The sequence below is a fragment of the Rattus rattus genome, chromosome 5, assembly GCF_011064425.1.
Source record: "Rattus rattus isolate New Zealand chromosome 5, Rrattus_CSIRO_v1, whole genome shotgun sequence".
Lineage (NCBI taxonomy): Eukaryota > Metazoa > Chordata > Mammalia > Rodentia > Muridae > Rattus > Rattus rattus.
This window is the reverse complement of record NC_046158.1, coordinates 40,174,198-40,246,286: the sequence shown is the minus strand read 5'-3', so window position 1 is coordinate 40,246,286 and position 72,089 is coordinate 40,174,198. Positions and strand designations below refer to the sequence as shown.

General features: G+C 41.0%; 2 protein-coding genes across 3 annotated transcripts in view; one reads left to right on the top strand and one right to left on the bottom strand.

The window, feature by feature from the left end:
• Window positions 1–2,769, bottom strand: part of Gca (grancalcin) — a 29,406-nt gene extending 26,637 nt beyond the window's left edge. Inside the window, exon 1 of one of the 2 annotated variants that reach the window (XM_032903390.1) lies at window positions 2,578–2,769. In XM_032903390.1, coding sequence (XP_032759281.1) covers window positions 2,578–2,604 — 27 coding nt within the window. In that variant the 5' untranslated portion in view covers window positions 2,605–2,769. The remainder of the gene's footprint in view (window positions 1–2,577) is intronic. The other variant, XM_032903389.1, reaches the window with a different exon arrangement.
• Window positions 2,770–24,373: 21,604 nt separating this feature from the next.
• Ifih1 (interferon induced with helicase C domain 1) lies at window positions 24,374–71,186 on the top strand. The gene is given in 19 exon segments (XM_032903387.1): window positions 24,374–25,114; window positions 29,871–30,039; window positions 33,989–34,135; window positions 46,031–46,126; window positions 47,553–47,564; window positions 52,015–52,241; window positions 56,235–56,445; window positions 57,503–57,720; window positions 58,916–59,032; window positions 61,084–61,207; window positions 61,691–61,969; window positions 62,450–62,709; window position 63,652; window positions 64,593–64,690; window positions 64,692–64,742; window positions 66,586–66,747; window positions 69,089–69,279; window positions 69,789–69,879; window positions 69,975–71,186. Coding segments are annotated over 19 exon segments (3,087 nt in total). The 5' UTR covers window positions 24,374–24,661; the 3' UTR covers window positions 70,155–71,186.
• Window positions 71,187–72,089: the final 903 nt, after the last annotated feature.

Sequence of the window (72,089 nt, the reverse complement as noted above, 5' to 3'; positions counted from 1 at the left end):
CTGTGGAAATTATGTGTGAGGTTGTGTACTGTTTGATACTATTCTATTTTTCTCTCGGCTTTTAGGACTAGCAAAACTGTAACTGGGTGCCTCTTATGAACCACTCTTATTTTTGGTAGTAGTCTTCATTTAAGTCACTTTTGTAGATTTTATTGAGGAAAACTCACGGAGCAACTATATCCTAGATACCTCCCTAAAATAAACCTCTCATATGATGAATAATTATTATATATAATTACATGATTTTGCTTGGGTTATTTTGTTTGTTTGTTTGGCTGCCTGGTTGCTTTGTCCCATTGCCCCACTTTGTTGGGCATTGTATTTTAAACAACTTTTAAAAATTAAAACCATAATGTCAACATAAAAATTTGGACTTTTGCTTTTCCTGGCACTCAATCTCAGAACTGAGTTTGAGGTAAAATCTGTGTTTATAATGTGTAAGAATCAACTGAGAAATGAAAGGCAAAGATAGAAAACATTACAGTGCTTGAATGTGCAATAAAAACTATTTCATGGGGCCTGGGGATTTAGCTCAGTGGTAGAGCGCTTGCCTAGCAAGCACAAGGCCCTGGGTTCGATCCTCAGCTCCGAAAAAAAGAAAAAAGAAAAAAAAAACTATTTCACATGTTCACCATATTTTCACCAGGTAATATACTTTTTTCTGTGATTTATCAGTTAAAAAATACTGTTTATAAAACAAATTTATTACAGTTCTACAGAAAACTTATATATATGTGTGTGTGTGTTTGTGTGTGTGTGTGTGTTTAAAATAAAATTCATATCCAGGTGTACTTATACATTATGAAGAGAACTGAAACTTTAGAGGTAATGGTCTAGAATCTTTTCTTGATGAAACATAGTTTCCCAAAATGAAAATATACGAAAATTGTAACGATTTGGATCCTTTATATTTATGTGTATTTAATGCTTAAAATTTACAAAAAATACAGATGTTCCTCTCATACTTACACTACAACATGCATATGTTTGTTTATTTTGTTTTCTTTACCATGCACAAAATGAGAAAGAAAATTCCCATAGGTCACATACGATTATATTAGTTCAGAAATAATAAAATACTTGAGGATTCTTATTTTATTTTAATCTTTGTACATTTGGGGGACAAGATTTTGTACTGTGCCTCAGGATAGCCAAGACCCCCATTGCAGACACAGGCTGGTCTTGAACCCACAACAATTGCTGCCTTGGCCTACAAAGTGTTAGGGTGACATAGTGAGCTACCTCGCTCAGCTGGTTCTAGCTGGGTTTGATTCCTTGTTTACTAATTTACACAAGGTCTCCTGTAGCTCAGATTAGCCTCAAGCTGAAAATGACCTTGAACCCCTGCTATTCCTGCCCCCATCTCTCAAGTGCTGGGATTTCAGGCCTGGCTAACAGGCCCAATTTATGTGGTTCTGCGATCCAACCCAGGGCCTTAAGGATGCCAAGCAAGCACTCTACCACCTAAACTACATCCTCGGCTATCTCCGATAAATAATCATTAAACAAATGAAATGTATTGGAAATGCACCTCATGAAATATATACTTTATCAGATAAGGTATATTTCCTAGCAGAAAACACTTTCTATTTTGTTAAATAGAACAAGTATTAAAAGATGGACTGGTAACATTACCTTAAGGACGCTCTCAGCCCATTTAAATGACTAATGAGTATATGTTGGAGAGTGCACAAGGCTAGCTGGTATTCAAGCAAGTAACTACAAGCAAACCAGTTTTAGTAAAGTGTGTGTTGAAGCTGAAGGCCTAGAACTGAAAGTTACTTTTAAAACTAACCACTTATTCCCAAGGGTAGGAGTTATTTTTTTGAAGCCCATAATTAACCTGCCAATGTCTACTCCTATCTGTAACAAAACATTAATTTCTCTTTTTGGGGAACAACAAATAGCAATAGGCCTAGGAAGTCTGTGACCACGGCACAGCCCTACTTGATAGCCCGCCTCACTGCGCAGGTCATTGGCAAGAGGAGTGAAAGTTTAGCTTCTTCCGAAAGAGGAAGGGTCTACCACAGGTTGCAATAATTACTTGTAACTCTCAGGTATTGAGGATAACATGACGTTACAGAAGAGGAAACAGCCATCCCCCTCCAAAAGCAAAGTCTAGAAAATCAGGTTGCGTTTGGTACTACAAAAGTTTATTAGCAGGCACTGAAAGGACATCTCGATTTTTTTCATAAGCAACTTAAAAGACAAGATATGGTTATAAAAACAAATAAATAAAAACTCAGGATGAAAACAGAAAAACTACTTAAGTTGGAGGAATAAATCACAAAAGGTAACTGGAACAAGACCTGGTCTTTTGCTCCTGTGCTCTAAAAACAAAATCTAGAAAACACAAACACTTCACACAAGTGAAGTGGACAAGGACGTTTCTTGAGGCTCTGGACCAGACGCCAGCTCGCGGTTCTCCCTGGGGCGTAGGGCCCCGCCCAGCCCCAGCTTCTTAGCACCTCAGAGAGTCCGGGTGTCGCCTGGTACCAGAAGGCACTGCCAGGGCCACAGGGTGAACTCTGCACGGTGATGCGGCCCGTAGGGTAGCCTGAGATGGCGAGGACTTACCGCCCCTCCGTATCCCGGATAGGCCATGACCAGGAGATCGAAAGTCACGCGTCACCAATAAGTCGGCGTCAGCGCTGCTGTGAGGAAGGCACAAGTGTGTGCGACAGGTGCGGAAGGTCCGAGCGCTGTATCGCGCACCTCCGCTGGGCGAGCCACCTCCTCCTAGAGTCCCGCCCCCGACCGCAAGCCCACCCCTGACCGAGCAAGCCCCGCCCATCTCACCTGTGATTGGCTGCAGCCTGTCTCATGGATTCTAGTCCATCTCTCTTACTGGTTCTTTCAAGTTCTTACCAGGAGCCTCCTCCACAGTTATTTCCCCACCCTCTGAGGACAACTTATCCAGGCCATCAACTCCTAGAGTTTCTTTTCTGCGTAGAAACCCCAAATCGACCAGGTGATGACTTCTTTTAACCTATCCGTACATTCTTTGGACCAGATAGTTGCAACTTTGCAGTTACTCACAGTTCTATATGGTGTGGCTGCATCATCAGAGCTTTGAAACCCTGACCGTAGCCATGCTGCATTTGATGCAGAATGTGAGAAAGGTTATTTGTGGTTTTGTAGATAAATGGTGGCCACAGTTGCCAAAAGTAGCAAATAAAAAATACAGGATATATAGTTGAATTTGATTTTTGGATAGATTTAAAAATATCTGTATGTCCCAAATACTGCACAAGAATACACTTCTATTTTTTTTTTTTTAGTTTTTTTTTTAGAATATTATTTACATTGCTTACATGGCATCCTCCATATATTTAGTAACTTTACCAGTGATTCAACTTTTGAGAAAACTCTTTATACACGCTATCTGATTATAAACATCAAAAGAACATCTTGGTTTTTATCATTTGGCAAAAAGGAACGGCAAGCCTGCTTTTCTCTGAAATTCGTGAATTTTGTTTCCCCAAGTCTAGAATTTAGAAGAACGGGGCAGCTTTAGAATTAATTTATAAACAAAGGGGATACCATTTTGTTTCCTTTCTGAAAAAGAAAAGACCTTACATTAAAAAAAATAGAGCCGTCAAAAAAAAAGTTAAGTATTAACAGAGGAAATCAGCCTTGCAGCCCTGAGTAATTTAACAATCGCTCTGCTGTACTACAGCCGGAAGAACGTTCTGGACCTTGTGAAACAATTTTATCAGAAGAGGCAGAAAGAAGCAAGTTGCTAATATCCACCCTACTATTGAGAAAGTGCCAGTTTCTGCAGCAGTAGCCACTTCTTTAGCTAATATTGGGAGCCATTAAAAGAGAAGTAGGATACAACCTGCTTGATAAAATTAATGAGAGTGTGACTCAGTATAAACCAGGTGATTCTATTAGCAGAGGCCCATGCCAAGTAGTAGTCTAATTGACAAACTGCATATTCAAAGTGCTTAGGAAGGGGTGTTTGTAATTGCAACACTAATCCAAATTTCAGGTCAGATTTCTTCTAATACCGTCTTTTTACCAAAACGGTTTCACTGAAGCTTTGCTTTGCTGTACGCTGGGAGTCAGATCTCCATAGATCCATTACATGTCTACATGTTTATTTTCAAAGACAGTATTTTCACTCCAGGACAAAATTTGGACTCCTTTGCTCTTTTAAAGAGACTAAACTTGCGTATACATGGACTTCTTCAAGTTTGATAGCAAACCCAGTGCTTACGTAATTGAGTGCTTTCAGGGACTCTCCCACTGGCCCAAGGGAGCTTTCCCCAGGCCTCTATTGTACTTCCAGTAATGAAGCCCTTTGTTTCTGACCCAGGAATCCCAGCTGCTGCCAACTTGTAGGAAAACTGGCAAGCTTGTTGTTAGCTTGCAAGTAGGACAAAATACAAAAATACTGACAATGTATCTTCCTTAGAGCAAAGGAGGTGGAGGTGGATACAGAAAGGGTTTTCAAATCCACACCCTATAGCAGGCTTTCTAAAATTTAAAGGAGCAAATCTTCCAGTATTATAAACTCTGTTTTGAAATTTTCAATTTAGCTCACAGGTGTTTTTAAATAGTAATAACTTGTCTTTATGATTCTGTTAGCATTGAATAGGCAATAGTGTCTTATGAAGACCATTGCACATTATTATGGGATATTCCATATTAATATGGAATAACATTTATAGTATTATGAAGAGTATTCCATCTTGTTTGATAACTTTACTAAATATAGGTATTCACTAAATATACATATGTGTGTATATATGTGCCTTAAATCACATGCTTTTCTTTTCCTAAGCTGTTCATTATTCAGAAACTTGGCTTTCTGTGTAGACTGAACACCAGGTAGCAGACGCTGTAAGCTGTAAAGTGTTATTCTTCGATACAGGACTACATCAGGCATGTACTGTCATTTTTCTGTCTTACTAGAGTGAAAACTAAGATTCTTTGTAATTTCACTTAGCCATAGCTGCACAGCTAGTATCAGAGATGAAGGATTCAGACAGTTTGCCTATATATGATCTCTTAATTTTTCCCTTCCCTCTCCACCTCCAGCTATAAAATTTCTAAATATAATAAGAATTATTTACATTACGGAAAAAAATATTTAAAGAATATAAAGAATGACAGAAAAATTAACTAGGCAAACAGAAAAATCTGTCCCTAAATAATCAATGTAACCATTTCTCTAATACAGGATACATGTTTACTGGTGGCAATGAAGTTTTCATGATTAACGCAACTCCAGTCTCTTGAGGGTTAGGTGCATCTTCTCTGACTGAACCCAGACCCAGCAGTCCTCTGCTGTATATGCTGTATCTATCAGCTGGTAGCAGGTTATGCTACCTGGTTGGTGATTCAATGTGAAACTCCAGGGCAGTGTGAAACTCTGTCTCAAAATAAAAGGAGACATAGAGCTTCTACATGCACAATTATCCCCCCACACACACACACACACACACACACACACACACACACACACACACACACACACACAGGACAGGACAGAGGAGGGGGGGGGGCAGCAAAGGGTTTACTGCTGGTTATTTTGAATCTCCTGCACTGAAGATTGAAGAAGGAGCCACTTATTTTAGATGAGACCAAGTCAATAATCAATACTGGAATATTGGTCTGAATATCTTTGAGAACAAAAACATACTATGTCAGGTATATTGTTGAGTTTAGACCTCCTAGAGTGACAGTTTAGCTGGTAACATTATGGTCATAGCCTCTTAATGAACTATGCTATTCTCTTCTTCAGATATAGCACCTACTAGAAGAGGGGAAAAAAACCTTATTTTTAAAAATAGAGGACCTCCCTAAAATGTCCCTAAAATGAAAATGAGTTGTTAATTTTATAATAGAAATGAAAGTGATCTACAAAATTAATGACTTTTTGGCATTATTGCCCATAAAAATAACCAATAAGGAAGACAGCACTCTGACCTAGTAGATTGGAAGCATAGCCTATCATATATGTAAAGTAATTCTGGAAACCTTTAAATCTATGTAGCACTTGAGAGATTACACACACAGCAGCGCTGTCAGCCCAGCTTCTATGGAAATAGGTTCCAGACTTATAGGTAAAATAATAGAAAGGTATTTCTCATGGTTCTGGAAACTGGCATTTTCAGATCAAGATGTTCTGGGAACAATGATTCGTGTTACATTGATCCTTGAGTTGTAGCAGCTGCTTGCTTTCTGTGTCCTGTAGGGAGTGGTGCTGATACTAAAGTCTGGTTTCCTAATTGGTTCTTGATTTGGTCAATAAAGGAGGCCAATTGCTGGGCAGAAAGGACAGGTGGAACTTCTAGGACCCAGGAGGTAAAACAGTCGCAAGGAAAGAGAAGGGGCTTTCTCCAGGCAGGCTTTGGAAGAAGCACGAAACAATCATGTAAGATTTGGGAGGGAAGCTAGAACCCAGCGGCCTCCACCATGGCGGATATCCAAAGATGTCGACAGAGGCTGGATGATACAGGCTATCTGGTAAGTTTAGGGCAGGAGATTCTGTGCCCAATTCTCGCTAAGGGTCAAGTTCTAAAGTAACAAAGCTGTCTTAGTGTTTTTCACCCATGGAGCAAAGGTGGGTAGAAAGAGAGAGAAACCAGGTCAGTGATGGCTTGGCGAAGCTAAGCTGGGAGGAACTAGAGGAATCTGGGAGAGGCCAGAGCTCTGGCAGCAGCTCCAGGGTCATAGCTCCCAGGCAAGCAGGAAGTGGGGCTAGCCCAGCTGATCTCAGAGCTAAGCTGCAAAGGGCCAGAGGGTGGGCCACCTGCCCGGGGAAAGGGAAAGGCTGAGCGTGTTCTTAAACGTTACATGCTACAGTGCTCTAACATTGTGTTTACTTGGTGAATGAGAGTGGAAAGAGAGGGAAAAGGTTCTGTAAATCCTCTTCTTATAACAGTAATAAACCAACAGGAGGAACGACTAAGTAATTACCCCTAAAAACTCAGTCTCCAAATACTGTCACATTAGGGCATATGACTTAGATATATGAATTTGAAAGGGCATATGTTTAAATCTGTACCATACAAAATCTAAAGGTTGAAGAAGAGACACTTAGTCGTAATTTCTACTGTTTCATTGTCACCTTGGATCCACTGTGCTATTCATTTATTTTCATTTTACTAAAGTGCATTCACATGGATTTCTTAAATATATATGTATGTCTGTACACAATTATGCACACTTCCTCCAGAAATTAATCTGTATATTTTATGTGCTATTGAAAAACACAAACATTATCATACGTTTACAATGGCTCTTTTTCAGCAGCTAAATAAAGGTTATTTTCTACCAATGAAGATAGAGAGAAAGGGAAAAACAACAACAAAAAAAAGTTCTATTTGCCATTTATTATCCCAAGCAGCTACTTGAAAAACTGACCTTTCTCGAGCTAAGCTTTCAACAACAGTTTCCAGCTTCTAATTCTAGTAATATTAAATACTGTGTTGGCAGAAGCACAAACTTTAAACCAATTTAGCGGATCGAGGACATATGAAAAGTGTCAACAGGGCTCTTCACGAGGCTTCTGAATACACACATCTTGCCTTGGTTACTTAGCCCTGTTAAGCAATTTGGATTCAATGTAAACTCTTGAGAAATATTGATCACAATATGTGTGCACTACTAAGGCTCAGCATGAGCTATAACACCATAATTAGTAGCCCTTGGAAAGCGATCTGCTGCTCTGGCAAGACTGGAAACATGTCTATGCTAACTTTTAACTCCAAGCACACACTTGTGAGAATAGATTGTATACAGATGCTGTATATGGTTTGCACCCAGGGTGTGGCACTATTAGAAGTTGTGGCCCTGTTGGAGTAGATGTATCAGGGCTTTAAGACCCTCATCCTAGCTTCCTGGAAGCTAGTCTTCCACTAGCAGCCTTCAGATGAAGATGTAGAACTCTCAGCTCTCCCTGCACCATGCCTGCCTGGACACTGCCATATTCCCACCTTGATGATAATGGACTGAATCTCTGAACCTGTAAGCCAACCCTGATTAAATGTTATCCTTATAAGAGTTGCCTTGGTCATGGTGTCTGTTCACAGAAGTAAAAGCCCAACAAAGACCGAAGTTGTGGTTTCTTCCACTTGTGAAACTGAGTCTGTTGAACCATGTAAGCTAAACATTTTTTCCCCCAGGTACTTAGGCTCATTTGTTAGTAATTTGATTACATATAATTAAATAAATATATGCATCTATACAAAACATTAAAAATAATATCAGCAAAAATGCTCTGATTGTTAAATAGATTATAGACTGGGTAAAAGTCTTCAAGTGCCTTGTGTGGATATAAGATCACTCCAACTTTATACAATCACTAATGGGAATAGCCAGGTAGTAAGAATGAATAAATTTCAAATATATGTAATAACATAGCATTCAGTGCCTATTACAGCTTTGTGTGCTTTATCATGTTTGACCTTTATGACTGTCATGTGAAATGAGCAGTCCTAGTGACAGTGTAGAGAGAGATTTGGTATGTTAATAAGTGGCTTCCTGAGGAAGACACAGATCAGAACGGTTAGCCAGGTATTTTGTTTTTGTTGTTAAAGAAAGAGGAGGAGGAGGAGGAGAAGGAGGAGGGAGGAGAGGAGGAAAAAGGAGAAGAAGAGGGAGGAGGAGAAGGAGAAGGAGAAGAAGAAGAAGAAGAAGAAGAAGAAGAAGAAGAAGAAGAAGAAGAAGAAGAAGAAGAAGAAGAAGAAGAAGAAGAAGAAGAAGAAGAAGAAGAAGAAGAAGACATAGCCTGATTATTCCTCATATGAAGAAAACAACAGCCTTATGAAGTTCCAAATAGCTAAGAGACTTAAAATATGATAATGGAGTGATAAGATACTTAATTGTTTGAATTACCTAAAGTTAAAATTTAAAACTAAATAAAAAGGCAATAAACTAGGTTCTTTTCTTCATAAATGTAAGCTGATGTAGCTAAGAAGCTGAGGGATAGCAGTAAAATGGCAACCAACATACACTGAATTTAGTTTACCTTGGACATTTGATTTGCTTTCTGGCCTCTACCCATAAGGCTCAGCTGCCATCCCTCCTACCAGAACAAAATCTATGGCAACCACATCAATGGACTTTAATGGAGTTTTAATTACAAAGGTATTTACAAAAGTAAAAGACACAGTAAGAGATAGTCCAATATCCTGCTCTGAGCATCATTAAACCATTTCTACCCTTGGGCTGCAGATACAAGACCAGACCAGGACACAGTTACTGAGATCTGGGTTACAGGTTCTGCATGAACTGGGCACACTGACTGGTGACCTTCAGGTTCTCAATGCATGATGGACCCATGAACTATAGTTTAAAGGATACTCAAACCTTATTCTATTCCCTGACTCTGATGTTCAGCCAGTGATTCATAATCAGAATCCAGTGAGTAAGAAATCCATGGAAGCAGCCACAGTCAGCTTCTCAGACACAGAACAATGCAGAGAATGACAGAGAGTAAACCTTCAGGGGCAAGCAGACCTCATCAAATGCTGAAGAAAAACAACTTCTAAAATGTAGCATGCTACCCCTGTTTAACAAATCTTAAATTAGAGCCTTGACCTATGTGATTATTGTGTAAGGATGTAAGAAACGGAGGAGAACCCAGATAAATTACAAAAGGTAAGTTCTTGTGGAATATTGAATTGTGTATCTGGTTGGGGATTTTTGCTTGTTTGTTCATTCTGTTTTTTAATGTATCCAATCCATCTGGTTTTAATTAAATATAAATAAATGATTTGAGCAAACATGTTATAAATTGGTGTGGAAAGGCAAGAGAGTGAGACAGAAAGTTGAGAGATAGAGACAGGGGAGGGGGAAGGGAGACAGAGACAGGGGAGGGAAGGAGACAGCGAGGGGGGGGAAGGATATGGAATGTGAACCCCACACTTATTCCAACCAACAAGATTACAGCAAAGACTTGGGCCACCTATTACATGGGAAACTATGGTAACCAGTTCAGAAGAAACAGAGGGAAGGAAAGAGAAGAGAAAAGGATGTTACCTAGCAACAGAACATCTATGTGAGAGTATGCCCATAAAGTGTCTAATAAAACAAAACTGGGTAATATCAGAAAATACAATTATATGAAAAGAAAAGACAAATGTGTGTTATGTGGGAAGATATGAAAAAGATATAAAGAAGAAATATTACATACGTACATGTCAATTTTCTATATAAACTATCTTTCTGAACATTGTTTTAGATAAATCTTGGGTAAGTTAACAAAGAAACAAGACGTGTATCTCTTGGAAAACCATTTTGTCGAATGATACATTAGCCATACCACACAGAAAATAACTTGGTACCAACACCTTGGTAGCTGTATTCTTTCTTTGCTGATTAATTTAGAGCCTTCTCAATACTTATTTTGTCGATTCACTTCCACTCTGATGACGAGAGAAAGTGTCCGTTGGTTTCCTCAGCAGTTCCTATACTAACTCTGGAAGGAACATTGCAAAACCATTTAAGAGACTTGGCCATTGAGTGCAGGCTCAGCTGCTGGGTATGAAACATTGGCCTGCATTGCACAACTTCCTTGAATCTAGGCTTCTCTGTTTGCAAAATGAGAATAACTGCTATGTGGAGAGTAACCAGTCCCTTTCAAGTGACAAAAAAGTTCAGCTTGGTGTGTACAAACAAGCACATTAAACAAGCACATTTAATAACTCATGGAAGCCCAATCCAACACTGGCTTCTGATCCGGTCTTTATTTGTCCTATCAGCTTTGTCCTAAGGTGAATATCACTCCAAATGTCCCTGCTGCCTCCAATCAGTGGACACAAGAAGGGGGAGGGGGAAGGGGAAGGGGAGGCGGAGAGGGAGGGAGAGAGAGAGAGAGAGAGAGAGAGAGAGAGAGAGAGAGATCCCTTCCAAAAATCCTCTCTCAACCTTTGACTGAGCATCAGCCCACTGTCAGAGATAACTACAGGAAATTCCATTTTTTTATTAACTTGAATATTTCTTATATACATTTGAGTGTTATTCCCTTTCCCGGTTTCGGGCAAACATCCCCTCCCCTCCCCTTCCTTATGGGTGTTCCCCTCCTCCCCTCCCCCATTGCCGCCCTCCCCCCCAACTGTCTAGTTCACTGGGGTTCAGTCTTAGCAGGACCCAGGGCTTCCCCTTCCACTGGTGCTCTTACTAGGATATTCATTGCTACCTATGAGGTCAGAGTCCAGGGTCAGTCCATGTATAGTCTTTAGGTAGTGGCTTAGTCCCTGGAAGCTCTGGTTGCTTGGCATTGTTGTACATATGGGGTCTCGAGCCCTTCAATCTCTTCCAGTTCTTTCTCTGATTCCTTCAACGGGGGTCCCATTCTCAGTTCAGTGGTTTGCTGCTGGCATTCGCCTCTGTATTTGCTGTATTCTGGCTGTGTCTCTCAGGAGCTATCTACACTTCTGCACTTCTTTGCTTCATCCATCTTGTCTAATTGGGTGGCTGTATATTCCATTTTTATATCTCTGGTTCTAGCTGGATTCTGTTCCCAACCTCATCTGATCACTGTCGCTAAAGTGGGGGGCATGTGGAATAGCCGGAACCAATCAAGCTCTAGACCACTGGCTCTTCACCATCCTACTGCTGCAACCGTTTAATACAGTTCCTTGAGTCATGGCGACCCCCAACCGTGAGATTCTTTCTGTTGCTTGTGCATACCTGTAATTCTGCGACTGTTATAAACCCTAACATGTTTAGGAGGTAACCCTGGTGAAAGGGTCATTTAACACCAAAGAGACTGCAACCCACAGATTGAGAGCCATGGCTCTCATATTTTATGGGGAAAATGTCAGTCATACAGAATGAAGTGTGAGGGTTTGGTAGGGAAAAGGGTTGTTTTGACTGAGGAATTCTGGTGCAATTTTACCAAAACCATAAAAATGATTACTGAGCAGGAAAAAAAAATGACAGGTCCATCCATGATTTGACTTGGTAGTGGTGAAAACTGAAGTTGTAACGGAGAGAGAGAGAGAGAGAGAGAGAGAGAGAGAGAGAGAGAGAGAGAGAGAGAGAGAGAATAAATTCTTCAATGACTAGCACATGAAAGATACTTAAAATTCAGTCATTTGATATTGGGTGTCTCTCATACCAGACTACAAACTGTTACAGATTAGAAGGAACATGTTGTCCAGCCTTGCAGAACTGAATTTTTATCAGGAATTGCATGTAAACGAAACGCCACCTCTACCCAAATCCCAATGAGATGGGTGAGCAGCCTAAAGTCCACGACTGCTATCATAGCTAGTGTGGAGAGAGATACAGTGTCTTATCTCACCCTAAAATAATCCGTTCCTTAAATCATCCTTATCGCCTACCATCCTGCCCCTTACACAAGTGCCTTTCTTCTTATGACTCTGTAGCTGCAGGACCTGAACCCCAAGGAGCTCCATTTATCCCAGTTCTTTTCCAAGACTGGGCAGAACATTGGCGGTATGGGTAATGAGAAGGTTACGCTGGCTTTTATAAAGCTATCTGTACAGCTTTGCTTAATCCCATTCAGTGCCTCTAAGATGTGACAGAGAAGCCCCACTAGGTGGCAGCAGAGGAGTCGTCGTCTCTGAGAAGCAGTCTGCAAGGCTGATGAAGAAGGCACGTGCTCTCACTTACTGAGAAGGGATGGACCAGACAAAGTTTAAGCGTCGACATGGTTGCTTTGTGTCTGCCGGCTTCTCATGGGAGATAACTGGTTGTGGAGTTTCTGGGAACATTTGAATTCATTTTGTGAGATACATTTCAGGCTTTTCCCCTCTGGTTCATTTCGTTCAGGCAACCTTGAGAGGAAGGAGGTTGGGAGGACCCTGGGAAGTGAGAGGCTCTCAGGACTCAAAGGGGCGGGGCGGGGGGGGGGACCCTAGATGAAATTCCCTACAGCTGGAAGAAGGAACTGGTTGATCCACCTCCAGCGGAATGATGGCATCAAATGAGGGATGGGGTTGCTATGCCGCAGTCAAAGCTCTGACCCATAATTCTTCCTGTCTGGAAGAAATGCAGGGATGGAAATGGAGAAGAGCCTGAGGAAAAGAAGGTGCAGGGACAGGCTCAAAGTGGGATCCAGCTCAAGGGGAGGGCCCACGGCCTAACACCATTACAGAGGTATAGGGTGCTCACAAAAAGGGACCTATCATGACTGTTCTCCAAAAGACCCAACAAGAAACTGAGTCAGATGCAGATATGTGCACCCAACCAATGAACAGAATTGCTGACCCCTCTGTTGAATTAGGGAAAAGCTGGAGGAAGCTGAGGAGGAAGGCGACCGGGTAGGAGGACCAGCAGTGTCAATTAACCTGGACCCCTGAGATCTCTCAGACATTGAATCACCAACCAGGCAGCATACACCAGCTGATAGATACAGCATATACAGCAGAGGACTGCTGGGTCTGTGTTCAATCAGAGAAGATGCACTTAACCCTCAAGAGACTGGAGGCCCCAGGAAGTTTAGAGATCTGGTGGGGTGGGTGGGCTGGGGACATCTTTGTGGAGATGGGGGAGGAGAAGAGGTATGGGATGTGGAACGGTCAGAGCATGGACCAGGAAGGGAAAAAAATCTGGAGTGTAGAAAAAAAAGAAAAAAGAAATTAATAATAATAATAATAGTAATAATAGTAACAATAATAATAAGTAATAAAAAGAAACTAAAAAAAAAAAAAAAGAAATAAAGAACCACATAGTATAAACATGTCCTGGGACGGTTTCTGCTAATTTTGTGGCAAAAATAAACAAAATGAAATCATCAGTTCTAAATAGATTTTGAACAAGAAAAACTATGCAAGATCTGAGAGAAATATATTTGCAGATTTGCAACACGCACACCCAGTGTGTACCCTCCCTGGGCTTGGGTCCTTTCCCTCGCTTAATCAAGTGCCATCCAGGTTCAGTACCCAGGCACTTCCTCATACTTGGTTCTTGGGAAACCGAGGCACACCTGCATCTGGTTTGTGGGTATATTGGTCACCTCAGGTGCGATAAGCAGCCAACAAAATGGCTGCTCCTTATGTTCTTCCGGAAGTCCAATTTCCTGATAATATCACTAAAAGTGTAACAGAATTAATTATAAAAGCATAAGAAATTCAATTAACTGCAAGTGAGGCATGTTTTTGAACAACACATGAGTTGCTCATTGCCCATTCTCTTTGCTCACCCAGTAGATTAAGGAAACAAAGATCCAGCAAGCCCTGTTCTGTAGCAAGACAAATCCGGTTGCTAACTCTTGCAACTTTCTCTTCCATTTCTAAGCAGTAGGTAACTTTTTTTCAGTTGAATTCATATGTGATTTAGTTTTCCCAAATGCCAGGTAGGAGTTTATGCTCCAAAGTATCCCAGATGTTACTGTTATTAAGTTATGCGTTTTATGTCCTATATAAAGGATTTATTTATTCTAAGGAAATGTGTGATGATGCCTAATTCAATTGGTTTGGCAGATGAAGGCTCCAAGCTACAACCTGTTCATTAACAAATTAGCGAAAATATAAGCCATTTAAAATCATGTTAGTCAAAAGTAATTATGCGTAATTCAGAAACACTTTTGAAATGCACAACCCAGTTTTCCAAATAATACCAGCTAGACAAAGAAAATAAGAAGAAGAAAGGAATGTGTAGAATGCCTACGCATGCAGTTTGTCTCTGTCTTCTGTTATTTGTTTTGTTTTGTTGACACGGGATTTTTCTATGTAGTCCTGGAACCCACTGTGCTGACCCGGGCGGCCTTGAACTCAGAGATCCACCTACCTCTGTTAAACATGTGTGTGCAGCACAATGCTTGGCTAGTTTGACTTGTTTTTTTTAATGCAAACTCGGACATCCAATATGAAGCTGGCAGGCTTTTCTGAAGAAGCCTGTCTTGGCTTCCTTATGGTGTTTTGATACTTTGTGTTCATGTGGTAAATAGACCTCAAGGATAAAAGGGGCTGAGCTTACCCTAAACCCTTTGATAAACGACTAACCCCATTTTATGCCCTACTCAGCTCTTCACGCTGTTTCACTGGATTTTTTTTTTTTTTTTAATATTAGTGAGGATTTAAGTACTCAAGCCATAACTGATACACATCACTTTTTAACTTCCTTTTGTGGGTTCAACCCCTGCTAGCAACCCCCAACCAATGTGAGGAGGGGACAGCCAGCCCTAATCTCACAGCTCTGTTTCTGCCTGCCCAGAAAGGAACTATTCTATCCCAGCCATTAAAGTGCTCAGAGCTGAGCGATCATTTGCACAGGTCCCGGTGATGGCTAAAGACACTGACTATGGCGCCAGGCCTATGACCTTCAGCGCTGGAATACCTGGGAGATCCTAGTGGCCTGCAGGTGAGATAAGGCTAGGATAATGGGACATGCTGTAAGAGCTGCCTTCACTTCTGTAAAACTTGCTTACGGCTGAGGATTCCATAAATGGTTGTAATGCAGACCTTTCTAATGTCTGATTTCAGACCCCGCCTTCCCCACTCTTTCCCACCACACGCTGTCTGACTCTGAGGCTATTCTAATTCCTACGCATTAGGAATAAATTAATAAAAATTTGAATCGGGCCTAAGTCTTTGGTTTCTCTCATTGGATTTGACCCCTGCCGCTGCCGTGCCAATGCTCAGGACACTTGCTTTCTCACTAGTCAACATGCGCCCCCGAGTGAGACATTTGAGTCACCCCAACCAAATATCTCAGCGGGCGTGGGGGTGGGGTAGGGGGGTAAACATCTGTGCCCATAAACATGACTGAAAAAGCAACTTAGAAGAAGTGGAATTTATTGTTGGCTAACAGAAGAGTGGAATCCCGTCCATCATTGCAGGGAAGGCGGGGAGGTGGGAGGAGGATGGCACCAGTGAGGCAGCGAAGAATGCGGAAGAACAGGGATCAGCTGACTTTCTCCCTCTTCTCCTTTTGTGGTCCACATGCGGCTCCAGCCCCCGTGGTGCCTTACACTCAGGGGTGTCTTTGCTCCTCAGTTCAACCCCTTTAGACACCCAAATGTGCACCTTACTAAAGTTCTTTGCATTTGTTACCTCAATCCCATTGGTGTCTGAAAATTGCCCCGTGTGTATCTCAGCATCTGCGTGTGTTTGTTGTGCTTTCCTTTGATTCTTTTCGCCCATCTGTTCTGTTCTGTTCTGTTCTGTTCTGTTCTGTTCTGTTCTGTTCTGTTCTGTTCTGTTCTGTTCTGTTCTGTTCTGTTCTGTTCTGTTCTGTTTTCTGTTCCGTTCTGTTTGGTCGCATCCCATCCCATCCCGTCCCGTTCTGTTCTGTTCTATTCCATTTGAACTTTTAGTTTCCTGTTTTGTTTTCTAATGAGAGATAGGGTGTGGACTGGATGGATGGGGAAGTGAGGAGGATATTGAGAAGACTGTGACCGGATTATATCATAAAAAAATTATATTTTCAATTAAAAAAAAAAGAAATGACCCATCAAACAGTACAAAGTTTTACTTTTATGTTTTGGCCTTTATGCTACATAAGTGAGAATCTTTTTGTAGCCCCATTCTGTGCTGCATTTTGCACACTTTTGTGCTGTGCTGGTGATCCCACTGTTTGGGATGGGCATACAAATGAGTGTTGTCTCCTGTTCCTAAGCACTGGGTGCTGGTTATGAGTGATTCGACGTTTAGAAATCAACATTACATGTTAAATACAGTATCTGTAAACAGAAATACACACAAACCAAAGTGCTGTCGTTAATAACTTGATAAAAAATGTCCCGGAGGGCCAAAGGAATGGGAGATTTCACGATCTTGCATATCTAGCTGGAATGATGGTGTCTCAGGATCCATGATGTTCTACTCACAATAACTGTGCAGAACCGCCTGCTGTGTTTTCCTTTTTACTGAGTATCGGTATGGAGGGTGATGGCTCAATTGGAAAGCACTTGCTTTGCACTGGGCACAGCAGCATGCATATATAATCCCAGTACTGAGGAAGGCAAAATGGGCAGCTCTCTGGACTTTGCTAGCCCGGTCTAGCCTAGAAAAATCTGTAAGTTCCAACGAAAAGTAAGATATCCTACCTCAAAACAAGCGGCAGAAGCGAGGTGGGGAGAGTCCAGAGAAATGGCAATCTGAACTTGACCTCTGGTCTCCACACATGAGCATGTACCTCCCCATACCCTACATACACACATAAATGCCGACTATGTCATTAATTCGCCCCAAGAGGTTCTAATCCCAGGTTTTTGCCTCTACTTGGAGAATGGAATCACAAGTGGAACTGGCAGGAAAACACAGACATTCCAATCATGAAGAGTGCAAGAGTCAATTGGGAATATCTTTTCACCAATGCTCAATCTGAAGATAGGCTTAGGAACAGCTTCCATACCTGGGTAGTGCCCTGGCTCCAGGGGTTACCCCAGAAGGAGCCGAGTGGGCCACTTCTGAGTTCTTTATTGGGTGTTTTCCTTAAAATTGGTACCATGCTTAGATATGTGAAATTAATAGAAACCAGATTTCTAACATTCTTTGAATTCTTCCTTTTAGTTTAGCATTCAAGTAAGGCGCCTTAATCCTATACAATTGTCTTCCTAGTAAATATCAGCTAGGCTAGCTGGCTCTAAGGCTCCCCCTGTGGTTAGCCTGCCTCCTCTGTCCCAGCATGGGGCTTACAGGTACACACTGAGAAACCTGGCATCTTAGGTGGCTTCTGAAGGCTCTGAATGCAGGCCTCCATGCTCATGTAGCAAGCACTTCACCAACCCGAGCCCTAGCTGCCAAATAAGTTTTTGAGTGTTCTTCATATAATACCCTGATGTTGAAATTCTTTCTTTCTTTCTTCTTACTTCTTTTTCTTGATTTGCTGTTGGTGGATTGTTTTGTTTTGTTTTTTAATTTTGTTTTTGAAAACAGGGTTTCTCTGTGTAACCTTGGTTGTCCTGGAACTCACACTGTAGAACTGACTTCGAACTCCCAGAGTGTGAGGTCCAAGTTGAACCTCTTCCAGGACCTCTTGATAGAGACTCACGGAGGCAGTGATCGATACAAAAGCAAGAGGAGTTTGATCATTCTGACATGTCGGGGTCCTCCCACTTCAAGGGGAGACGACCCTGAGCAGACTCTAACAGGGAGTTATATACCTTGCCAACAATTGGGGCAGAATTCAAACAATTGGCGCAGAATTTTTCACAATGTTAGCTAGGCAGGGTACTATGCACATATGGTGGAGCAAAACAACTTTCAGATCGGACGCAGTGTACTGTTCAAGACTTTCCTAAGGGGGAGGAGGAGTCGTTTGGAAGCCACAGGTAGCTTTGTGTAACAGTTTGGCTTGTAACTGTTCCAGGAACTAAACCAGCTTTTTTTCTTCCTGGAAGGGGTCCTTGTGCTTGGAGGTATGTGGTGGGAATTTTCCTACTGGCCCCAGATTTGCCCCAACTCTGGCTCTTTCAAGAGATCCTCTCACCTCTGCCTCTGCTGGGATCAAAAGGCATGTACCACTAATACCCTGTGCATTTAAAAAATATATATATATACATATATATATATATATACATATATGTGTGTGTGTATATATATATATATATATGCTTAACATTATGAACTAGGAATTCAGTATTTTGGATCAGTGTATCTAGACATTATGTTTTAGTAGCTCATTCTATAGCCCTCTTACCTAAAGGCTTTGACAATAGTAGTAAATAAGAATGCAATATTCGACAGTTGGTACAGGGTAAACAGGAAGCAATAGTAAATGTTACTTCTCAATCAATGAATTCAGGCTGTGTCATTGAGTAAACGTCAACCAAGATTACAGAGTAAAACAGTCAATGGCAATCTAACTACATTTGACAGCAGTTCACTCTTCAGCATATACTTATTTTTTTTTACATTATTTTCTTTTATGTGTATGAGTACTTTGCCTACACATATATAAGCATGCCTGGTGATCAAGGATGTCAGAAGAGAGCATCAGACCTTCCAGATGTTGTTTGGGTGCTGGAACCAAACTCATGTCCTAGGCAAGTACAGTATTCGTTTGCACTGAGCCATCTCTCTAGCTTACTAAGCATTTACTTTACAATAGAACGATCCAAGCATTTGAAGCACAGCCACTATTTAACAGAAACAACAGAAACAGCTTTCAGAAGTACTCAAAACTGTAGTGGACACATTTGAAAAGTGGACCTTTGGTACAAAACCATTGGTATGTGATTCCTTTGCCAAAAAAAAAAAAAATTCTTTTCTAGAAAACATTTTATATGTGCACACTACAAACCAGAAGTTTAATTGCATGGGTAAAATAAGTAATGAGTATCAAATTCTAATAAACTTAGTTGGAATTTCTTTTTATCTTTTGGGGCTTATGGTAGATGGTTTTATGTTAACTGGACATAAGCTAGAGGCATTTGAGAGATGGGAACCTCAATTGAGAAAAAATGTCTCCAGAAGACCTGGCTGTAGCAGGTAAGCCTGTAGAGTCTTTTCTTAATTAGTGATTGATGTGGGAGGACCCAATTCATTGTGGAAGGTACCACCCCTGTTCTATAAGACAGATAACTGAGTCATCCCTAGTGTTACCCTTGTCGATTCCTTGGAGATCCAAGGAAACTCCATGCCCCCAAAATGCTCCCAATTTCAGTTGACTTTCCCAGTATTAGACATGGATCCTGAACTGGTCATACTCTGTAACCAGGCAAGGCTTCAAATGGTGGGATTGGTACACCAACCCAAGCACAAAACCTCTGACCTACAGTTTGTCATGCCTGCAGAATGTGCTGGAACGGGAGTCTCATATTATCAGAGACCAGAGACTTCATCCAGCAACTCATGGGAGCAGATGCAGAGACCTACAGCCCAATATTAGGTGGAGCTTGGGGAGTCCTGTGGAGGAGGAGAGGAAAGATTGCAGGCGCCAGAGGGGTCAAGGAGACTATTGTGAGAAGACCCACAGAATCAACTGACTGACTCAGGTGGGCTCACGGAGACCAGGGAACCTGTAAGGGTCTGACCTAGGTCCTCTGCATACATGTTATGGTTGTGTAGCTCTGTGTTCTTGTGTGATCCAACACAGTGGGGGTTATAGTTGTGTAGGTCTGTGTGCTTCCGTGATCCCCAACCGTGGGAGCAGGAGCTGTCTCTTGCCTGCTTTTGGGATTCTTTTCCTTCTATTGGATTGCTTAGTCCAGCCCTATGTGAGAATCTGTGTCTGGTTTTACTGTAGCTTCTTATGCCATATTTCGTCGATATCCCTAGGAGGCCTGCTCCTTTCTGAGGGGAGCTGGAGGGGTGGTGTATCTGAGAGACAGGGATGGTGGGGGGAGCAGGGAGACATTGGAGGGAGGGGAAGGAGGGACTGTAGTTAGGATGTAATAATGAGAGAAGAATAAATAAAAGGAAAAAAATCCAGAGGGGAGGGAAGGCATAGGCAGAGACAGAGAGACAGACAGAGACAGACAGGCAGAGAGAAGGAAGGAAGGAAGGAAGGAAGGAAGGAAGGAAGGAAGGAAGGAAGGAAGGAAGGACAGACAAAGGAAGGAAGGAAAAAAAAGCCTAAGTAACCATGAGGAACAAGCTAGTAAAAAGCACTCCCCCATGCTCTCTGCATCAGCTCCTCCCTTAGGTTCCTGCCCTGACTGTTCTTCAGGAAAGGCCAATCAGGACCTGTAAGCTGAAATAATTCCATTCCTCCCCAAGTTGCTTTTGCCCATGGTGTTTTATAACAGCAATAGAAACCCTCACTTTGACAAGGCTAGTAATCTTTTAGGAAACTTAAAAACACAACAATATCCCTTTAATAAATACTCCTTCTGACTCAGCCTATGAGCATCATACACAAAGAGATCCTAGCGAATCTCAGTTGAGTGGCTATGTCTGTTACCAACCTCCTTCATAGACTCTGTTGCTCAAGAACTGAGTGATTACTGGGTATAGGAACATTCTAGACCTAGCAGTAAGCACTTTACAGTCCATCCTTAGAATCTTAGAATGATCTCAGGACCTGGCACTGGTACCCCTCATCTTACTGATATGCCAATCACACAGGAACTAGGAAGACAATGGTAAGATGTAAGCTCGGGCACCCTGAAGTCAGAGTCACCACACACAATGACTCCATAATGCTGGGCTAAGGCTGAAAAACATTTAACTTAAATTCGGTGGGTTCTTTCTTTAATAAACAAATATAAAGATGGGTGTACTGAGGATTTGCTCTAAAAACTCAATTTCATGTCATTTTCTTTAAATAAAACAAAGAAACAACAATTAAAAAAAAACTATTACTGTTTTATGCGGCTATTCCATTGTGTGGTAGCTATGACCATCTCCACTTGTTTGTTATATTGATTGATTGAGTGTGTGTGTGTGTGTGTGTGTGTGTGTGTGTGTGTGTGTGTGTGTGTGTGAAGTTAGGAGGATGTAGATGCCAGAGGACAAGTTGTAGGAAGTGGCTATGTTTTTCTGCCATCTGGGTCCAGGGTCAAATTCAGGTTGTCAGGTTTGGTGGCATTCGCTATCACTGGCTGGTTCATCTTGACCCTCCCACCTTTGCTTCTCTAATGTTAAAAATGAAAACCTGGGAATCATGGGAATCTACAGTCTAGCACCTCCCTGTGTTACCATTTAGACAAGAGGCTTAAAACCATCGGGGGCTGAAATAGATCTTTGGGGGTTTTCAAAAGAATAGGCAGTTCGGGATGAGACGAGAGGAGAAATGAAAAAGAAACTTAACACTGAGCAAAGAGGAGTGGTGAAGGAAGTAAAAGCAAACGCTAAAAGGAAACCCTGTGAGCAAGAAAGCGCAGAGGACAAATCCTCATGCAAAACGGGTGGAGAAAAGTATTCAGTGGTGTGTGTGTGTGTGTGTGTGTGTGTGTGTGTGTGTGTGTGTGTGTGTGTTTATGTCACAGTGACTATGTAGACACTAGAACATGTGCAGGAATCAATTCTCTCTTTCGACAATGCGTCTTTACTCACTGAGCTGTCTCACTGGTCTAAAAAGATAACTATTGAGAGATCGTGAATGCAGTTCGACCTCTTCACTATCCTTTCCTTGAAGGGGTCCTATCAAAACTGTGATAGAGTCTTAGAAAAAGAGGTTCCTGTCTAGTCTCATCTTCAACCAGCTAGTGACTTCCATTTGAGAAACATATATACATATATATATATGTGTGTGTGTGTGTGTGTGTGTGTGTGTGTGTGTGTGTGTGTGTGTATGTGTGTGTGTATAATTACTTTTGATGAATAGCATGGAAAGTTGATTGAGGGAAACTGGAAAGAACACCTATGTAAGAATTAGAACCAACAGTGTCACAACCCTGCACTGTCGCCCTGGTATTAGCTTTTTTATAGCAGTTATCCCACTCTGGCACACTGGTTGTTTAACAGGTATTATTATCTGTCTCTGTTCTCCTTTTGTATGTGGGCTCAATAAAAGTAGGGAACTTTATGTAACTACACTCCTTAGAAAAAAAGTTGGCCATGTATATAGTGATACTTGGTGACTGTCTTGATGTGATGAATGAATGTTATCATTTTAATGCCAACATCTATATAACCATCTACTTGAACCCTTTATCCTTCAGGGTCTTTGGTATTAAAATGATGACACCAACCCCACATACAACCAGCAATCGCTTCTGGATCTTCGGTGTCTGAAACGAGGGGAATATGGGAAAAAGACCTGGACTAAAATGATTTTTGGTTTATTGGTCAATTTCCGCTGTACCGTATTAAATAAAATCTATAGGCAGCTGGGGAACAGGATGATACATTTTGGTAATATCTTGAAAAGATACTTTTTGCAGATACAATAACTAAAATGAATTCTAACTGGATGCCAAGTCAATCCTCCAAATTAAATAATGAAATATGGGAGTTTTATGAAGTAAGAGAAGGGGAGAAATCTGCATGGCCATGTTTACTTCCACTCACTTGGGCAACTTCACCTGTGTATTTGACAAAAGTCCTGCCTCATGTTCAGCCCAGAACTCCCTTTCAGGGCAGAAATCACCATGACTTAGTATTCATAAAACATTTTACAGGTTGCAGGTTACATCCTTTAGAGTGGATCTTAGCTGTGTAATAGCAACTGGAGAATAACTCCAGGGCACCGTGTAAAGTGTTGCTCTGGTTATTTCGAAGGCTGGCACGAGGCTTATGGAAATCTTGCAGTTCTCCTACTGTTTGCAAAGAATCCCTGAGCCTCCATGGCCTCCCCAGATTTCAGTGAATACCCTCCTGTAAAAGATTGATTTTTCTAAACATGTCTACCTGATCACTTCTATTCTCCATATGACTCTGGACCATAAAGTCCTTTTCAAAGTGTTAATGTTCCTCCGTATTTGGTGGTCTAGTTGCCTGCTTGGTGGATAACCACCTACGGACTCTCGTTTATACTCTTTTTGTACTGAAACAACAACGCTGCCATCTTTACTTTTCACTCGGAATGCCTCTCTTCTCCCTCCCAGGACAGAGACAAATGTTGATGTTTACCACAAGGCAGTGCATTAGTTGCTAATGAAGTTACTAAAGGCTTCAGCCAAAACGTGTTGTATTCAGTCCAAGAAAAGAATGGCAGCTCTATTAAAAAAATGAGTAGTTGAGGGTTCTATATTGCTGTTTTGTTTTGTTTTATTATAAGAGAGTTGTCTACTAAAGAATACAGGGACTTTACATACTGGGAGTTAGAAAGTCTTAGGTCTTAGCTTCCTCCTAAAGCCAGCATACATATGTCACTAGGCAGGCCCAGGTCAAAGCTGAATAAATATTGTACCAAGCAAAGAACGAGAAAATAAAGCAGTTCAGTATAGCTCACTTTTTATGCATATGCCCCAGTTCTTGGAGGAATAAATTAGTTCTTGGGACAACCCCACCACGGCCACCACCACCCCACCCCCCTCACCCACCCACCCCCCACTCCCCTCACCCACCCCCCCACCCACCCCGTGAAGTTTACAGCAGGGTAGATGCAGAACTGCGCCCTGGAGCTCCATTATTCTGGAACCTCCCTCCACCTGTCCCACCCCCACCCCCACGCCCCCTCCATCCCCACAAATGTGAGTAACTCAGTTTTTACATCAAGGTTTAGGGCAAAAAAAAAAAATCATTTCAAGACTTTCCTTGCCCTCGGCATATTAACTGCCAAGTGAGGCGGTCGCTTGTCTAAGCAGCACCCAGCAGTGAAGGAAAAAATATCCTCAAATAAAATAGTGGAGGGGATGGGGGCGCTTATGGACAGGAAACTGGGAAAGGGAATAACATTTGAAATGTAAATAAAGAAATATTTCCAATAAAAAAAGTGCAGAGCAAGGCTTGCTTTCTCTACATAAGGGAGAATTCACTTTCCAATTCCTCTTAACCCATTTTCCCACGGTGTTCTTGACCAAAGTCCTCACCTAACCCGCGGCGTCCACAGGCCTCCTCTAGCCTCTCGAAACTAATTCTCTGGCCCGGAAGTTGACGTTAGTAAAGTCCGGAGAAGAGAATCGAAACAGAAACTGATCTGTGGGTGGCAGGCAATACTTAAAGCTCCCTGCTGGGGTGATCGGGCCAGCAGTGGCAGTGAGAGTAGTCCGGGGTCTATGACCACCTGCTGCAGCGCATTCCTGGCTCGTCTGCCACCTTCCGGGTGCCACTGATCAATCCGGTGCTCAGAGGCTACCCGGTACCTGCGACTCCCAGACAACGGAGGCGGGGACTCATTCACTCCCACCTGTGGATCGTCTGCCCGCCCAGGAGACTCCTCTCCCATTCCCTGAGAACCCAGGATGTCGACCGTCTGTTCTGCAGAGGACAGCTTCAGGAATCTCATCTCAATCTTCAGGCCCAGGGTGAAAATGAACATTCAGGTGGAGCCGGTGCTGGACTACCTCGTCTTTCTGCCGGCAGAAACCAAAGAGCAGATTCTTAGAAAGGTCACCACCTGTGGTAACACCAGCGCCGCAGAACTGCTGCTGAGCACCTTGGAGCAGGGACAGTGGCCGCTGGGATGGACGCAGATGTTCGTCGAGGCCCTGGAGCACAGTGGCAACCCTCTAGCCGCGCGCTATGTCAAACCCAGTCTTACTGATCTGCCCTCTCCTTCCTCTGAGACCGCCCATGATGAGTGTCTCCACTTGCTGAACCTCCTCCAGCCCACTTTAGTGGACAAGCTCCTGATTAATGATGTCTTGGATACTTGCTTCGAGAAGGGACTGTTGACAGTCGAGGACAGAAATCGGGTAGGTGTCACTGTAGAGGGAGATGGGTTTGTGGAAGATTTTGTAAAGCAGAGTTGCTTGAGCATTTCTCCACAGAGAGCGGCTTTTGACTTTTTTCAGCACACGACCGCCCCATCTTGTGTAATTGTTGCTCAAACCCACAGGGAGCCCATTCAACAGATGAGAAAAACAAGGTAAGTTAAGACAATTCACTCTTGGTCTCCCAAGAAGAACAGAAGCGCCTTGCCATCACTATGATTCTCCATGTCCAGGAGATACTGAATTTTGTGATTTAGTTCACATATTCCTCAGAAAATCAGTCAATAAGCTAAGGCCCACCTGCTGCATCTGGCCTTGTATTCCTATTTTAAGAACCAGAAGCTAAGAACGGTCTTTAGCTGTCTGATTTGTTTTTTCAATTTTAAGTGTCGATAAAGTTTTATTGAAACTCTCTTCCTTATTGCTTATATACTTTTTTTTATAGTTGCCTTTTCACAGTTGGGTGTGGGTAATGTGTCCTATAAAGCTAAAATATTTATTATCCCACTGTCCCCTTCCATGTCTTATAGTTTGCAGACCTTATTAAATCTTGGTCCAGATGAGAATTATGGCTTGTTTCTCTCTTTTCTTTTTTTTTTTTCTTTATTTCCATTTCAAATGTTAATCCCCTTTCGCAGTTTCCCATCTCTCTTTTCTTTGATCAAAATTTTCATATTTTCTAGAATGCAGTTCAGACAGTCCACTGACAAATTAATGCCACTACTCTTAGTTTTTCACACCATTTGAAGGAGCAGGTCACCTTTTTTGGAGTATCGTTTGTATGTGTCAGTTTAACTGCGGACATACTATTGCTCGTAGATACTAAAGACTGAAGATTCGCCATGTTCCACATAAACGCTGAGCTCTCTGCATCTAGTTTTCCCAGTGTTGCAAGTTGGAAGACTTTTTTAGGGGCTGGAGAGATGTCTCTGTGATCAGTAGCAAGTATGGTTCTTGAAGGGGGTGGAAATTCAGTTCCAGTGGCCCTGTCAGGTGTCACACAATTGTCTATAGATTCAAGAGATCCGGGACGATCTGATACCTATGGCTTCTACCCACACTACAGCTACCTGCACATACTCCACCTCCTCCCACATGCACAATTAAAACAAAATTAAATGCAATTTAAAGCCTTTTTTGAAAGACATGTGTACAAATAATCCGTAAATGCAAGTCAGAAGCTTCATGTATAGCTTGCTACAATTTTGACGTTTTCTTCTGTTTGATTCATTGGCTGTATCTTCGTTGTAGACTTTTGGCATCAGAGCGATTGGCTATATAAGAAGATGTGACTTGGCCTTTAGTTACTAATGTCAATAGCACTTTGTAAGGTTAGTGGCACCTACCTACCCAGAGACAAATTATGCATCGCATTTGGATGTCCAGTCTCTCCAACAAGTGAATGACTTCTGCACTGCTGTCAGCCGAGTTGTTGTCATTTCTTGTACTGAGAACCGGCTAGAGTGCGTTATAGTGGTCCAGCTGGATATGACAAATGTGTACATCACTGTGGCAGAGTCGTAATTTGGAAGAAAGTATGCAGCCTCCAAGCCAGCTGGAGAAGGAAGATGGCATTTCCAGCCACAGTAGCTGTTAGGAAGTCCAGAAGCAACAGAGTCCAGTCACACCACAAAGCTGTTTATGTTTGCTGGTATGATGTCCCGAGTGCCAGAGAATCAGCACTTCCCTGTATTTACTCTAAATACGTCTGCCTATCTGCATCACTTTTGTCTTGCCTGGGTTGAATTTCTGCCAGCTACATTTTATCCAAGTTCTTGATTCTGGCAGGCTCGGAGGCAGCTAGCAGTAATGCAAGGGATTTGACACGGAGAAGACGGATGGGGAAAGGACTTTTGTGTACTGGCAGCAGTTAAGCAAACTCAACCGCTTTCTCCTAGCTCCACATTCCAAGGAATCCCTGAGAAGGAAGAGAGAAGGAAGATCTGAAGCCAGGGGGCAGCGGTGAGGCCAGAGGAGTCTGTAATCGCTTCCTCCAGCATCATTTTACATGATCAGCTCTGAATGTAATCAGTAAGCACAACGGAAAGGTGGTGCTACATCTGGAGTCTTTTGATACAGGACTCATCAAACGGCTAAAACAAAGAGGCATGCTGCGATTGTAAGGATTTAGAATAGTAAGGATAATAATAGTGATGATGGTGGTGGTGGTGGTGATGGTGATGATGGTGATGATGATGATGATGGTGGTGGTGGTGGTGATGGTGATGATGATGATGGAGGTCTGTCTTTGCATTTTACTCTATGTGAGATTGGTTGCCATGATCCGAAGTTTTCCTGGGAAACTGAGTAACACAATAATTTCCTCACATCAATACTAATTATGAAATGTTAAAGGAAAAGGTTCATAAATAATCAATGTTCTCTTGATATGAAGAGTATGTGGACTTTAATGATCATACATATAGCTTTGTAATTTAGGGGTAAAGTTTCAGGGGGTTAGGTGGCCTTGGATTAAACTGATTTGAGAGAGAAACTCTGCGTCACTTTTCTAAGTACCTAGCACCTAAGCAGTGCCAGTTTTTTTTTTCTTCATCATTTGATTGGCGTTTGAATTTATTTGAAAAAAAAAAGAAAGAAAGAAAAGGAAAATTGAGTTGAAGATGTATGATGAGCTGAATTGCCTTGCCAGATGTTGGGAGAGATGGCTGATGGCAGCTGCTGTCTAGTGGAAGCACTCTAACGTCATCAGGAGCACCCGTGTTGCCCCACCTTTGTCCCTACTGAGGCCCAGAAGCAAAGAAGTGTAGTCATAGGCAGCGACGGTGCAATCTCAGAGGATGTGCTTTCCTTCACCAGAACAGGAAGACATTAAAAACGGAGAGCATGGATGAAGCTACCGGAAAACAAAACAAAACAACCACAAAACCCCCACGGACAGTATATGTAGTTTGACATTCGAATAACAACAATCCTTGGGAGACAGTACAGCATCGTGAGCCTCATATGCCTGGGTACAGGAAGTATGAAATCTCAGATTCTGCTAGAAAACATAAAAAAAAAATGATAGAATAATGGTTGAAGGAAATTTGGGTAATAGAAAACTCTTAGAATTTAACAAGAATATTAATTACAAAGCTTTAGTCGCTGTCCTTAGAAAAATCCTGGTTATTTCTGTCAGGTAGAGTTAAAGCTGATGAAAGGGTGTAATGATGAAAAATGGGAGACATTGAGTCGAAACAAGAATCTGACATTCAGTCTCGTGTACCTGTGTAGCTACTGTGTTTCAGATTACAAGAAAATAGTAAAAATCTTGCAAATTCCAGAAGAAAGTTTTGGTTTTTTTTTTTTCCATTGTGAGATCACTGAAGTTAGGGTAAACACAAGGATTAAGAAAGAAACTTCTTAGAAAATGCTCCTGGGGGGAGATGGCCTGAAATGGTTAAAATACATCAGGTGAGATAATCATTTTAACCACTTGCCAAAAAGTGAATTTAGAATTGGAGGAAATTTCTAGCTGGTATTCGAGCTCAAGAGGCCAGCATTCATCCCAGAAACCCAGTTGTCTAGGGTCAGGTTCTGTGTCTGAGAGTAAACTAGCTTTGGGACCTTTCTAGCGTGGCCTAAATTATCATTTCCTCAAACGTTTATTACTCTGTTTGGAACTGGAAATGTGTGCTTTGATAATGACTGTACAAGTGATATTTTAAAATGAATTTTTTTTTAGATTACTACAGAAGAGAAAGCAAATGGCGAACACATATCTAAAAAGGATAGGAAAACTGAGTTCTCCTGATACTGACTGCACAAAAATTTGGGGAAATGTTGGCATTGCAATAATAGATATAGCAAGCATTAAACAGGCAGGAAGGTAAAGCTGCCTCACTAACTGCTTGGTTCCAGAGTGGTAACAGTCAAGGAAGTGGCCATGAAATGTTTGGTTTCTCATTTATAAACTTCATCAATGAGGTTGAAAGAAAATAGCAAACCCAAAATATATTGAAAATAAATGTCTTATATTCTGGGGGGCAGAGTTAGGCAGAGCTGGTGAGATACACCTGATGTATCTCACTGAGCAGCCGGTTAACCAAAATAGTAAGTTCCTAGTTCAATTAGATCCTCCAAGAAGGAAGAACTGAATTAAAAAGGGACAGCAAAGGTCAGTTTCTGGTGTTTACACTTCTATGCATAGACAAACACATCTGTATGCACGCATGCACATATCCATAAAACACACACACACACACACACACACACACACACACATACAAACGAGACACAACGGGGATACAAACTGAAGATTCTTTTGGGTTTGGTCATAGGAGCTCAAGCAAAGCATTTATTAATCTGTCTATTATTTTAGTGTTTTCTTTTTATTAGAGTTTTTTGTTTTGAATTTTATTTTGAAATGGGAAACGGTGGAGGAAATGTTCTGGGATGTGTGTGAAGAGGTCAGGGGACAGGTTGTGAGAACTGGCTTTCCCCTTCCACCACAGAGTCGAACTTAGCATGTGGGACTTAGCAGCAAGTACCTCTAACCATTGAGCAACCCCACCGGCCTACTTTACATATTGCATATTTAGAAGAGGTTTTGGCTTAACGATACTTTTTTCCAGATAGACCCTAGAATAGCCCCATGGTTACCTCGGTATTCTTTAGCATTTGGATGTAAGACTTTGTTTATATGTATGCTTTACCCGTTGGTTTTCCTTTGGAATATTTTCACTTTTACTATGCTCAAAGGGTGTTTTCTCTCTCTTCTTTTCTGTTGAAATAATAGATTTCTGCTGCGGGAAATAGTGGGAATGAGTCAGGAGTAAGAGAACTGTTGAGAAGGATAGTGCAGAAAGAAAACTGGTTTTCTACCTTCCTGGATGTTCTTCGCCAAACTGGAAACGATGCGCTAGTCCAAGAGCTAACAGGTGTGAGCTGCCCAGAGGAGAGCACAGGTATTTCCAATGTTATCAGGGGGATTTTGTATGCAAACTGATTGAGATTTCAATGAGGCCTCAAACTGTAGTGCCAAACATCAAGAAATTTAGAATCAACATTTTGAAAGGGTGGGGTGGGGTGGGGTGGGGAGTAGGGGTGTGAGTAAGGACATCCTCTTGGACACAGGGGATGAGGAATGGGATGAGGAACTGTGGGAGGGTGGACCAAGATGTGGCTAATGACTGGACTGTAAAAAAGTAAAAGAAGTTGTCGCTGTCGTCGCTGCCGTCTTCTTCTTCTCCTCCTCCTCCTCCTCCCTCCTCCTCCTCCTCCTCCTCCCCTCCTCCTCCCCTCCTCCTCCTCCCTCCTCCTCCTCCTCCTCCTCCCCTCCCCTCCCCCTCCCCCTCCTCCTCCCTCCCTCCCCTCCTCCCTCCCTCCCTTCCCTCCCTCCTCCTCCTCCCCCTCCCTCCCTCACCCTCCTCCTTCTCTTTGCATTTGGAGGGCATTACAAAGAGCAACAGGTCACCAGACACCAGCTGCCCTACGGGAGAAGGGTCACAACAAATACATCTGAAACCTAACTCTTATACCTAAGGCTCAGGGAATATGACGAGGGAACAGGAAGATTGTAAGAGCTAGAGAACCAGAAAGTCTGCTGTCTTTTAGAAAGGACAGGGAAGCCACAGCCATAATATCCCAACAATATGGCGGCCTAAACAAGAGCCAGACATTGGGTCCCACTCCTAGACAAAAAATTATGAGCAACCAAGGGCTGCTAAGAGAGGGAGAATTTGTATCTCTCAGTAATGCACCCCCAAATTTATTATTTAATAAAAAGTAGTCATCTCTGAAATCATACACTCTCAATCAAAACCAAATAGACTCATTAATCAAGCAGTATTTTGTATTGATGCATGTGTATGTTTAAGTGTAACAGTAAGAATCAGAGAAAAGGAGATCATGAGCTGGAGAGGAAGTGGGAGGGGGACGTGGGAGGGGTTAGAAGCAGGAGGCATAGGAAGGGTTAGAAGGAAAGAGGAAAAATAATATTGTAATTAAAATTTTGAAAAATTGAAAGTCAGGTAGGAGTTTCCTCATTCAATCAGTCTCTGTCTCTCTGTCTATCTGTCTGTCTGTGTGTGAGTGTGTATATGTGTGTGTGAGTGTGTGGGGTGTGTGTGTGTGTGTGTGTGTGTTGGGTGGGGAGCAGGCTCAATTGTGTTTGTCCATGTATCCCTCTGCGCAGGTGTCTGTGTGCCACAGAAAACAAGTAGAGATTGCAGGACAACGTTGGGTGTCTCTGTCCTCTTATACCTTGTCTGGGATAGGCTTTCTCTGTTAGTCTCTCTGCGTACAGCAGACTAGCTGCCCCAAAGACTCCCTGCCTCTGCCTCCCATCTCCCTAGGAGCACTGCGGTCATAACAGACTTGCGTACCCTCCCTGCTTCCTGTGAGTTCCTGGGATTTTAACTCAGGTCCTGCGTGACAAGTTCTTCATCCATGCATTCTTCCTGGGCCGATTTACAGGACTGGGCCAGGAGTGGCTGTGTTTCTCCCTGCTCGGTTATGGTAAAATATAAAAGAGAATAAAGAATCATTAGTGAAAATACAGAAGATCTGGAGAAGCTTCAGCTTGTGCTATGATTGGGGGCTTTTAAGATGAGGAAGGCAGACAAGCATCTACCTTTCCTCTTATCATGGAGGACATAGTGAGAAAGGGGAGTACGCTAAGGAGATGGCCCATCCCAAGCACCAGAGCACTGTGGGGGAGGTCTACATTTATTCTTTTTAAAACACCCAGGCTGTAGTGCGTTGCCATGGCAGAAGACTCCAGGTTTGAAATCCATATTCTTACGTGATTCTGGCCCCTTTCTCTGGACCTGTCACCTTCGGTCAGCTACTCCACCTCCTTGGGTTTCACCTTATTTGTCTGTGAAATGGGCATAATAATTTCACTTACCGGGCCAGGTTATTATGAGAAGTAAATTATTCAACATATGTAAATGGATTTGTAGTATCTATAAAGTGAATTGATTATTTTATTTATTATTTATTTATTGTTTATTTAATTTTATCTGCATGAGTGCTTACGTGTATGTATGTGCACCATTTGCATGCCTGGTGCTCCAGGTGGCCAAAAAAAAAAAAAAAAAAAAAAAAAAAAAAACCCAGCAGACCCTAGAGTTACAGACAATTCTGAGCTGCCACGAGGGTGCTGGGAATCAAAGCCCTGTCCTCTGGAACAGCAGCAAGTACTCTAAATCACTGAGCCATCTCCCCAGTTCTGGACCTCATCATTTTAAAACTTAGTAACTGTTAAATAAAGAAAAAGAAGAGACCCCTCACTGTGTGGGATACTCAAAGGAACTGACACATAATTGCAGTTCTGGAATGAGGTATAGGAGCAGAAAGGCTGGGCCTTGAAGTCAGGAACCGGTCAAAGACAACAGCCAGTGTTTGAACAACAGCATAGCAGGCTTTGAAGGGAAGGTGTACCTGACTTTAAACCATAGAATGGTTTCTTTAAGAAGAGCAGGTTAAGGGCGGAAAAAGGTAGAGTAAGACAGAGAAGAGGGCCTTCAGAAAATCCTCTGACTTTTATAACTGTTGGGGATGACAGGAAGGTCTACACTGTGCACTGTAGTTGGGTATAGGCTATATGGCAAGAGGGGTCAGCAGCCAGGAGTTGTACAGGGTACGGCCAGGCATCAGGTGTTGGTGGAATGGCCTGATTTCTTTGGGCTGTGGGATCTGACACCTTAGAGTGACCTTAAAGGGGCATGGCAATGCTATAATAGCTAAACACTGTTATAATAGCTAAAATAGTTATAAACATTGTCAATTTAGCTTCATCTGAAGCCATAATCATTTTCTTTAGGAAATTCTCCATGCCAGGCTAAATGGGTTTTCTCTTTGCTGTTTAGGATGGAATAATCTGGGGAAAAAAACTATATATATGTCATATATACACATGCATATACACATCTTATATATACATACATATATGTACAATTCTTAATATATATAAATACAATTCTTAATATATATAATTATGATTATGCATGTGTATCTATAACATATACATATTTTTCTTTCCTTTTTTAAAAGAAGGTATTTATGGCTCAAACTCCTCCGACAGATTGAAATTGCTCAAGGACCAGGATTTGATCTTCTTGGTCTCCCTCCCTGGAATGTCCAGCCTTTTACCATTGCAACACATCACCCTCGTAGACAAAACACAGGCTGAGAGGACCCTGAACTAGAGCTCCAGAGAAAAAAATAAATCGGCCCCCAAAATCTCATAGTGTATTAAGTAGGTTTAGGAGCATGTGTGGTAGACATAGGTTCCCTCAGGCAGCCGCGGGTCCACATGGCCATCAGGCTGCGGCTTAAATACTCCTGTGTGCTGGAGGCCAAAGGGCAGGGGAGGTAAAATGGAAAAGTGGAGAAAATAGAAGGTTTCCTTCAGTTGAAATAAGAAATCCCAGGAATCCGGAACGCATGGGCTCCGTGTGACATTAAAGCAGATGAACATCTCATGATCATGGAGGCAGGAACGAAATGGCAAGTAAAGGCTACAGAAAGCCACCCGATTTGCATCTCCATTAATTCAGCCTTAAATAGAGCTTGGAGTCATGGAGTCCGAGGGTGACTTCCCAAAGACAGCGCTCAGACAGGAAGCCATCTCACTTCCTCCTGATCCCATTAGTATTTGACTAGGCTTGCCTTTCCATATAAAACGTGACTGTTACACGGACACTCAACTGTAGTGGCGGTAAAAGTAAAAGTACGTCTCTTTGTGTTACACCGGAATAACAAAGTCTCTGGAAATGTCAGCGTTAAAAAGTATAAACAGTGTATGAGACACAGACCCGGCTATATTTTAAGAACACCAAAGGCATCTGTACACACTGTGTGGAAACTTGTTGCCACCCTGTCATTTACATCAATACTTGCTATTCACAGACTTGGATAACGCGTCTCACAAAGACGGGCCTGCAGCTATCGAGTCCCTTCTGCCCGCCATCGATGCATTAAGTCTGGAGACAGAGGCCTGGACCATAGAGGACACCTCACCAGAGGCTTCCTTTGCAGATTCTTCTGTGACCACAGGTACCTGACACGTGAAGATGCCTTGTGTATCGTAACTATTTCTTCAGAAAGATTCAGTCGGCACCCCATGACACCAGAACCTATGAAACACAAGGCGAATTTGGACCCGCGTGTCACTGGGAGTTGTTATTCAAATGGTAGTTTGGAGAAGATTAAAACTGCTACTCTTAGGTTTAAATAGGTTTTTAAATTGAAAACCCAGGATGAATGGGAACATATATGCTCCCTATTTCATTGTTTAAAAATGTGTGGGTCGTTCTAATATGATACTGACCCAGGTGTGTGCTTATCTTTCATGATTGGCACATTATTTTCCAATTCGCCAGTGATGAAGGACTACAGACCATCAATGCCTGCAGAGAGGGAGAATTAATACTCACTCCCTGTGGATGAGCCCCTATTTGCTCATCCAATACCAAGGGATCAGCCCTAAAGACAAAAGTTCAAACAACACTAAGCAGACTGTTAGGCTGTGGTTTATGCGTGTGTGTGTGTGTGTGTGTTGAGAGTGTGTGTGTGTGTGTGTGTGTGTGTGTGTGTGTAACAACAATTGAAGAGGCCATATTGCAGAGGGTGTGTGTTGGGACTACAGTTAGATAGGAGAGAGGACATAATATAACTATATTTTAACATTATAAAGAGAAGTGTAGCGTATAATCCAGGCAGACCAACAATAAGCGATGCGTTTTAAGTATTTACTGCCCTTACACATTTGTCAAATTGGGTATCTATACAACTTGACTTTCAAAAATAGCTACGTCTAAAAATACTCCAGCTCGCCTTTGCGCTCTAGTTTAAACTTGCTTAAGCCATCCCTGTGGCACTAGAAAATTTGGGATGCATAGGGGCACTGTGAAGCCACCCATGCTCCCATAATATCCTTTATGGGTGACATTTGGGGTGCCCCCTGCCCTTCCTTCTGCATACCTGCGTGTGGAACTGTAATTTTCCCATGCTCGTTTGAGGTGTTGCTCGAGGTTTTTGACCGACTGAGTAATAGAAACATCATTGGATGCAATTAAACAAGTGTTGGCACCAAGTGCGTCTCCAAATTACGGCATCACGAACAATGCCTTTAGAGCCCTCTGCACTTATGTCATGTTTAACTCATTAAAAATATATATAATTGGAGTCTCTGGGTCAGACGATTTATACAGTTTTAACACAGTTGATACTTAGTGTGAACTCTCACCGTAGGAATTTATACTGATTTACTTGTTCTTCCCAGCTAAATCAGTACCCTCTTCCTCCCAACCTTTGCTGTAGGAGTGCAAGGCATCATTTCCATTCTCTGCCAGTTCAGTTACGATAAAAATAGATGTTTTGATAATCTGAATACACATTTGAATTTTACTCATTTGTACTATTTTTTTTCCGTTGGGCTGTTTTTGAATACCTGTGACCTTTCACATTAACACATTTGTATTTTTTCTCCTGGTTTATATCAACTATTTAAATACACAAGATATTAACCCTCACTAATATCATTTTTAGGGAGTGCGTTTTTTTTTTAATCCCATTCATGTTCATTAGGTTTGGAAACATAATTCTTAACATATATAAAATGTGAAAATTAATGGAATCTGTTGTGAAATTTCTATATATGTGCAGATTGTGTTTTCTTTATCCCTTTTCTATGTTTATGGGACCTTTTTCCCCTTTTTTAAATTCTCATGTATGGAAGATAACTTGCATACTTGCTGGCGACGCTTCTGAGGTGTTCCTGATCATATGAACCACCACCGGGTGGAGGGTAGAGGGGTCTTGAAATACAGAGTTGGACTCCAGATTCCAACTTTCATCCCAAGATCGCAGGCACCAGCTACCCGTGGCTCCAAATATGCAGCCGTGAGGGCTTAAAGCGTAGAGTAGTAAAGCGCTTTAAACCTAAATACTACAGGCTTTGTCTTCTCCAGTGAGTGCCCGAGCCTTCCTTCAGAAACCGTGATTCTATAGCAAAGCCATATCCAGAAGAGGGGTCTTTGCGTGCTACCTGACGCCGTGGGAGTCACTGACCATCTTAGAAACCCACCCCAGATGAGCCTGCATCTCACACTGCATCGGGTTCCCATTAGCATGCAGTTGTCTAGCCTGAGTTTGAAAGAGAGTAAAATTGAAGGCAAGATTTTAAAATTTCTCCCCTCTTTACTATAAAGATTTATTTTCTTGAGTTTAGCATGGACCCTGTAAAGAAATCATGGGTCATCATAATGGACGATCGTAGTGGATAGAAACGGCAGGGTCTGTGTTTTCTTGTTAGTTTCCTTTAGCTTTTACCTTTTGGTAGCATTACCTTCTGCCTTTACTTTCATGCTGACCTCTCTGCCTCCCTTCCCTCCCTTCCCTTCTTTTACTTCATAAGCAAACAAACAAAGCAAAGCCAAACAAACAACCCTCACAATCTTCCGCCATGTACCGGAGCTCCCGTTCAATCCTATATACACAGCGAGGAACACAGCAAAACGGGCCATAGGCCATGTGGAGCTTCCCACTCTGTGAGGTTTGCCCCGCAGTTCACTAAGGGCTAAGCTTAGTGCAAAACACTCAAATGCGTGTTGGTGAGAGAGCTTGTAGAGTAAACTGGACAGGCTAGAACCCTGCCAGGCTCGCAGGAGTCCTCTGACCTGCAGGGTCTTCGGTGCCTGCGTCTGTGAATAGGTTAGTCTTATCCTGAGTCTCTCCAAGCCAACCGTGCAGGGTCACTTGCTTAGGAAGTTACGATGCCTCTGCTCCAGAGCTTTGCTTTAGGAGCAGCTGCTAAGAAATGACTCAAGTTATTACCGGTTTCTGTCATTTTGGTCTTATGATCGTAGGTTCGTCTGAGCTTAGGAACCAAGGATTACCAATGAACAAACCAACAAACAAAACAACTTGTTGTTGACTCAGAGAAATCACTTCCTGTTTGTTTCTTCATTTTGTGCTGGTGACTGCATTCATGGCCTCTCTCATGCTGGGTCAGTGCTCTGCCACTAATCTCTATATCCGCACCCATGGAGTTACTTGGCTCGCAATACTTCACTGCTAACTTTAGTAGAGGCTGTTTGCCTATCCAGTCGTTCTTAGCATTAACAATGAAAATATCTGTGAAAGCGTGCCAGGGGTTGATACATTTGCACAGTGGTGTGCACAGCTTATTGATGAAGATAGTGTGCAATTATTTTGTTCCAACAAGATGGGTTAATACTCTTAGTGGTCGCTAAAAGTAACAACAGCAGCAAGGGCAACAACAAACCTTATTTCTTAAGCTGCATGCATGTTTTGTAAACCTGATTTTGTTTTTAAAGTGTGCAATAATAAAAGATAAGAGAAGTCTGTAATTTTAGATTGGGATATTGCTTATTATCTTTCTGAACCAGTACGCACGTCTTTTAGGCCATAGTTGCATTTAAGTCTATCAGCTGTAAGTAGCTTTTCCTGAAGGTCCTTCAGGAATCGCTTTTACAACCTTCTACCTCCTTCACACCTCACCAGACAGCGCAGTGGCTCACGCTAAACTGGTTTTAATGACATTTATCCTTCCTCTGAAGGGCGACAGACTAGAATCTCCTGTGGAAAGTTCTAGATGATCGTTTCACCCTCTCAGCACATGTAGGGGTTGGCATTTCTTCTTTTCTGCTCCTTCACTATTCAGGATTGACTGCTTGCACTGACTGGAATTACACACACACACACACACACACACACACACACACACACGCAGGCACACACCATGTGTGCTCACCACATACCTCACGTGTAGGGTAGGAGACACACTGAGAGAAATATGGGGAATTTAGGGGAAGCAGGAGGAGGAAAATGGGGAGTAACAATAATATGTTATTGAAGACAGTTATGAAATTCTCACAATAAACAAAAATGTCTGAGAGAGATGCTGTCCACCCCCAGAAATGCAGTTTTTAATTAAAATAAACCAAGGTTTCCTTTAAAGCATTGTCTTTCCCAAATTAACACAGTAATTTCTAAATGGCAGCTGCACGTTTTAGAACTGCAGTGGGATGGTCATGATGGATATGGCTCTCCTGCCTTCTGAAGTCACTGGCAATTTTAGAACAAAATATCACAGAATTTTTTATGTTTCCTTTGACCAGATTTACGCGGAAGACTCCAAAGGGACTTATCCCATTCTACAGATTATTTTAATTCTATACAGTTACAGAAAAATTAAAGAGTCATTTCTAAATATCTGTTATTGCTTGGGCAAAACAAGTGAGTAGTTACTTTTTAACATGGCATTTTTATTATTCTATTTTAGGAAATGAAGTGCTATGGTAAAATAAAAGTATAGTAAATGAGATTTCAAACAAGGGGACTGCTACTGGGTTTGGAGGGAACACTTTTACATAACACTTCACAAAGAACAAATCGTGAAGCTTCTCTTTGGATCCATTAGAGCACCTTGTTTGGACTCTAGAAATGCAAGTACCTCAGAACGATCAGCAGAGGGCGCTTTGACATTTATAAAGAGAGGATGTCTCTGCTCCAGCGTGGAAAATGATAATGTAACTAGCGTGCCATGTGTGAATACACAGTGCGCATGACCCAGCACGCGTGTGTATATTTTGATTTATATATTCGTTCACGTGAAGATTTTAAAATTCCACCCCAGCTAATGAGCTCACCAACCTGCTTGTTTTCAGACTGTAATACCTTCTTTTTCATTCCCCCATATGTTCAGCTCCTTAGGTTTATCCGGTGACATTATGCTTTGGAATATATTGTGAAGATATTTTGCATAGATCATGTTCTGTAGGAGGGGTTTAAAAATTGACCTTTATAAAACAGGCTCTTTCTCCCTGGCCCAATCTGTCACAGCACTTTTTTGGTAGTTGTGGTTTTGTTTTGTTTTTTTTTGTTTTCTGTTTTTTGTTTTTGTTTTTGTTTTTGTTGTCCCTTTTCATAGACCAAAAGTCCAATCTTAGGCTGGGTCTATACTTATTTCTGTGAAAGTGTCACGAAATTTATCCTTGCACTTAAGGATCCGAAGAGCGTTTCTTATCCCTATCCTGTAGAAAAATCTAGCGATTTTTTAGAAACCTAGAAATAAATGCCACAACATTTGAAGCTAAAGGAAGACCGTGACTGGAGCAGTATATCACCGTTTCAGAGTTGGCTCATATTATGTGGGTCATCCTTCATATTTTCTTAAATTCAGTTACCATTCACTGCTAAGGGTTTGCAGTACTGTGGGGGCCATTTAAGGGTAGATAGTAATTTGAAGAGAGGGGGAGGGAAAGGGAGGAATATGCTGGGATTAATGCTTATGAAGGATTTTATGTTCCTTCTTTTCTAACCGAGCATGTTCTGTGACTCACAGCTGCACAGCTGTTCTAAAAGGGCTATCAGCCAGTCATCCAGAGTTGGGCGATAATGCCACGGGTATTTTTATCAGTAAGAAAACTGAGTAGTGCCTGTCTACAGCGAAATTAATATAGATCGGGTTTATTTTATAACTTCAAACAACTCTTTGAGCAGGATCATCACAAAGTGATGGTCTCAAATTTTGGTTTGATTATCAGAACTTACCTTCTCTACCTTGAGTTGTGAAGAAAGCCAGACTAGTGGCAAGAGAGAATTGAGTTGGTCAGGGCACACCAAACCATTTTGTTCATATCTTAATATGATATGCTCTGGATAAGAAAATATATATCACAAGCTCTCAAAGAGAAACAGTAACCAAGTCAAGGAAAACCAATAGAAAGGAAAGAAAATCCCCAAATCTAGGTGTTAAAGGGTTTGGAGGCAGACTTGAGAGAGAAGGAAGGTTACCCCGAAGAACCTTAGCTAGGCGGGAAGGACAGACATTCGTCTGAGCCATGGACGGCTGCCGTCTGGTGGTTTTGTGAACAGATGTGACTGATAACATTTCAGGCTGAGTGAACGTCACCACTAAAGGAAGTTATAAGAACGCTTGAAGTGTGTCAGAAATGTGACGTAAGAGGGTGACTGGGGACAGAAATACATGTTAAGACCTCTAAGACCGAAGAGAACTAATGTGTCTAAGAGATTTTTCCTGCTGTTGCCCAAGGAGAACAAACAAAACAAAACGAAATTTAAAACGCCCTTAAATTAATATTTCATTGTCTGGATATTCATGAAATACCATCACAGTGCATGTAAGAAATTACCCCGGGGCATCACGCTGGCAGCTTGGCATTGCTCATGATGAGGAGATGTGTACCTTGGAAGTTGGAAGTCATTTTAATCCCCGGCAAGAACCTGTCATTGAGCATTACCTGCGCACCCTTAGTGATATCTGCGCTTGCACTTCCCTCCGGTCTGGTTAGGATCGCTTAGGTCCTTCAGCCTTCCCAGCAGGCATCTATGAATTTAAAGTTTCCAAGTCATCCTCTTCTTTCTTACAGTCCATGGCTGCTGTTAATGACAAGACTTCTAGTGTGGTTATCAAGGTCTAGAATTGTGATTGACCACACTCTAGAACATTCTACCTTCATCATTAAGTTAGGGGGTAAGCTGTCCTGGTGGGTGTGGTCACTTTTACAACCCTATGTTTTAATAACATTCTTTCTGTGTTTGGCCCCTGGAGCAAAGGATAGCAGGCTGATAAACGTTAAGCCAACATCATTATGCACAACTCATATTTAATTCTAGCTGACATATTTCAGCACACACATACATGCGCGTGTACACACATGCTCACACGTGCACATGCACACACGCACACACATGCACACATGCACACATGCATGCACGCACTCACACAAACACACATACACCTATAAACAGGAGCAGAGGAGCTCCACGAATGGCCATGTGGGCCTGTGGCTCTAAGAGAGATTTTCTTTTTCTCTTTGGGGAACTCATTTCCTAGAAGCTTGGATCCAGGATAGAATATGCAAGGTGGGTGGAGGTGGCTTCTCTCCATTCTGCAGGAACACATGTTCCCTGGCACACAGAGCGAACTATGACAGACCAAAATGTGAGCGTGTGTGTAGATCCATATACATAGAGCTGAAAATAAAAGTAATCTATTTCCTCTCAAAGAAAAGATTGTTATTCCTAAAGAAAAGGAAATATGTATTATTAGCAGTATGGAAGTAAGCCCGTTTAAGGGGTCCACGCAGCCTTGTGTCTGCGCCAACACGAGGCCGTGCTTCAAGCTCTTGGGTTAATCTGTGACAAGAGCATTATGAAACTCGAGGAAAGGTAGGTGTGATGTTCAAGTGTAAGGCAAGGTCACAGTAAGAGAAAAGTATGGCTTCTCTGAGAGATGGAATTCAGGGAGGTGTAGACCCTGTCCCCACCAGCTCCAGGGAGAACAGAACAGAGCATATATGTTCTTCACCGAGGTACAGGGAAATCCTTTTCGCTGCCGCTGGTTCCTGCCGCATGTAAACCCACTTTTCACCACAGAGAGAGAAGCTGTGATGGATTGCTGCAAGAAGGAAAAGATAGAGTCCGCAGCGTGAAAAGTTTCTAGACTAGGAGAAAGTCTACCTGAGGGAAAAGAAGTTGCGTTTTACTTAAGGGAGCCTTATAGGAAACACAGTATTATTTGTTCATTGCTTGCTATTCTAGTATATTCCAGCAGAGGGCAGACGTTGCATTAAAATGAATCTAAACTCGCCAACCCTCCCACCCCCCTATCTTCGCTTTCAATATTTTATTGTGGATTTTTTGGTTTCTAAACGATTTTTAAAATGTTTTAAAAGTATTTAAGGTCTATAACACATTAAAAAATACGAAATTTCTAAGATTCCAGTAATATTTTTTACTATTACCAAAATATTCAAAAACGTGTTTCCAAAATGAAGAGATTTTTTTGCCCCCCCCACACATGATTTTACAGCCTCTCTTAGAGATTACTGTCATTGTAAGCAAAGCTGTTGTTTTTATCTTACTTGTGAAGTTATTATTCTTTATTTTTTCTTATTTTGAAAATCCATTCTATCTCCTAATTGAACAAGTATGATTTTTTCCTCTGGTCCCAATTAATTCCATATAGACAACTATATTAATAGACATGCCTGCCATTTTCAAATTTATTTCCTACTTGGCTTTGATCACTCCCTTAGAAGAAAATGACATATGTAAAAGTCAATTAAGCCCATTGAACACTGCGATTCCAATATATGATACAAATCTACAAGAGTTTGAATTTATTTCCCTTCAAAACACTTGTCCCTGGTTTAACAGGATCACCATTACAATAAAATGTAAAACAGTAGAAGCGACTATCTGTAATTTTAAATGGAAACAAGCCACCTGTGAGCAGTGGCTGAGTTCAGATCTGGGAGGCATCCCTGGTCTCCAAAGCACCGGATCTCTTCACAGGAAAACCGTGCCTCCAACCTCTACTTTGCATGTCCTCTCTAAGAGGAAAAGTGCATTGCTTTGACTCTTAGAACCTTCCAGACTGACCTGCCTTGAAAACGTCAAAGACAAAAACAGGAGGATCATAAGTAAATCAGTTGTAGCAATTCACTTTTGCTACATAGACTCGAAACATGGTTTGTTGTTGTAAAAGTAACGCATCAACAATTTCTTGGTATTGCTTTTCTGGAGGTGTATATGCACACGTGCACGCACATTTTCTTAAACCGATTTCAAAGAGAAAACCTGCAGGGAAGGAACTTTCAGTGCCGCTGGAGATAGACTATTTTCTTTATTATTAGATTTGTTTTCTTTAATGAATCTATTTCTAAGAAAGAACAAATAATATTGCACAAAAAAAGGGCTGCTTGGGAAACTACATTGCCTTTTGTGAGGAGAAGCTGGGACTTGCGTGCACTTTAAACAAAGCAAGGGAGCTCTCTGTCCACCTTTTTACCGTCACAGGGATCTCTTGACCGAGTTGCTAAGATTGGGTTTGTGCTTTGAAGGCAGAAGCGTCCCTTCGTGATAGGTGTGCAAGTGCGAGTGTGGAGGAAGGAGTGGAAAGTTGGTGTCCATCCATGAGTCAGAATGTATTAGCAAAGAGCCAACATCTCTCTAACTTGTTCCTTGGAAAGATAAGACAGTTTAGTTTTTAGGGAGACCTTGACATTACAATGAAATTGTGTCTTAAAGTGAGCTTCATTCCCTTTAGCACTGAGGATGCAGAAGCTTAGAGATCCCCTGCACACGAATGATGAGTCATGAGCGCTGAGTAAGAAGCACTGGGATGCTGGGTGACACGGATGAGTCATTTAACCTCTCTGAATATTGGTTTCTCACCTTTAAAGTTGAGTTGCTAATGGGGGTGTCTACGGCAGAAGATACTACCATAATTTGCATTACATCTGGGAAAGCTCTGAGCTCAGTGTTTTGACACCATACAAGATGTGATTGTGAAATCTATGTAACCAAATACTGAACTTAATCCGCCACACGCTGTATTTAGTACCAATGCTAACGGATATTATCAATTATTCACTAATAATTATCAATAAATTATCTGCTTACCCTGTATGCAGCTTCCACCACAAACTTAAATATGCTAGAACAAAGGCGGGGAGAAAACTCGACTTTACATATACCGAGAATGAGTTCAAGATTATAGTTTAACTGCTAATCATTGGGGAATGAAGAAAAAGGTCAAATAGGATTTCTCTATCTATTGCACTGGAAAAATTTATCAGGAACAATATCTAATTTCTAGATTGTGTTTATTGGCATTTTCCAGCTCTCAATTCTACATTTAAAATAACAAATGGAAAATATGTCGAAATTTACTTTTTGCCACAGAAATCTTGGCCTGTGTGTCTAGACGTGGAATTATCTTTGCAATGACATTTTCCCATCTCATTTTACACCTTGCCTTCCCCTTACAAATCATAGTCTCTTTTCATCAGTACATCTGCCCAAAACGCTCTTCGACTTGACAGTTCTATCCCACACTCGCCTCTGCGCTTCTAACAAGACATACCTCTGGGAATTGCAAAGTGCCATATTTAAAAATCTCTCTGTGAGATATACAGGTTTTCCCGTGTAATCACGAGGGATTCCTCAAATCTGAGTTCCGGAGCTAATCTGTGACAACTGATAAGCACAGTATTTTCACATTAATGTATTTATGTTGTGCTAATATACTTAAACAGTATGCATGTCCACTGAGAGTCTTTGCACAACTTCCTTTTCAGCTTCTAATTTTTTAACGACGATGTCTTACGTATTTGATTAGCATGGGCTGAAATTCCGATGTTATCTTTCAACCCTAACGGACTAAAAGAAATTGTAGGGAGAGGCCTAATAGGCCAAGAACATATTCCATAGGGACAAAAATACACAACAAAAAGCAAGGAATTACTGACACACACAAAGCGTGAATGGCTCCCAGATATTGTACTCTAAGTTAAGAGACGGTTGTGTGTTTCATGAATCCAATTGCAACACATTCTAAAAAGGGTAAGTAAGGGTGGGGAGCCAGAAGCCAGACCACTGGTAGGCAAGGGACAGCAGGAAAGTATCAAGAGCAGAGAAGCTCGAGGGGACTTGTAGGGGGATAAAAATATCTCCATTGGTTACCTGCGGAGCGGGAAACATTTGTCAAACTCATTAAGCACACACTCAAAAAGAGTGGCCTACGTGAGGAAGCTCTACGCGTCTGATTCAGAATGACGAACCCCGTCAAATAAAGAACATGCTGGTGACTTTGAACTGTACATTCTCCCTCTCAAGCTGTACCAATAAATATACAGTGTATTTGTTTTTATCTATGTCTATTTCAGCGCTTAAAAAATGTGGCACTGATAGGATTTGGCCTATATGCATAGAAGCAGAATTATAATGACAGTAGTCTTAAATGACTAACTGGTATCTTGATATAGTTCACTAGGGTTTGGAGATGAAAGGATAGTTGCCTAACAAGTTATGAGTGTAAATGTTACACAATCGAATTAATTACAAGAACATTATGAAATAGGATATGATGTCCTTTTTATAGGATAAATATACTTAGGATATATGTAGAATAGTATCATTTGATTTTCATTTCAATTAAGCTCTTCTGCCAGCCAGGTAGATATTGTGTAGCATTGCACAGTAGTCACCAACTAAAACAGGTAACTGATACCACACCCATCTTACGTAAGAGGGGCCTAGGATCACAGCAACCCGAACGGCAAGTTTCACGCGTCTTTCTGATTCCAAGTCAGCTTCAAGAGCTCCTGTGCCCCGAGGTTTCTCCGTTGACCGTGAGGCTTGCTCCTTGACAATGAGATGACACACATCTTGGGAGATAAGCTGGAGAAAGAAAGAAGGATGTCAGAGAGGAGTGACCCTGACCTGGGAGCGCAGCAGTGGGATTCGGGGAAGGGCATTCACTTGCCATTCATATTTTTGGTTGGTGGCAGCTTCCTATAATTATAGTAAAGAGAAACATTTCCAGACTCACAGACTCGAGCAAATGTAATGCCAAACGTCAGTCATATTCTCTTTGAGAAGATCCTTTTGGAGCTTTTGAAATTCATGTTTATTTATCTCCGAGATGATAATTCCATAACTGGTCAGCAGGTCTGGATACTTTATTAAATTTTATGCCTTGCTCATTCCAATGCCATTGTGCATGAAACAGCCCAACGGTTTTTATACTAATTTTTGTTAAAAAGTTGCTCTTAAGCTTAGAAAACCTTTCTCGGGAGACAGAATTTATGTGTACAGGTAAGATCCATAATTCAAATCCCAAATGTGCAGGAATTCACATTTCCCTTCCTGTTGGGTGTTAAGGACTGTGGGTAGGTATCGGGGATTTGAGTCATTCTGGGCAGCTGCTCATCCTTAGTGCAATGTTTTCAGTGAAGCCTGTGAGAAACTCTTTACCTTTTATTCAGGCTTGCTTGGGTGTGCCTTCCCCACTTGCATTGAACTGTATGTACTGTGTGCTGTAGAGGTGTGCAGTTAAAATACGTTTATTCTCAGAAATATTTTTTAAATATTTTAAAATGTTTTCCTTTGCAGAATCAGACACAAGTTTGGCAGAAGGAAGTGTCAGCTGCTTGATGAAAGTCTTGGACATAAACAGCAACATGGGCAGGGGATTCAGGCACCATGGAAGTATTGTATTTGCCTAACTGTTGTGTAAAACCTGAAAAAAGTGTGAAACAGACACCAGAGTGGGACGCACGGGGCCTGTCCATAGCCTCCTAATGGATTTATGCAATTAATAAAATTTTTTTTCAACAGCAGTCATTTTGGAACTTTGCCACTTACTCTCTTTAACAGTGTAACTTGCCCAAGTCTTATAAGAAAACTAGAATCTTGATCTAATGTGTGCCTCCTGGTCAGGCATAAGTCACATCTCATAGACTCGCGTCGCCCGTGCTGTCCGTGAGATCTGCTCAAGCTAATTTAACTGCACTTAAATTCTCTGTGCGGTTTGGCGTATTTACCTCTTACAGGATTGTTCTTCTGGTCAGGTGTACTAAGACAGGATATTAATACTGCTGGTAATAGTAATGTGACTGCAGAGAATAAGTAGGACCCCTCTTAAAACGAGAGTCTAGCTAGAAATTACACATAAACAAAGCTAAGTGAGATCTGATTTGGATGTAGTCAGAGCAGCGCCTACACGGGGTTTTGGTCAGCAAATGAAGACCTGAATAGGTATCTCCCACCCTGTTCTCCATATTGGCTGCCTTTCACATCTGCAGGAAGTGAGAACCCCTGCTTCCAGGGTCCCCCGCTTCTATCAATACTTCCTCTTCTTAGGCTTCCTAACTTGTCAGCTTGGTCGATGCGAATTATCTCATCCTATCTTTTGAATGTGTGGTTACTGGGGGCTGGAGGGATAGCATCTTTCGGCGGTGGCTGATGGGTTATTGATGTCCTACTGCTCACCTGTCGATATTAGCCTAAAAGGACGAAGAAAATGCACTGCAAAAAATAAAATTAACAAACCAAACGAGTTGGCAGTAAGCCAGTTGAGGACCAGAGGAAAACTGACAAGTTAAGAAACGAGTTATCTTCTTCTTCCTCTTTGTGATTGGGTTGCTTCTACTTAGAAAGTATGGCGTGGTTCATTTTGTTCTGCGTTGTAAGAGTTACAGAACTACAGACAAATAACAGGGGGGAAAGATTTTACATAGGCATGCCCATTTGCCTTAAAAGTGTTTGAAACCAGATCACACCATATACATATACATACACATACATACATACACACACACACACACACACACACACACACACATATATATATATATATATATATATATATATATATATATTTCCCTCCGAGTTGCACTCCTGTATCCTTTACAAGTTAGCGTGAGGAAAGCCAGTTAACCAAATGTCAGTCATGACTTTGTCATTTAGAAAAGGGGGTGGGGGGGCTGAAGTCAGCTTATTTTCCGTTTAGATCGGTCAGTGTTAAGTTCTCCCTGTGGACTGAATGTGATATTCCATCTTTGTTGTGAAAGAGTTAAATTTAATACCACTTCTACTGTATGCCGCTGATGCTAAAACTCTGAATATACTCTAGCTGACAGTGATGGTCCATATGGGTCGTTCTGAGCTGCTTTGCCCTGTCCTCGTCTGTATTTGTCTAAGTAAGGGCTTCTCAACAATATTCATTCACTCAATAAATATCTAAAACGCATCCTCTATTTGCAGGGCATTTTGCCTACTTAGAGCTGTTAGCAAATGTATTTGCCGATTTCTCGTCTTCAATGTGGCATGAAAGACATGATAAATCTGAACGCAACCTACTTTCGAAAAGCAAACACATTTTCAAAGGCAAATAACATTTTTAAAAGCAAATGCATTTTCCAAGGATGCCCTTCGAGGTCTAGATGGATCGGTGGTTAGGAGCAAACAATGATTTTTGCATAGCGGGCAGTAAAATTTGGAAGTGATAACATTTGTGGAATATTTGACCCTTAAGCGCTTACTAAATCCACGTAAAAGTCGTTTAATAAGAGCTTTTGGTAGATTGCTGAAAGATTAAATGCACGTTGGCTCACCGAATAATAAATACTGCAAGAACCGAAATTGTTTTCACCTTTCTGGCCGATGTCGAAAGGGAGCTTAATCTCCATCTCACTAACCCCCCTTCAAAGGTGCCATAGGCAGTTGTATTATGATCTTTGTGGACACATCATAACTATAGCAGGACGTGATTGCCAGCGCTCTTCGAGCTTAAATAGTCTAATTAGGTTACAAGATTTCTCTTTCCCCCAGCTTTAGAAAGATACATTGCTTCTCAGAGCAGTGACACTTTTTGTCAATCCATATTGACCTGATATGGAGAATGTGCCTCCTGCTATTTTGAGAAGATGGTCTATTAATATTTGTCCAATAGGAATGTTTTTTCCCGTGGTTACACGCTATAGGTAAGAGGATGCTTTGTCGATTTCAAACACATGCAGTGGCAGACCTTTCCTCTCCAAGAATAACTCAGCTGTCAAAATCCATGTGAGAATGAAATTTGCCACATGCTGTACTTCCAATAGAATGCTATTATTTAAACTCCTACTTCATTTCATTTCTGACCATTTACATGTTGTGATATCATTTAAAGATATTCAACTGGCTTTTATTTTAAAGGGAATGTGCAGTCTATCTCAAAGCCTGTCACTACTTTAAATACCATTTTCATTATTGGGCTTAATTGATTATAATCCCGGTTATATTGACGATAGAGTTGGGTCATGTTGATTCTGTAATTGGGTTATATTGATTACCGCAGAGAGAGGAGAGGATAAATAAATAAACCAAAATGAAACATTTAATTTTTGCTTGATACCGGCTCATGGCTTATTGATTTCAGCCCAGTTTTCTCCTTCTGGTGATAGAGAAAATGAAACTCCTTTTTTTCAATTGCTTATATGGATGGTTTTTTTCCATCCTTGTGTCAAAAGATGTGATAAGGCAAGAATCAGGCAGAATATTTAGCACTAACCCAGCATATTTCTTTGGATGCTTTTCTCACATTGAATCCAACTCTATTTTTCTTTTCCAAATCCACTCTATTTTTCTGTTTTAAATCTCTCGGCTGTCCACTCGACCTCCTAGTCTTGACTGCTATAGATCATTTATGATATATCAGGTAAATTATATATTACCTCCATTCCCGATACTGAGGTCCTTTGAGAAACAAGTTTGCGGGCTGGAGAGGCGGTTCAGCCGTTAGAGGCTAGACTCACAACCAAAGATATAAGAGAAACAAGTTCACATCGGCAGGATAACATACAAGAGATACCTTCAGAATGAATTACTGGCACATGACCAGTTCAGTAGCAGCGAAACCTCATAACTTTGGTTCTCGGGTCAAATCTTAAAAAGTGGTGGACCTTGACTCTTCTAATCCCTTTTTAGTTCTAATAATAAATAAAAATCCACTATATTTTATTGCCTTTTTTTCTCATCCTTAACCACGTATTTGACAAGAAACAACTTGGGGAAAGACTTGCTCTAGTTCGTGGTTTAGGGCTGTGTAGAGCCAGCATGGGGGAGAGGGGCTGTCACCCCACTGTAGAAGCTAGAGAGGGATTGTTTTGCTTAGTTCTCAGGCGGATAGGGCAAGTTGTTCAGGCTGTAACTCTCAAAGGTTCCCCCAGGTCACCTCCAGTGAGACCCAACCTTCCAGGGCGTCTTCCCCAAGCAGAGCTACCTGTGGAGGACACAGGAGACTGTGGGTCATTTCCCTTTCAGACTCTAACACATGCACTGGGAGCTCATTCATTTTACTTGGGTTTTGGGTTTCTGGAAAAGAGACCTAGGAAATCCTTAATTTTTCCTCTTTTTAAGATTTGCTACCAGATGATATAATAGAAAACCTAACAATCAAAGTGGGAAAATCATTACCAAAAAAGTACACACGATTACTGTGAGGAATGCAACATTCATTGTTTTTAAATTTATACCAAACTTCTGATAGAGTAAAGTTAACAGGGAATTTATTGATACGAATTTCTGTGTCTTGACTTAGAGGACTGCTTAAAATGTGTCTTTCGTTATTAACTTGCTCTTTTGGGAGAAGTTGGGTAGTCATACTTTTAGCCGAGAAGAAATGTTAAAAATTTTATTACCTATGAAAGCCAGTTGGTGGGAACGAAATGTTATCATTAAATAAATCTGAACTTTACAGAAATATAATGGGAAGTGAATTTAAGATGCTGATGATCTGTGTGGATTCTTTTTCATGAAGAAGCCATGGAGTGACTCGGTGGGCAGATGACCCAACCATAGCGTGAACGTATTGCATCTGCCTTTATTCATGCGTAAAGGCAAATGCCCTGCTTACCCTGTGGACGGTCCCTACTAAGTGCTGTTTGGTGTGACTTTCCCTACCCGTTCAGATAGTTCTAGCTCAGCAAGTTGAAACCCACTTAAACACAGCCAACGTTTTGTGGAAAAGGAGCTGTCAGCAAGTTTTTTAAAGCTAATGGGATGGTGTTAGTTTAGTCTTATTGCAGCCATTGATAAGGGGCGAGCACTCTTGCGTGCGTGCTGAAGTACAGATAAGCACTGTCACTTCACTCATCTGATGCTGTAAAGCACAGGTGGACGTTACAGTTGAAATAATATTTGTTTTCCTACATTCCACGTGGTGAGCAGTGCATTTAGGGCCTTTCCTCTTGGCTAAGGTGATGGGGAAACATGGTCCCTTTCGAACAACATTGATCTCAACCCAGACGTGTCATAATAAAATTATTCTAGCATTTATAAAACCACCACGCTAGCATTTACTTCGTCAGCGCTTTTGATTTAATAATGTGTGTGTTAATGGAAATACTTGCAATGTATTTTGCTTTTGTTTTCAGAAAAAAATGCATGGAGACTTACATCTTAGGAAATAATAAAAGACAAACTAAAACTACGTGACAAATCACAGTTTAGCTTAAAACTACATGATTACGTTTTATCATTTGATTACAATTAAAGGAAGTGCTTTCCTACTTTCCTCTAAGTATGCGTTATAGCTTAGTATCCTCAAATGCAAATGATATCCCCACACTCTGTCTCTTTAACTCTGTCTTTCTCTGTGCCTCTGTCCCTCTGTCTCTCTGTCTCTCTCTGTCTGTCTCTGTCTCTGTCTCTCTCTCTCACACACACACACAGAGACAGAGACAGAGACAGAGAGACAGCTCTTCATGTCCACAAGTGCCACATATACAGATGCTATTAACTGTGCATCCAAACTATACTTTTTAAATTTATACTGAACACATAGAACTATTTTGTCATTACTCCTTAAACAATAAAAAGATATTTATAAAGCATTTACACTATTATCAGATTTAAAAATAGAATAATCTGTAAGAATATATACATACACACACGCACACACACACGCACATATAATGTATATATGCATGCACATGACACACAAGTGATGTTCCAGTTTACATACAGCCCCAGAGCTCCTAAAGGCTCACAGATACCAGTACATGACATCAGGGATGTGCTTTGTAGCATTTAGTTATCTGTTGATATTTTAGCAAATTAGGGAAGTTGTTCCAGCTGTTATTTTTCTGTCTTTTTAATAAGAAAATAACATACATGAGAGCAGTGAAGACTCATCAGTCTTCCTTTGTAGCCCGCCTTGCTTTAACGGGAGAAGGGCTAAGAGAAACCCAGAGGGCAAAAGACCGAGCAAAGACCCCAGAAATCCTGTACATTAGCAATAGGGACCTACAAGCCCACGCAACATCCTTTCTGGGATCCACTCGGGGAACTGGTCTCTCTCTCTGAGAACTCTCCCCCATATAGTCTCCTCCCAAGGCCTGTATGCTGTTAATTCACTCCATCATAGGGAAACTGGTTCAGTCCTGAAAGACAGAGCTGACACACCTTAGTACACCAAGCAGAAAGTGAGGTAGTGAAACACTGAGGACAGGACCTTAAACTGCTAAACCCTAGCATCAGTTTCGGGACTTCCACACCTTCTCGTCTTCATTGCCTTTTCCCTTACGCCACTTTTCCATTTTTGTTTCTCTCAGATGAAGATATCGTCATGGGGACAAAAAGAGCATCCCCCAAGCCAGAACTGCAGCTCAGGCCTTACCAAATGGAAGTGGCCCAGCCAGCCCTGGATGGGAAGAATATTATTATCTGCCTCCCCACGGGGAGCGGGAAAACCAGAGTGGCAGTTTACATCACCAAAGATCACTTAGACAAGAAGAAGCAGGCGTGTGAATCCGGGAAGGTTATCGTCCTTGTCAATAAGGTATATGCCCCTCTTTGTGTCAGTATTCTCCCTTTTGCGTCATTATTCTGAAGGTTTTAGATGATAATGTTTATAGCAACAAATCACACACAGATTCATTTAATTAGGTGTAATGTCAATGAAACCATTTATTTTCATTTTTATCTTAAAGTTATATATTTAAATCCTAAGAGATTAACTTTGAAATTGATTTTTTTCATGAGACTAGAGCATTAAACCAGATCTAACTTACATATAAAAATTAAATATGCCAACACACACACCCTTAAGTCCAATGGATTTGAGCATGCGTGACTGGAAAATGAAGATCAACTACCTTCTCTTAAAGTGTCTTAGCCACTTAATGAAACATAGTATTTACTCTTTATCTAGAACATACAGAGCAGAGTGTGACTGAAAGATAAAGAAAAACTAAGTGACTTTTTACCCAATCATAGATAAATATGTATCACATTAAATGCTGTTGAACTTTTCTTTGAAAATTTATATCCTGCAAAGGTCCTCCAAGTCACCTTCATATTAATGTTGTAAACAAAATGTATTTATTTGAATTTTATTTAGATAGAGGAGAATTTATGTACTGGTAGACTAGGAATATAAGTTTAAATCCTATTAGTACTTTGACCTCAGACAAATTTGAACATTTTCTAACTTTTAGTTGCCCTCAATCTCTCTCTCTCTCTCTCTCTCTCTCTCTCTCTCTCTCTCTCTCTGTGTGTGTGTGTGTGTGTGTGTGTGTGTGTGTGTGTGTGCACGATGTACTGCTTAAAAATTAAGAGTCTATTAAATTTTCATATTTTCTTTTCTTTCTTATCACATGGAATTTAATAAGGTTGTGTCGGGCAGGATTGGGTCCTAAATCCACAGGGAAAAAAAATAGTGTTATTAAGTGAATCCAAAGCCACTTAAACTAGTATCTTTCTTCCTCTAGGGCAGTTCTGCATTTTCTGAATCTTAGCCTCACCCCCTCTTCTCTCACAGGTTCCCTTCCCTATTTATCTGTCTCTGTGTCACATACACCGTCTCAGCCAAACCACATAGCTTCAAAGCCCAGTAATTATCTCTCATTAATTTCCCTCTCTATCTCCCTCCCTGGTCATAGGACCACAGACTCTTAAGAGCTGAGAAGACCTTTGTGATGTAGCTTTCTTCCTTTGCAGAGAGACATGTCTACTTCTGTTGGTTAATACCCTGCCACCAGGATGTCTCCGTCTTTTCCAACAACCACAGCCTAGTTCTTCCTACATTTTCCCACTCAAAGAAATGCAGCATGCGCTCACTCAGACTCATGTCCTGTGGATCCGGCCATTTTCTTTCCTCTCGTCCTGTCGTTTCAGACTAACTCTCGGCTTTGCCACAGCCCTGTACACAGAAAGGGCAACATCCTGAGGGTACTGGGTGACCCCATGAGTCCTGTCATCATGATTCCCAGGCATCCTCATAGTCTCCCAGATACAGTGCTGAGCACTGAACAAAATGCTGTAGATGCAGTCTGAGGAATGCAGAGCAGAAGAGAGAGGGGATCTAACTCAGTCCAGGACTGAGTTCATTGGTACCTCAGAATTTCATACTAAGCTAAAACCTTCTTAATTTACTTTTGGACAACTAACTTTCAAGCTTCGATGTATGCGCCCAATATTTTTCTTATTTATGTTGTCTGATCATTTTAGATATGTTTTATTATCTATTTTATGTGTATGAGTGTTTCTTTTTTGGGGGGTAGGGAGGATGTGAATAAATAAACATATATTTTAAACAAAAGCATTATATAATTGAAATTGTCTAAATACAAGATTGCATAATACATGAATACATTGTATGAATACATTGTATAAATACAAAGATATTGTAAAAATATAGCAATCAAGATAATTGAGTGGAATTGACAATTATTACAGAGAGAAATAATATGGAAATAGGGTCAATATTGTACATCGCAGAAGCAACCTAACCAATTTGTATTCCAAACCTGGATAATAACATTATAAATATACAATCTTAAGTAATATTAAGTAGCTGTCAAACGTTCTTCAATTTCCCATTTTGCAATATTTTTGATGGATGAAATTTCAATGGCATTTTCCCACCGAATGAGCAGTGAAAGCATCACTCGGTCCTCCTTTGTCCCTTCTTGTTTTCTTTGAGATTACTAAAAGGACTTTTTGCTAGCTCTCCACTTACAACATAATTCTTTGCCGTGTTTCCTTAAATACATTTAAAGAACCTTCAGTTTTAATCACTGATATTTCTGTTAGGAAACCTCTGACTTAGGAATGCAGCATATTCCTGTCTAGCCCACTTGCAATGTATTTTAGCTTTCAATCTAGAATACAGAAATCTTGGTCTCTAATACCATTTACTTTCGTCTCCATCCTTTCCAAAGTTATAGCCTTCAAGTGCAGAGAGAAATGCAAACACCACCTGTGCTCCCAGACTTTCCATTTCCTATCTAGAGCTTCAACATCACGAGAGAGAAGTCCCAGGTTCCTTCAGATGCTGTAATGCAGCCCCATATGATTCAGCAGAAGTGGGGAGCAGTTGGGCTTGATTAGTCTTGGCACGCACTCTGTCACATCTCAGGAAAAGGCTCCAAGAGGACCACACACCTCCCAATTAGCCATGTCAGACTTGCATCTGCCTTCCTCTGTGTCCTTCAGTGGGAAGTCAATGCCACCCAGAGTGAGTTTCAAGATTGTCCAACGGTGACCGCATTATCAGGCAATCACATTATGAGGGATAGAGCGTGCATGGGCAGAAGCCTGACCTTGCCGTTCTTCCTGTCAACTTTCTATTTGCTATACTGTATGCTCCGGGAATTCCATTTTTATATCCTCCTAGGATGAAACTCTCAAGGAAGCTTGACTCAGATGTTAACAGTAATTGCAGGCTGGCAGTATAGCCCAGGTGTTAGAGCAATTGCTTGGCATACAGGATGCCAGGAGTCCTGTCCTCAGCTCTACAACCAAATCTTGCTTTCATGGAGTTTGCTTGTGATTGCAGCACTATAAAGAGGTAGAGGCAGACAGATCAGGAGTTCAAGATCATCCTAAGCTACACAGGGAGTTCAGGGCCAGCCTGGACTAAGGCATAACTCCCGTTCTCAAACAAAAACAAAATTTAGGAATAAAACAGCTTAACCTGTCTCCTCCTTAGTCTGGGAGGTATTCTGAGTGACTGGCAATGAGAGGTGTCACCAAGGTGTCAGCAGCAACTTTCAACAGATAGTGTGGCACATACAGAGTTGGTTAGAAAGGAAGTGAATTTCTACCTTTCCTACCCTTGCTTGCCACTTTGTTTTGATTCAAACACCAAAGCCATTGTGGTAGTTCATTTTCTCCTACCTCATACATTCTCCTAGAAAGTATGTTGATGCTACTGTCCACGTTCCCCAATCTTTCCAATTTCGTAGTCAGATAGCAGGATCTCAGGCACTAAGAGTAAAGGATTTTTAAAATACAACTCAGGAGTCTCCTGAGAACTGTGATATAGAATTTAATATTGCACTTAGTGTTCACAGCTGACTCCGCAACTTAAGAATCAATTTAGTACCAGTCACACTTTCAATTTAACTCTTGACTGAACCACAGCTTACCAGAGCCCCTCCAAGGCTTCCTTTGGGAGGTCGGTTGTTCTTCCTCTGAGGTGTCAGGCTGCTGTGTCTCTGAGAGAATAGTTACATTGTGTGTGATGGTTGTTTTCTTAGTCCTGGAATATGTACTCGGTGACACCGAGTTACTCCGAGTCAGCAGCCTTATCTTAAATTCCTTTATGTTATAGATATATTGTCTACATCTAATACAAACACAATGGATATTTAATGTCAGATGGGTAGAAGGAATGATGGCGTATAGATGGCGATATCAAATTAAGCGACTGAACGTAAACATTTCTCTTAGTGCACATGTAATCCTTTGACTGGTATTCCTCGGTGCCTTTCTCCTTCCTCTCTATTTTTATGAAGTTTTAAAAATTCTGTATGTTCTCATTTTTAAGGTAATGTTAGCAGAACAACTTTTCCGCAAAGAGTTCAACCCGTTCTTGAAGAAATGGTATCGCATTATTGGATTAAGCGGAGATACCCAGCTGAAAATATCTTTTCCAGAAGTTGTCAAATCTTACGATGTTATTATCAGCACAGCTCAAATCCTTGAAAACTCCCTCTTAAATCTGGAGAGTGGGGAAGATGACGGTGTGCAGCTGTCAGGTTGGTTGGAGTGATTATTTTTAGAATAAAAAAGGCTGAGAGAAATATTAAAGATAGTAACAGGGAATGCTTGTTAAATCATTTTTTATGATGAGAAGTAACCTCAGTCTATTTAAGTTACATTTTATTTCACAAGGCTTCATTGAAGTGCTCTACTTCCCTGCAAGAAAAGGACCAAAACCAGGGAAATGGTTAACTTAATGGCTTGCTTTTGCATACGTACATCATTACTAAATCAAGTACTGTGTTCTTCCATTACTTCTGACACACACACACACACACACACACACACACACACACACACACACTTTCAACCATCTCTTGATTGGCCGATACCTTATCAGAGTCCCGCTAAGCCCTTCCTTTGAGAGACTAATTTTTCTTCCATCCTGCAGTTACTCTGCCTGTGTCTCTCTCTGGGAGAACAATTACATTGTGTAGTATATGTGTACACTCACACACACACACACACACACACACACACACACACACAAATGGTTGACAGAGTCGGTTAGAATTACCTTCTTCACTATAGAATAAAACTACAGTCCTGCCTACGTTTTTGGAATGATTAAATAGTTGGGATCAAAACAGAGAAAAGTAAAAGTAATCACAAGAATTAAGCACAGAGTTTACAAAGCGCAAAGCCATCGGCTCTCTGGATAATATTCTTTTCACTTGGTGTTACAAAAAAAGGACTTTATCAGCCTAAAGTTAAAAGTTTATTCTAAAACCAAGTGGGACTCTGGGAAGATTTTGTGGGGGTGGTTGTTTGTGTGGACGAAAGGTGTGACTTTCACTAACACTTTCTGCATCCCATCTTGAGACAGGGATGACAGCTGGCAGGAATAGTGCTGTAGTGAACACACGAACTTTGTAGTCATACATTTTACTACTGGCCACTGTTAAAATTACACCAGCAGATTGACATAGGGATGTGCCAATGCTATGCCCAAAGGAAAGCGATTCAATGGGAGTTCATTCCTTTAGCTTCAAAGTTCTTGTGTTGCTGTAAGAAGCCAGTTTGGGTAAACAGACCTTCTATCTTTCTGTTAAGACTTTTCCCTTATTATCATTGATGAGTGTCATCATACCAACAAGGAGGCAGTCTATAACAACATCATGAGACGGTATTTGAAGCAGAAGTTGAAAAACCATAAACTCAAGGAACAAAACAAACCAACAATTCACCTGCCTCAGATACTAGGACTGACAGCTTCACCGGGTGTTGGAGCAGCCAAAAGGCAATCTGAGGCTGACAAACATATATTAAATGTAAGTTGCTGATTTTGTGTATAACCAAAAATAATGCTATGTCAAATGACAAATGCCTATGGTTCTTAGGATTTTTAAGTAGTGTTGAGAATTCAAGTGCCAAAAGCTATTTGCTTTGCCTCTAGAAAATAACCTCAGTCTTGTACACCAAGGTGATATTCTTGATAAATACCTGGGATGCGAGCAAAGGATGGTAGTTTTCATTCCCGATGATGTCTTACTCCATGACTTTCAAAGTGGCATGCTTTCCGTGCCTCCTTGCCTTATGTGTCAGCCTAGAACATGCGTTATTCAAGTTAAAACAGAAAAGAGGCAAATGCTGTGTGGTTCCCACCTTTAATCCTGGCACCAAGGAGGCAGAGCCCAATCAGACTGCTGTGAGTTTATGAGTTTACATAGTGAGTTCCAGACCAACCAGTGCCTCAGAGGGAGACCATCTCAACATAAGGGGTTGGGGTAGTGGGAAATAGAAATGTGAGGACCTTTTTATTAAATATACACTCACCAGCTTCCCCAGATGGGTGCCGTCTAAAGTGCTGCTGTCCCCAGATGGGTGCCATCTAAAGTAGTGCTGTTGATATCAGGTAGTAAGTGGGTCAGAGTACTAAAGCCTCACTGTAGGTTGAATTCAATAGAAATTACTAAAGTAAACAAGAGGCAGAAAAGGATTTTCTCCAAAATTCAACTCATGACTGGGATAAAGGCCTAACTTCTACCTATGATCTAGGCACAAAGACTAAGGCAGCTCCTCCCTTTGTGCTGTCTTCTTGTACATAGACAATAATAAGATTATGGTCCATGAACATCAACATGATTGTGAAGATGGCTGCCTGATATAATCAGATGATAGTTACTCCATAATTAACTCCTGTCAATTTGCACAATTTTTCTAGTTTTCTAAGTCCCATATTACAGCTACAAAGTGAAAATCAAAGGACATCTTTTTTCTAAAATTGGACTTCCAATATACTTTTGAAAACATCAGAACAAATATTATGGATTATCATTGGTTAATTAAATCCATAGTAATCAATGCTAAAATACTGCATTCAGTAAATAATACTGTACATTTCCTGAATGAAATATTATGCTACATATCATCGATGCTAAAATGCATATTATAATTTTCTTACATGAAAAATTTCCTTGCATTGGGTTGTAAGAAAGGAATACTTACAAAGTGTCTCTTTTCCAGATATGTGCCAATCTTGATGCTTTTACCATTAAAACAGTGAAAGAGAATCTTAGTCAACTCAAACACCAAATAAAGGAACCATGCAAGAAGTTTGTGATTGCTGATGACACCAGAGAGGTATGAAAAGCATTTTATATACACTTGTCTGACAACATCATATCCAATGGAGTATTTTATATTTCGCCATCTGAATATTCTCATTAAACATCAAACGAGCCATGATTTTGTACCTTTAAAAGTTGACAGGAGGCAGCAAAGACTGCTAATAATTGCCAGCACCATCCTCCTCCTTCTGGCTTATGAGATATAGCTCAGTGCATGGCTACTTCTGAGTCTTGGAGGAGTGGTTGTATTGGGCCAGAGCATTGGACAGTGAACTAGAGGGATTATGGGAGTTGGTACCCTCATAGAGTCTCGGCGTTTGGTCTTGGCGTTTTCAGGATTAGCTTCTTACCAATCCAGGGAACGATTGTGTTGGCAATGACAATAGAAAAATCCTCATTTGCAATCTTTTCTTTTTGAAAACCGACTATAAAAAATGAAAAATTAAACATACTAGTACCTTTCTGGTAAATACTTTCACTGATTTAATAAGAATCAACTTATATTCTGTTTGGATGTTTTGTTTAGTAGAATATTCCTATCTTTTGTAGAATTGAAAACTTAATAGGTTTTTTAGAAATGTAAAAGAAGTGTAATTCCACTGAAAATCTGCCATCTGCCTCATAGGGCTACTAGGATTTAATGTTGAGATATGAGTGTAATAGGTAATACTCAGAATGCTGTGAGCACCATAGCAGTGCCAGTGGAAACCTCCACGATGCACCCATTTTCATTCTGAAACTGAAGCGGCCGGAGTGTCGATTATATTCGACCCACTTTTACATTTTTCTCACTTGGATTTACCTGAGGAGTTCAAATTCATGCTTCTCTTCTTGATTATCCATATATATATATATATTCCCCCCATTTGCCATTTTTTTTGTCTTAACTTTTACAATTACTCTTCATTAAAGTATGATGCATGGGAAAAGCACAAGATGTACTTGTGGATTTTCATAAGCTGACCGAATTTGTTATGCAAAGAAAAATTAGATAAAGAGTCAGCTCATTGCAATGACCTCAGAACCCCTTCTACCAGTCCCCATGCCAAAGGAAACTTGGTTTTGTTTACATTTTGAACTTTGTCCAAGTTCAATCACATAGCATACATTCTTTCATATCTGGATTTTTCCAAAGTATGCCAATTGCTTTTTAATTTTGGAAGTAATTACAGAAGCCTGTTTCGAGTAGTTTTGGCTACACTGCTTCGTGCTCCCGGCTGTCTGCAGGTATGAACCTGCCCAGGAGCTATCTAGAATCTGCAGATGAAAGACACACACATTAGCTCATTTTAAAACTGCTTTATTGGTTGTGTGGCTAGGCTCTTCTAAACCTTCCGTGGCTAGCGTACCCTTACCATTACTCCTACCAAAACATCTCTAAATCTGCCCTCAACTTAGTTACCTGGTTACCTAATGTGAAGCCCATTGGTCTTGTTGCCCAAGGCACTTTTGGGCCGCCCTTCCGTGGGCCACTCTCCTTTTCCACCTACATTTTAGATCTCCCCTGCAGCTCTCAGTCTGTTCTGTCTCTTTACCCAAAGTCTCCTCGTCTTGCCCTCTGCTCTCTGCTAGACTGCGGGAACCTGGTAGTCCCGCCTCTTTCTTTTCACACAGCCATTGGCCGCTGGCATCTTTATTGATGGATCCAAAACCAATTGGAGCAAGGACCTTCTGTGTCAGTAAACACAGATTCCCAATTAAATCAAAGCACCATAACAACTCATTTACATAGGAATGCTACCTAAGTGAAATTAAAGACTTTCTAAATAATTGTGACATTAACTCAACGAATATTTTTAATTGCCTTTAACTTTCAAGCTTTGTAACATTCACTGATTTTACTTTCTAAAAAGTTATGGTAGTGGTTTCGAGTCAAGTGACTCCTGAAGTAAAGATAAAACTGTAAAAACCAAATGTAGTGAGCCACGAAGTGATCAGAGATTAATGTTTCATTGTCTAGGTATTGATTCTGAACCAATCACATTATAATATGCAAATCGTTTTAACAAAGCTAGTGAATGCCAGTTTAAACAACATTAATAATGTTTATGTCATTGTTTTTAGAATCCATTTAAAGAGAAACTTCTAGAAATTATGGCAAGCATTCAAACTTACTGCCAAAAGAGTCCATTGTCAGATTTTGGAACCCAACATTATGAGCAGTGGGCCATTCAAATGGAAAAAAAAGGTAATTTGGGTTTTGACCTAACTGCTTTTCCCTTGTTTACATTAAGATTTTAGACAGTCCTCTCAGAAGCAAACCTGAGAGCAAATGGAACGTGAAACAGAATTTCTGTTTTGGGTGTAGGGCAAGCCCACACATGTTCTAACCCCTCATCTAAAGAAAGAGGTGTCAATTCATAGTTTTCACGTCCGTTTATTATATATAAAGTATTAAGGCAGCTATCCACAGCGCTGTCTCCACAGGCAATTTTACTGAGGTGTTTCCCAGGCTTTTCCTCTAAGGTTCAGGTCCACATTCCGGCTCTCATTGAGCTCAGGCAGCAAGCGATTGAGTTGGAAGCCACCCTCCTTAGAACTCATGGCACATACGGAGCCTCGCTCTGTGCCAGCGCCGCAGTGAAGTCAGTTCTGACTGTTTAAGCTCACAACACAGTTGTAGGATAGTTTTCTGCCCTTTGCCTCGCTCACGGAGTTTATTCTTCCAAAGCTGCTAAAGACGGAAATCGCAGAGATCGTGTCTGTGCAGAACATTTGAGGAAGTACAACGAAGCCCTACAAATCAATGACACGATCCGAATGATTGACGCGTACAGCCACCTGGAAACGTTCTACACCGATGAGAAAGAAAAGAAGTTTGCAGCCCTCAATGACAGCGATGAGAGTGACGACGACGAGGCCAGCAGTTGCCATGACCAACTTAAGGGCAATGTAAAGAAATCTTTGAAACTGGACGAAACGGATGAATTTCTCATGAATTTGTTCTTCGGTAAGATTCAATATAGCACAAACCATGTGTTCCTGCACCGTCCTCTCAGACAGGAACTCACGGCTTTCTTTAAGTTTTCCAGAAGGCTCTCAAAATTCATCTTGAAAGAAAAATCCCATGAAGACTGTGGTTTATAATTTGATATGACAGGTTAACTTTTAGTTGTGTGACTGTAATTAATTATTTGATCATCCAGTTTTACTGCCAAGACTATTGCAATTAATTAAATAAATAGTCTGAGCAATAAATATATCACAAGATTACCTGAGTCATGTCCTAGTGTATCATGTAAAATTTGCCAGTGTAATTTTTTTTAATTTGCTGACGCCAACTAATTTTATTTTTAATAGTTTTTAAGCTATGTTTTTCTGTCATAAATCGACAGAAACTGGATCTGTGTGCAGCACACGGCAGGGTGTGTGAGTGTGTTTAGCAGGGTAGCTAAACCAAGCTAACAACATGAATAATTATTTTTTAAAGATAACAAGAAAATGTTGAAAAAACTAGCTGAAAACCCAAAGTACGAGAACGAAAAACTCATTAAATTAAGAAACACGATCCTGGAACAGTTCACAAGGTCTGAGGAGTCCTCCCGAGGAATTATTTTCACAAAAACGCGGCAGAGCACCTATGCGCTTTCCCAGTGGATTATGGAGAATGAAAAGTTTGCGGAAGTTGGAGTCAAAGCGCATCACCTGATTGGCGCGGGACACAGCAGCGAGGTCAAGCCCATGACTCAGGTGCAGCCTCCGTTTGTAATCCATTGCTTAAACTTCAACCAGTCTTCTCTCATTGCTTGTAATGGCTCTCAGCTCTTTTACCATCTCACAGACACTTAACAGAGGCTCTTGGCTTTGGTGTACATCGTAGCCAATATGTATCTGGTACCGTAAGGCTGATAGTGGCACATAATGAGTTAAGGAAAAAGCTAAAGTGGAATCCCCCTTTTATAAGCAAGCGTACAGGGACCTCTCAAGTTTGGCACTTCTTGTAAAAATTAGTAATTTTTACCTTAACAATATCCTAAAGAAATGTTTACAAAATACAATCCAGCGGAAGTTCAAAACTGCTCAGCACGTGCGGATTATAACCAAAACTGTTCAGCCAGTATATGTAAATTGAAGTCTATAAGAATCTGGAGGAATTAAAGCCCTGAGTGTTAGGGAGGAAGGTTTGAGATAGTTTCTGCTGTTTTATCAGTCTTAAAAATTATTTATTGTGTGAACAGTTAAAAAAAACCACACTTCTGAGTGTGGGGGAAAAAAAAAGACAACTTGTAAACTATAGAAGTATTTCAGTTTTCTCCTGGAAGCTAAGTTCTTCTGGAATCTTGCTAGTGGAAAGGATGTTTCAGTTCTGTGGCACTGTTCACACAAGGGGATGGACCAAAACCATTTAGTGTTTGTGTAAGGAAAAGAAACTTGAAATGGTCCCCTCTGACACTCAGTCTATGCACACTCCCTTGAGATAGCCAGAATATCCAACAGTGTACTGTCACCTCGGAAACCATAGCAGACTCATCTGTCCTGATAGCGGTTAGGCAGATACCTGCTCGGAGGGCCAAACACTGAGCCTGCAATTTTGTATTCAAGTACTATTTGAAATTAAGGCACAGGTCTACGTTAAAATCCAAGACATTTTTAACATCGCGCGTGAAGGAGTAGGGCAGAGGTTTGCTAAAGAGTTGCCAGGCGTCTTGCTATGGTGTTCTGTCAGAGGAGAGCCAAATAAAATCTCCTGTTACCTTTAAAAAGAAAGGAAAGAGCGTGAGGGAACACACACTTGCTCTGGGTGATGACTTTTACGCAACTTCTAAGGATAAAAGTGTGCACTGCGAGTCACATGTAGGCTAGCAGCTTCGATGAGATTCAAGTGGAAATAAAGTACCATATCAGATAGGGTCATATTTCTATATAATTATATTAAACTTTCAGACTTGACATTAATAATTCTCCCTGTGATTAAGCTGAAGTCACGCGCTCCTCCACTTTTAATTTATATTGTCTTTCCAGTAGACCTTATGTTAAAGTTAAACCTTCCTCAAAGTAAAATTAAAGACTAGCTCTGCTCTCTCCCGCTCCAGCTTCCTTTCCTGGACGTCTTGACTTTTCCCTGTGCCCTTTCTGAAATATCCCATAGGTTTCTTTCCCGGGTGATTGTTAAGGTGACCAGCTATAGTATCCATGAGGAATTTTCAGTGTCTCAAATGTGATAGAAAATGTTCAGTTCGTTTTATTCCCTAAATATCACACTCTGACGTTAGTATATTAAAAGGTAAACCCTATTTTAGCCTTGCCAAAGCCTTTTCTCAGCCAGCAACACCTCTCCCTTTCTTCCTTTCAAATCACCCATCAATTTATTTCCTTGGCATAAAGAGCGTTCTCCCTACCTCCAGACTGCAGGATGGAAATATTTTTGTTATTGTGTGGTAATCCCAGATTGGAAATCAAATGTTGTCTCACCATCATGTCTTTGTTCATTGCCAAAAACAGATGGCAGCAAATCCGGGTATGATCTAATCCTCTGATTTTCACTGACCAGTTGCAATTTATTATTTCTTCTACTAATTAGAAGATCTGAATGTGTTTAGCATCACAAAATTTAATTTATTAAAATTCCACAGACTGAACAAAAGAAGTCATTAGTAAATTTACAGCACTAAATAAATCTATGCTTATCGCTACTACGATGGCAGAGGAAGGCCTGGATATCAAGAATGCGATATAATTTTATCCGGTATAGCCTCGTCAACAACGAGATAGCCATGGTCCAGGTGCATGTACAGATTCGTGCCTAGGCATTCCTTCTGCACCTGTGCTCTATGTGGATTCCTTCCTTTACTAAAGCTACTAGCCTTTTTAGCTGTGCTTCAGGTAAAAGAGACCAGTGCTAAAGAACTGCAAGACACTGCTTTTCATATGACTGCTGTCTCTTGGACTCTTTTGTCAACTTCCTGTAATTTAACTAACAACTCTATTTTGATTGCTATTTCTGTGTCCTGGACATCTTCTGAATGGTTGGTCCCTGGCTGTCTGCCCTGACTGCCTTCTAGGTATAACTTTAGCAGAATATCCCCCACCCTCATCTGGGGTGTGGTGAGCATCCTCCTGGATCCCAGTTCAGGAATGGATCGTGTCTGAAACTTATGTCCAGATTTTCCAAGACCATGCATGATATTGGCCCCATTACAAGGGTCAAAAGAGGCCTCCTCAGTCTGAAGATGTCAGTGAGTCCCCAGAGGGATAAGGAATCTGAAACACACTGACCACAAATCCCACTCAGACCTTAGGGAGACCTGCAGTCCTGCTTTCCTCCTGCAGTCAACTTTTCTATATTTTTAATTTTTCATAAAATATGGAGTGGGGTCACTTACAAGTACAAGAAAGAAAGAAAGAAAGAAAAAAAGAAAGAAAGAAAGAAAGAAAGAAAGAAGGAAGATTCTGTTTCAAACCTCTCTTAACTCAACTATATTAACAAATTTATGAAGATATATGACATTATTCTTAACACGTGAAAGGTTTTGTTTGTTTGTTTTCAACCTCGGGAGAATGGCAATTTATAGAAGATGAACTTCATTAAGCAGCCGTCCTACTAGAAAGCAAGATTATTTCACGGAGTGATCTGTAAGTCAGAGACTTAGGACTACAGTGTGTGTATAGTTGGCCTTCAGGACAGTACTGTAGTTGATGGTTAAGCTCGTGAGCTAGGTAACCAAAGCTTATACTATTAAAAATCTGTCGGTAGAACCCCAGTGATTGATCCAGGCTAGTGAGTCCCACCCTTGGTCAGTGCAGTATTCATGCTCCATTGGATGGCCCAGTATGCATGCACAAATGGACGTAACTAAATGAATGGCCTTAATGGACTTTAAAAATCAGGAAGAGGGAAAGGAAGGTAAATGTATGGAGGCCTGAGAGAAGTTGTTGGGAGCAGATGGGAAGTGGACATTACCTTACTTGGTTGTTTACACAAATGAACTTTTTAAAGAACAACAACAAACAAGAGTGATGAGTCTAACTTTCACCCTCTTAAGAGGCCTATAGAAATTTGACTCGTTACTGTGCATATTTTCCCAGAGAAATATAAAGTCCAAAGCAGGCTTCCAGGAACAGTTCTGTTCTGCTCAGTTCTGTTCTGAATCCCTGGTGCCAAGGTCAGAGATGGGCCTTGTCCTTATTCATCCTTCCAAATAGATGGCTTTACCCTCCAAGCCACGGCTCAGGGTTTCTGTGGTTTAAGACAGTTGCTCAGGATGCAATGGGACTAAATGGGTGGGTGTGTTATTTTGGCCTCAGAGAGTTGCCAAAATCATTCTAGAACATTGAATTACAGAACATTTAAGACAGACAGACACAGACACACACACAGACACACACACACACACACACACACACACACACACAGAGAGAGAGAGAGAGAGAGAGAGAGAGAGAGAGAGAGAGAGAGAGAGAGAGAACTTTTAAGTTAAAAAATTATCTACAAGCCATGGGCAATAACTACCTTTACCAAGATTAGAGAGATCATTATTTGAAGGGCTGGGATACTGAACATAGACTGTCAAACCAGGAGAGCTCATAGGAAGACACAACACTTCCTTTCTTTGTTCACATTCTCAGGCCCGGGGTCGAGCTAGAGCCGATGAGAGCACCTACGTCCTGGTTACCAGCAGTGGCTCCGGAGTTACTGAACGGGAGATTGTTAATGATTTCCGAGAGAAGATGATGTATAAAGCTATTAACCGTGTTCAAAATATGAGACGAGAGGAGTATGAACATAAGGTATTATTCTTGGCCACCACTGAGTTTAGTTTTTGTCTGAAAATGGCTACATTCGATTGCCATGGATGTCTGTGTGGCTACTTCTTCAGACAGAAATTACACTGAGTTACCAGCTTCTGTTGGAAGATTTGTTCTTCGTCCAGATTCAAACACAAAGCCCCAAAATCTGGGGCGGAGGATGTGTGGCAGGAAATGCTGAGGGAATTTTGATCATTGCAGGGAAACCAAACATCTACATTGGTAATACAAATTTCAGATACCCTTTTCCAGAAAGACTTGTGCAACACTCATTCAGACCTACCTGATAGTTTCTACTTGATCCAACCCATGCCTACAAGCACAGTATCTTTATTATAGAAATATTTATAAAGCACCTATTGTCTACCAGACGATATTTTAAAAACAGAGAATGCAGTGAGAAACATATCAACATACCCTTGCTATGTGAAGTCCAGTGTCCAGTGTGTGCTTGCTAAGGACTGGGAGAGACATATGTTAACTCAGATGTAACAGTGTTGTGTAAAGTACACAGAAAGAAGCACAATGGAATTAGAGGAGTGTGTAGCCAGACTTGGTGGCTCATTGTTCGTAGTCTGAGCATTCAAAGAGCTGAGGCAAAAGTTAACCCAATGAGTGTGAGGCTATTTTGGACTACATAGTGTGTTCAAAGCCAGCCTGAAGTGAGCTATGGAGCGAATCCTATTCCCAAACCCCACAAAACAAAACAAAAACTTAAGGGTAGTGAAGTATAACATAAAACACAACTATACGGCCACTTTTGAGAAGCTCCACCTAGAGATTGACCCTGAGGATAATTCTGAATGATTAGAACACATGTAATATCTCATATGGTCCTTTCTCGATTTTCTAACAGAGCTATTTGAATTGGGTGAAGGAAATTCAGTGGGGGAAAAAAAGAATATATTTATACAATATTTCAGGAAACTTTCATACCACTGAAGTAAAGACTGTAACTCTTATAATAGCAAACAATCCATTTAGAAGAAAAATTCACACCCTTGCATATGGGTGTGAATGTTAGTTTCTTAACATTAGAATTGGCTCTACCCTAAATAGAGTTTTAGGGAAGGGATGCTTTCAAATTGTTGTGCAAAGTATATAACCAACTCCAAGGTTTTCTGGCCAGGTTTTCATACAAACATATATTTTAAACCCCCTTAAATATAACGCAAACCAAACATTTTCCACTAAATAATCCTATTATAGATTTATTCCTTCATACGTATGACTAAAGGCTCACAAATCAGAGAGATTCTCATAGAAGTTGATGTGTTATTACTAAATTGCCTACTTCAGTTCTAGGACAAGCTATAGTTTACAGGTCAAATTTTTCCCATCTGTAGATTAAAACATTGTACTAGTTAGTCTTCCATCCTTTTAATGAAATACCTGAAGTAGGCTGACTATTAATGTAAAGAGGTTCATTAGTTCGACTTGGAGTTAAAGCCATACGATTTAACAACAATGCAGAAGTCTCTGTGAGGCCACACCCCCTGATCCATTATCCCATTATGGCCGGAATGCATATGGACCTAAACTTCTTTGTGCTCTCTCTGTCCTTACAAAATCACCATAATTCGATCCTGTGGGTTCAACCCGTAAATCCTAATCCAAGATAATCTCTTCTCAAGGGTCCCATTTTTAAGCACACAGCTACATTAAGTATCATTTCTCTTAATTATGAAGTCTTATTAACACAAGACTGTGAATTCAATTCCTGAGTGAACACAGAGGTGCAGGCCACATTCAGATCATAAGAAAGGATCCATTTAGGGGTCCAGGATGGACCATCTTTCTCAGCTTCTCATGAATGAGAGATCTGCCCTCCCAGGACTTCTCAGGCGGATGAAAGAGAATGAAGAACAAGGGAGTGGACCATGTCCACAGCTGCTATGCTCAAAGCCCCCCAGAAAGCATCACTACCTAGTCAGTTACTAAGCAAGCAGCTCACTCCTCAGGTTTGGAATGTCTTTTTAACAGATTTTAGGCAACCACTGACAAAGCATGGGAGTTGATGCAAAAAAGCAAAATCTGTTTTGCGTGTCTTAAAACATCAGTTTTACTAAAAAGGTAAAATTATATCAAACATCTAGAGTGTACCCAAACATCCCCCTCGACCTGACCCAGAGGCTTTCTCCCTATCATTCCTTTGTGATTTGACATAGGTAGATTGCCTTAGAGGAGGGAAAACTAAGTTCATCCGGTGCCATTATCTCCTCATCTTCTGGAGTACAATCCACCTGTGATGTGCAATTGTCAGCTCATTTACTCCCATAAAACTATGATGAAAGTTGGATACTCTGTTCTTTCCTCCACACAGATTTTGGAATTACAAGTGCAAAGTATCATGGAAAAGAAGATGAAAGTCAAGAGAAGTATTGCGAGGCAGTACAACAGCGATCCATCGTTAATAACACTTCTCTGCAAAAACTGTAGTACGCTGGTCTGCTCAGGAGAAAACATCCACGTAATTGAGAAGATGCATCACGTCAACATGACACCAGAGTTCAAGTGAGTGCTGCAGGGTCCTTGTTTAAAGTCCTTTAGTCGAGGTGAGAACAATGGCCTTGTACATGTTGTGTTACAGATTTTTTTTTCCTCATCAAAGCTTTCCCTTTTGTAGTCCCTCAAATGCAATCTCATTTCTTGGGTCTGCTTTGAAAGTTAACTCTCTTGAGATATGGAGTAAACTGTAAGATACAAAGCATTTTCGATGGAAAGTACATAATTTGTGGATGTCTGTATCTGTTCTCGTTCTTTTTTTTGAATGACTGAATAATTAAAACCACAGCAGACTTCAGAGGAGACCCAGAGACAGTGGGACACTTGTGAAGTGCATATGTAGCATGGGGACATCCACCTGAGTTTTCACAAAAATTCTGGGGAGCAGGACATGAGAAAGAATAAGGTGTCATATAGTCCAACTATGTGGGTCATCATCAAGTCCAACGTGAACCCATGGCTGCATAATGTCGTATTGTCACATATTACTAACAATCCTTCTTTCATAATAATTTTAGGGGACTCTACATTGTGAGAGAGAACAAAGCACTACAAATGAAATTTGCTGATTATCAGACAAATGGAGAGATTATCTGCAAATGTGGCCAAGTGAGTAAACTCCAGTGGCTTCAGTTTTATTTTACCCAAAACGAATGTTCCGCTGAATGTTGATTTTTCTTTTCTCTCTCTTTTTCTTTTTCTAGGCTTGGGGAACAATGATGGTGCACAAAGGTTTAGATTTGCCTTGTCTTAAAATAAGGAATTTTGTAGTCAATTTCAAAAATAACTCATCAAAGAAACAGTACAAGAAGTGGGTGGAATTGCCTATCAGATTTCCTGATCTCGATTGCTCAGAGTACTGCTTGTATAGTGATGAAGACTAGCTCTTGAGTCATGAATGTTGTAAAATTGTTGCCAACTCAGCATTGAGTTTGATTTTGATTGACATTTTCGTTAACACCACTGAACTAACTCTAGAATATGTAAATGATGGTTTTGTTTTGCTTTTAGTGATGTAAAGAAATACCACAAAGTACATACATGCTATTGGTTGGTAAATGTAATTATTAATCAAAATTGTCAATTTGATGAGTTCTAAATTCACCTGGGTTCAGGGAATACCCAGGAGGGATTGATTGTCTTAAATTTATTAAGGAAGACCTGTCCACTGTGGGTGGTCCCATTCTCCAGGCTTGGGTCCTGGACTGTATAAAACTGAGAAAACTACGTGAGCCCACATTTGCTCTCATAACTCTGCTCTTGACTGTGCAATGCAATGTGACAAGCTACCTCAAGCTCCTGCGGTTGTGACTTCCGCACAGTAATGGATTATAACCTCATACCGCGAGCTGCACTTAAATCATTCCTTCCAAAGTTGTCATGGTCAGGGCGTTTTATCACAGCAACAGAAGAGTAACTAAAACAGCAGGGGTAAGGGAAATCTACCAACAGTACTCATTACTGCAGTGTTCTACAGAATTATGAAAAGCACTGGAATATAAATGAGAATCCAAGGTACTAATATCAGTCCTGTCACTAATTTTTTTCAGATTTATTTACTTTACGTGTATGTATGCTTGGCCCACATGCATATACGTGTACCATACTCATTCCTCGTGCCTCTGGAGGTCTGAGGAAGGTATCAGATCCCCTGAGGTTTGAGTTATGGATGATCGTGAGCCGTTAAATGGGTGCTGGGAGTCAAACATGGGTCCCCTGCATGAACAACAAGTGCTCTTAACCACTGAACCATCCCCAAGCTTTTCTGTCGCTAATTTTCACAATCAAATCATCTCATCCTTCTTCTCCAGCCCCACTGTGGTGAAATGTTCATTACACTATCTGCTCTGATTTTATTGAAACATTTTATTTTTTAAATACAACTACTCGTGATAGCAGCTGTTTTGTATGCCAAACATCTAGATGTAATTTTCTCACAAGGCTGAAATCAACATTTCAGCCAGACTGTTCTGACCCAGAGGCCTTGAAGGAGGAATCCGTGCTCACTGACAATCCATTTCCTTGCAGCTGTCTGGCTGGGATCTCTGCCTTTTTGCCACATCTCCACCAGGAATTGCTCTCACATCCTAGGAATGCTTTATTTTGTGGCCTCCTCAGAAAGCCCCCACAGCACATACCATGTGTTTCTTCAGGGCCAGCAGTAGAAACTCCCAAAGTTTCTAAGGATTCTCATGTAACGTAACTATAGTAATAGGAACGCAGTGCATTATGCTTTGGATGAGGCATCTTACTGATAGGCAGACTTGATACTTAATCTTGCTTGTCAATTGATAAAAGATCTACAGTTACCTGGGATAACATTGGTAAATGTAATTATTAATCAAAATTGTCAATTTGATGAGTTCTAAATTCACCTGGGTTCAGGGAATACCCATGAGGGATTAGGGTGTCTGGACATGCCTATCCCATGTGGACAGTAGGTCATGCCCACACTCGAAGCAAGGGGATAATTCAGTATATCATGCATGAACTGACATGATTTGGGAAGGAATCTTGGAAGTCATTTTATAATGACTTGTTCATTTGTTTTTTTTTTTTTTGTTTTTTTTTTTTGTTTTTTTTTTTTTTGCTATTATAATGTATATACATTGGCAATCACATGGACAGACAGGAAGTGTGATGAGGGAAGCAGCTTTACTAAAGTGCGGCACCAAGCAGGTTTGGTCTTGCTTCTTCTGCTTTCTCATCTGCAAACACAGTACCATCCTGGAATACAACCTAATCACCTCTTACGAAGAAGGGAGTGAAGACAGAATGCTTTTGTAGTTTCGATCTATTAGTTTAATTTCATATTAAGA